This window comes from Vanellus vanellus (genome assembly GCF_965231255.1).
Source record: "Vanellus vanellus genome assembly, chromosome: 10".
Taxonomy (NCBI): Eukaryota; Metazoa; Chordata; class Aves; order Charadriiformes; family Charadriidae; genus Vanellus; species Vanellus vanellus.
Window position 1 is genome coordinate 4503404 of NC_138915.1, and position 62048 is coordinate 4565451.

The following is a 62048-nucleotide window of genomic DNA, read 5'->3' on the forward strand; positions in this document are numbered from 1 at the left end:
GCACCATCGGCCCAGCGGTACTGGGGCAGCAGTGAGACCGCTCGGTGAAATCCCTGATGTACTCAGACATTTGCAGGACCAACAGTTGACAGTAACTGTTTGCTGGGAGTTCTTATTATCAGGTGCTTCACTTTCTCAAGTTGAATTCTGATTAAAAAGACGAGGAGCCGTACAGCCTGTGTAACGCAGACGAGCTATACATGTTTGATGGATAGCTTAGGTGTATGTTGCATGTTGTGTAGGTGTATGTCAAGTTGTAAGAGTACATTATATTTGTTATGTATATATATACACAAGCAAGGCATGGAAGCAAGCCAGAAACCAGTTTGTAAATTAGAACGTAGGATGATATACTTCTGATTGAGGCGTCCTTTTTTTTTTTTTAATCACGGAGTGAAAATATTTGAAGTAGCCATTTGTTCCCCCACCAATGAAAACTTTTGTTTTTAAGGAAAAAAAAAAAAAGTCAACCACTTCCCATTCTTACTTTTCCTTCTTGAGGTATAAATGACTGTACCTTAAGTTCAGAATATATCTTCAGGTGATCCAGCTGGAGGAGGTATGATGGTTTTGTTTTATCTTACAAGTCACAGCTTTGACAACGCAATAAATCTATAAATTGCAACAAACTTTTGTACAACAAAATTCCTGCAAAACAGTCTGCGTAACAGACTCACAGTTAACTGTCTGGAGGACCACTCTCAAGATTTCCCATCTTTCTGCCCAACAGTTTCTCCTCTAGCCTTGAAAAATTTGAACAGGTACGCACAGTTTACTCTTTAACATTCTGCCCGTCTACGTCCTGTTCTCCAGAAGACGTGTTGACAGGAAGATTTAGTCATACTAGTAAACTGGAACACTTTGTGTTCAGTAGAGCCCTGCACTGATTTGGCGTTCCTTTTTATACCTGTATTGTAAAATCAGTATACAGAACGTATTAGAGCTGTAGAGAGAGAACAGTTTCATTTTGTTTCTTCACTAACCACTCTGCCAAGTGAGGATCAGCGTAGAAGCAGAGGAGGAATGTTTCAAAAGCTAGTAAGTAAAAAAAGAAAACGCTGATGTTTACATTGGACTTTGTACCGCCACTCCCTCTCCAGTCTAAGCTAAGTGAAAAAAACCTTTTGTTCAAAGTCAGGTCAGAACAGTAGATGAAATATCATAGCTTATATGTAACATGGGCTTTTGAGATTATTCCAACATGGTGTTTTTCCACTCACTCAAATAAAAGTGTCTCCAAAGCATAAAGATCTGATGGGACAGGTATTTATCCACAACAGTGTAGAAATTAAGTAGTCCAAAAAAAAAAAAAAAAAAAAAAAAAAAGATTTTTGAATGAGTTATTGTTCCCCAACATTTTCAACCAGCTTAAAGAAAATACAGTAGAACCTCATTGTTTTGCACTTAGGACTGGGAGATTAAGTGTACATCGTTTCACCATAACCATTTTGCAACATTCAAGTGCTAAGAGTTAAGCCAGGACGATGCGCTTCAAGATGTGTTCTGCTCACATCAGTGGAGTTTTGTAATTCAGATTTATTTCCTACCCTATGATATAAGTGTACTTCTATTTAATGGAAAATAAGTCAAAACGAGGTAGCAGTGCCACTCTCTTTGCTGGAATGTGGACAGATCCTGGCCTAATTTTAAATGGTGGCTGAGCAAGATTCTACTGTAATTACGCAAAATGTATAAAACACGAACCTTTTCCAGAATAAGGCCACTAATTTTGCCATTGGCAATAGGCAGTGAGAAACAGCAGTTAAAAAAACCCTCACTTGATTATAGAGGTGTTTTTGAGGCAATAAACTGTGGGGAGAAGTATCAAACACATTGTCCTCTCATCCCTCCTCTTTGTTTTCCAGTATAAGTATGTCTGCTTCCTGTGCGTACTGCTCCGTGGGGAGAAATTTCAGTCTATTTTCTTAGGTGGGAGTCTAAGCAAGTCCACGCTACATTTAAAGATGGGGACAGCACTGTAAAACAGTAGGATTACGAGCTTCCCATGAGTCATGGTCATGACAGTCTGATGTCCAGACGCCCAGATTCGATACCAGCGCCCATAAAAAGGATCTGAGACGGCTGGGCACAACATGTTGTTCAAATTCACTTCTGTAACCTGAGAAAGTGACAACAAATTTATAGATTAACAATATTTTTGTGTTGCGCTGATTCAGACACCTTAAACGGTAATTCTGAAATTACCATAATAATCAAAAATGTTTAGGTGACAATCCATTGTTCAACACAAGTAGGGCATCTTTCAGAAGGAAAGCAGATCCAAATCCAGTTGTGCATTTAATAGATGGATTTATGCAGGTACAGAACCAATTGATTAAATATTTTACCAATACTTATGAGAGATGGGATACAAATGCCCGTTAGAACATGCAATTAAAAATTTGCACGCAAGTAGTCTTATCCATATATATCGGGACACTTTGAAAACTAGTCAGTGTTTTTACTTTGAATGTACTTGCAAACTATCCATTTATTAACCTGTATTTACTTACCAATCCCAGAATCTGCAAGATGCTAAAATGATACACAAACATAAACCCCGTGGATAAAAGAGCCCACCAGAAATTGCAGAGTGGTTCTGGAGTGTAGATACCTTGAAAAGAAAGGAATACATTAGTATTCAGCTGAACTGCTGCATCCATCAAACACTCATGAATAATCCTCTCTCTTCTCCTCTGTGGATGTCAGCACATCTGGCTTTAGCTGATAACCTACTCAATACCATTATAGTAATTAATATTTGAGAGCCTTATTTCTTACCTGGAGCATCCTGAACAGTTTCTTCCCTCCTTCTGGTCCAGCAGTGAAATGTACAATATGTTACCTCATTAAGCTTGCCTATTTTTTACCAACACCAGTGATTTTTACCTCATTCTTCCTTCTGCCACAGAAGTACTAAATGATTTTAAAATACAGTAATGGTATGCGATGACTCTTCACAAATCAGGTTATTTATACTTAAATACCCGCTTCTTATGGGAGATATGACTTCAGCATGCAGAGAGCTAACCTAGGTAGCGGCAGTTCCGGCACAGCACTGTATAAAAGCACAGCCTAATCGCCATTTCCTAATTTTAGGGTTATTTAACAACTATTAAAAAGTAACCTGCCCCAATAATGCCTAGGAACAGAAAAGCTGTATAAAGCAGTCACTCCATTAATGACAGATTGTGCTTTTAAATAAAAACTACTGTGGAGATATTTTCTGAAATACACTACAAACAATTTTATAATCAGTGGATATCACAGATACTGTAAAATATTTTTTTCTCATTCAAATGAAGTAGCAGATACCACATTATTTATTCCTGGGCTTACCTTTCTCTCTCCTCCTGAAACCAGGTTTTGTCAACTTACTGACAAAACACAATGTCACGTGGGCTAGAACGTACCAAGGAAATCAGATCTCATAAAAGTACCCTTAGATACAAGACTATTTCTGGAATTAAATATTCAAACATCATATGGTGAGAACAAAAACAGTTTACAGAGTTCTCAAGACTCTTACTAGCAGACATAAAAGTTTCAGTGTAAGATATTGGGGAAAAGTATGATTTTCCTTAAGACTTTAATAACTTAACCTAGGGACACAAAAGAAAAAGACGTAAAATATTAAGCTTCTCAGCGGCCATAAGAAGTTGTAGAGTTTCAGATGATTATAAAAGCACACTGGCACTTTTTATCTACCTTTGTCTGCTCTCTGATCCATTAGATATTATTTAATATTAGAATGCATATCCAGTTCTCAAAGGATAGCCTAGAGCACAGAGTGCAATATTCACATTAGCCTTTGCTAGCTAGCGCCTTCAGTAATTACCAGGAAGACTCGACAGACATCAGCAGATACCGTACAAGGCTACTGGGAACTCAAGTAACTACACAGGCGTAGCTAGCTAGGACAGAACTCACCAGACTAAAGCTGGTATAAGTATGCCTGTGTGTGCCATCGTATGGGGATAAAGGCAAATAACTGCTTTACCACACCCGCATACAATGGTGCAACCTGTCTCAGGTTTAAAATCCCTACAGGACTGCTTCCTCAATCCCTGTTGCCCTTTTACGTTTTTTTTTCTGCATAGTTTTCTTCCATATATTGTACTCATCATGCCAGTTCAGGTTGATTTTGCAGTAGCTACCTGAAATAATCCGATTTAAACATCATTTTGTGAATGTTACAAATTCAAAATTACCTACACTTTATTGTCTAAAACTACATCTATTCATTGTCCACTCAAAATAACACAGCTTCTCTGTTGCTGGTCAACAGGGAGTAAGGAGTTGCTTGTATGCTTGAATGACAGCAGCACATCTGCACCCCATATATCACTCACTGACTTTAATGAGCAACAATATTAGTGTAATTACCCAAGATACAACTGCACACCATGTTTTAGCGAGCAAGCTGTGCCTTGGCGCAACCACAATAAATAGGAGCAGAGAAGCTACTTTGAAAGCATAAGGCAGCTTATAAGATTTCTTAGCCAGTGGGTAGGTGAAGGTCAGAAGAAGTGTCTGAACTATAAGCAAAATCCAAAGATAAAAGTGACCTCTACGTGAATAACTTTAAGTGGAGTGCTCCACAGGTAAAGGGAAAAAACTCACAAGTCTAATTCTTCAAACGTGCATAGCAAGCATGATCGAAGAGCTGGTATCCTACTGAGAAAACAGTACAGGAGACTTTACTTAACTAGCAATGATATTCATTAAACTCCACTGCCTGAAAACATCAGATACATGATACCACCTTGAATATGGTTTTTCATTACAGAGAGCCAGAGAAGACACGACTAGCCTTGGTATCAGAGTTCAGGAGACCATGACTATTTTTGGCTGCACCGACTTTAAGCGACCTGCTCAAGCTATATGGAATCTCCTTGTGCTCCCTCCTCAGCTGTAGGGTAAAGAAAACATCGTTTGACTTGCAAAGGTGTTTTTGCATTGTCTTTGCAGGGTTAAGTGCATGTTTAACCTAGATGCAAAACACAAAATAAAATTTAAATGAAGTGTCTAAAACAGCTCCCAGGAACTGGCAGAGGAGCGCTGTACCAAATTTGGTTTCACATGAACTCGCCTGGTTGGCAGTTGCCTGTGTTATTTGAAAAGTATTTGACAAAGCTTGAGAACAGATGGTAGTAGTCTAGAGAGGTAAACACTCAGAAAAGCTAGAATCCAGAGACCTCGATATTTGGAGGGTTTACAGTGCAGGTAGTATATAAACACTAAAGTAGGGAATAGTGAAGATAGAGAAGTGAACCCAGCTATGAAACAAGACTGGAGGGAGAAAGCAGTCATTAAAAGACTAAGGAAATTGCACAAGATGACAAAACAGATCAGTGGCATAATTTGGCTTTGAACCCAAGCTTCTCATGTCCAGCTTCAATCTAGTCAGGAAATCATGTTTCAGAAGTCACATAGGAGAGCTGTTCAGGTTCCTCCAGCAAAGAATCTCACACTGCTACATCCTCCCTCGGTTGCAAAACTTCAAAAAATACATTAGCAACTCTCAACCTCTACAGACTTTTGATCTCGATATATAATAGAAAAATTCCTCCTTGCTAGACTTTGCAATCCTGAAAATAATAGTGTGATTTTCAGCAGTATCATTATTTGGACATCAAGGGACAAAAAGGAAACAATTACCTCCGCACAAAAGCATTCCAGAGAGCTCTGGATTCCCAAGCGTGCTTTGGGAAACTAATTTTAAATTGATACCTGGGATATTTTCTGTACATTTCTCATTAGATAAATAATCACTATAGATTTTATTACTCTAGGGCCCTGCTGTTCAACAGATGACTGTTTAACAGAGCAGTGTGGTGTATTTTCTGTTAGCAGAACCATACAAACAGGAAAATTGAGACCCAGCTGGGGCGGTTGGTTGAACGGCCCGCGTTGGCTTTGGCAAAAGCTAAGCTACTTGCTGCTTGCATAGGAAATCAACGTCAATAGGTAGCAGTGAGTTTCACTATTCCCTAAGGATCACAGGCAATTCTTACACGTTAAGCACTTTCAAAAATTTAATCCAACTGCCAATCTGGCACTAATCTCATTCTCAAAAACGCTCACGCCCAGTACAGTTGAGACCGTTTCAAATCAGGGTCATCCAAGTAGGCTGTATATTTGCTCTGGTGTTGAAATAGCATGGCAGTGCGTATTTCAGTTTAAATTAAACATCATTATTTCAATAGCATTGATAGGAAAGATTTCATATAGGTTGAAGAGTTTGGGGTTCATCACCTGCTTCTGCAACAAGAATTTTTTGACCTTGAACATGCCAAGTGGTTAATTTTGCCATCTAGGAAATGGAAGCATGGGTTTAAAAATCCAAAGATCAACAAAGAGAATCAGTTTCTTTTATACTTCTCCCCCCTCCCCACCATGTCTTGTGCTAGTTCTAGTGTTCTCATGAACTATTACTTTTATTTAAAGTTCTCAAAACATAGGCTTGTAAAAATTTGAACGCAACTTAATAGAAAGTAATATTCCTTTTGTATTTCTGTGAAAACATAATGCAGGAGAAAATTACTCCTCTGAATTAGAGGATTAGAACCTAAATATAGCACAGTTTTTTTAATTTAGTAGGCTGTTAAAATAATCACTTTTTCCAAATTAACATCTTGCTTTCATTCCCACTACATTTGATACAGCTTTACCACTTTTCCAGCCCAGTGCGCTCTCCTTCAGTAGCCTCACGATTACAGGTAGACCTGCTTAATCCAAAACTCAGAGCAACTATTACAACTCCTTCATTTTCAAGCTTATAAAAATGTGAGAGCAAATTTATTTCCATTTTATTTCCCTTGATCAAAGTGTTAATTCTAGTAGTGTGGCCTACTGAGCTGGCCTAGAGACCAAACTTCCTTTCCAGGGGAAAACAGGAAAAATGTTCTTAAAAGGATGAACCTGAAATGCAGTTTCCCCCACAGCTGTTCTGAATCGATGTGTAGGTTTCAAAATACTACCTTATACCAGGAGATTCGGTTTCCCTCAATGCCAGCTACTTCCATGAGAATCAGCTCAGACAGCAGTCTTATATTACCTGTTTCTCTCAGGAACCATTTTTTATATTCCAGCTGCAGTTCTTCCTCTTCCTTCCTACAGTAGTAGTAGTTCTTCCATCTACTGGTATGTACCTTTCTACACTTCTCTACCTCCTAGACAGAGAGAGAGGTCTTTAATAGACCTTGGGCCCACTCAGAGAGTGGCACATTAACTTAGTTTGAAGTGGTTTGTAATAGGCCACCATAGTTTCAAAGGAACTGTAACTGCCCAGTGTGTAAACCTCAGAGACATGTCCCCTCCTCTTCCTCTCCAGCTCTCTTAAATCATCAAACAAGATTATCCTGAAAGGATCAAGCTCCAAGAAAGCCTGCAGCGTAAGCCTGCAGCCAGAGCACCGGCACACACCTCCAGCTGCTGAGCAGTGCCACAGCTGCCCTGCTGCTCCAGCTGCCATCACACAAGCACAGCTGGACAGCAAACCACACATTTACGGCTAATATATGGGATTCAGGAGCTAGAGAAAAGCTGGAATAGGAACATGGAGGCTGCCAGCAGGAGAATAACACACAAGATTTGACAGGTCTCCAAGTAATTAAGAGTTTCAGTGAAAGCTGTATCGCACATTATCAAGTACTTCCATGAGGATGGAGATAAAGTAGATTTATGACTACCTATCTATATTCAAATATATAGTGATTTTTTTTCTGGATTACTACTAAGGTATATAATAAAGCATACTTTATAACTTGATTTAAAAGCTAAGAAAGAGATTGCTAAATACAGGTAAGTGTCACAAAGTGGGGAAGTGGCTGAGAAAGGGTACAACAGCTAGAAATGGCTTTAAATATAGCAATCCCTCACTCTTGCCAGCAAGTCATAACAGCCAATGGAAAGCACAAGTTTAAATCCACAATTGCTTTAATTGCGCTTTCCTAGCTTGCAGCCATAGGAAAAACGATCCTTTGGTCTGTACTTGGTATCTGTGTTCTACATCTTACAACTTAGCCCAGCTTCTCATTAGGCAAGAAGCGCTGCACTGCCCTCAGGAAAGCTGGCTGTACAGAGCTGCTTCCCTCCATCTGTCTGAAATGTGACAGAGGCATGCTCCATGAGAGGGGGGGGAAAAAGAAAAAATAAAAAAATCATCAACTTCTACTGACTTTCTGACAATGCCATAGAACTTCATCTCTTCTGATGCCACTTTTGAAGACACTTAGATCAAAAAAAGGAAAGGACTTTATGACCCGAGTCAGAGACAGTTTCTTTATTGCTTATAAAGATAGCGCACTTGCCTTATAAGCTGAAAATTCTGACTCTACTCCCAGCAAACAACTCAACTATTTAATTATTTAGGGTGCGTATGTCTGTCTACCTGTGCATAGCTGTACAGCAGTGAATCAGCTCTTAAAAACCGATGGGGCCAGACCACAGGACCGTCCAGAGTTTGCAAGGCTATTACTGTCAGTTTTGTCTCCAAAGAAAATTATGCCCCCCCCACCTCCCCCCCCCCAAAAAAAAACAACAAAAACCCCAACAGAATCAATTTACTCTCTCCACAGTGTGGACAATCTGGATTTGAATTGTGAATTTTGAGTATTTGCATAGCCGTTTTGACAGAGCAGATGCTGGAGACTATCTCCCCCTGCAGGCTACAGTGTCAGAACCACACAACCATTCAGCGACACCAATACAAAGGTCTCTGATTAAGCATATATGATATCCTGGAACTTCATGTACAGCTGTTCACACATCAGGTTGCTCCTTAAAGGGAAAAAAATCCTAAAAACACCACAACACTAATTTCCTTTCCTAATTCATTAAGTTAAGTCAACTAAATAATGCTGGGGATCTCAAAACACAAGAAAGATTCTCTCTTGAATTCCACTGCTAGGGAGCTGCTGTAAATTAACCCTTATTTCAAACCATTGTGGAATGGTATCATCTGCTCACAGCACTCAGGAAATAATAATTCCACTTTGATTAAATTTCAATATGATCTGAAATAAGGTGCACATATCATCTTGTCAAACCCATCTGAAAACACAGAATCACAGAATGGTCAGGGTTGGAAGGGACCTCTGGAGATCATCTAGTCCAACCCCCTGCCAGAGCAGGGTCACCTACAGCAAATTGCACAGGACGGCGTCCAGGCAGGTTTTGAATGTCTCCAGAGTGGGGGACTCCACAACCTCTCTGGGCAGCCTGTGCCACTGCTCTGCCACCCTCAAAGGAAAGTAGTCCCTCCTCACGTTAAGATGGAACTTCCTATGTTCAAGTTTGTGCCCGTTCCCTCTTGTCCTATCACTGGGCACCACTGAAAAAAGACTGTTCCCAACAGTATTTATAAGCATTAATAAGATCCCCCCTCAATCTTCTTTTCTCTAGACTAAAAAGACCCAAGTCCCTCAGCCTTTCCTCATAGGAGAGATGTTCTAATCCCCTAATCCATCTTTGTAGCCCTTTACTGGACCCTCTCCAGCAGATCCCCGTCTTTCTTGAACTGGGGAGCCCAGAACTGAACACAGTGTCCCAGATGCGGCCTCACCAGGGCAGAGTAGAGGGGGAGGATGATCTCCCTCAACCTGCTGGCCACACTTCTTGATGCACCCCAGGATGCCATTGGCCTTCTTGGCCACCAGGGCACGCTGCTGGCTCATGGTCATCCTGTTGTCCACCAGGACTCCCAGGTCCCTTTCCACAGAGCTGCTCTCCAGGAGGTCAGCCCCCAACCTGTACTGATGCAGGGGGTTATTCCTCCCCAGGTGCAGTACCCTACACTTGCCCTTGTTGAATTTCATAAGGTTTCTCTCTGCCCAACTCTCCAGCCTGTCCAGGTCACACTGTAAGGCAGCACAGCCTTCTGGCATGTCAGCCACTCCTCCCAGTTTCGTGTCATCAGCAAACGTGGTGATGGTATGCTCTATCCTTTCATCCATGTCATTGATAAATATATTGAACAGGACTAGACCCAGTGCTGGCCCCTGAGGGACACCACTCGTTACTGACCTCCAACCAGACTCTGCACCACTAACCACAACCCTCAGCTCTATCTGTCAGCCAGTTCTCAATCCACCCCACTGTCCATTCATCTAACCCACACTTCCTAAGCTTGCCTATGAGGATGATGTGGGAGACAGTGTCAAAAGCCTTGCCAAAGTCAAGGTAGACAACACCCATTGCCCTCCCCTCATCTACCCATCCAGTCACCCCATCATAGAAGGCTATCAGATTAGTCAGACATGACTTCCCCTTGGTGAATCCCTGTTGACTACTTCCGATAACCTTCTTTTCTTCCAGGTGCTTTGAGATGAGACCCAGAACAAGCTGTTCCATCATCCTTCCAGGGCTGGAGGTGAGGCTGACCGGCCTGTAGTTTCCCAGGTCATCCTTCTTGCCCTTTTGAAGGCTGGAATGACACTGGCTTTCCTCCAGTCCTCAGGCACCTCACCTGTTCTCCAGGACCTTTCAAAAATGATGGAGAGCAGCCCAGCAATGACTTCCCCCAGCTCCCTCAGCACTCGAGGGTGTATCCCATTGGGACCCATGGACTTGTGGATGTTCAGTTTATCTAACTGATCTCTAACTTTTTCCTCATCAACCAAGGGAAAGTCTTGCTTCCTCCAGACTTTCTCTGTTACCCGCAAACTCTGGGTCTCCCGAGGACTGGCCTGAGCAGTGAAGATAGAAGCAAAGAAGGCATTCAGCAACTCCACCTTCTCTGCATCATCTGTCACCACAGCACCCGTCTCGTTCAACAGCAGGCCCATATTTTCCCTAGTTTTCCTTTTGTCTCCTATATACTTAAAGAAACCCTATTGGCCTTGACATCCCTTACCAGGTTCAATTCCAAGGCTGTCTTGGCTTTCCTTGTTTTCCCCCTGCATACCCTGACAGCATTCTTATACTCTTCCCAAGCAGTCAGCCCCTTCTTCCACCTGAGCTTTTTCAGAAGGTCCCTACTCAGCCATGCAGGTCTCCTTCTTCCCTTGCCTGATTTCTTGCTCTTTGGGATGCACTGATCCTGAGCTTGGAGGAAGTGATGCTTAAATAGCAGCCAGCTCTCTTGAGCCCCCTTACCCTCTAGAGCCCTCTCCCATGGGATTTGTCCAAGCAATTCCTTGAAGCGATCAAAGTTAGCCCTCCTGAAGTTTAAGGTTTCAACCCTACTTGTCATTTTGTGTATACCACACTTAATCCTGAACTCAATCTTCTCATGATCACTGCAGCCCAGTCTGCCCCCAACCTTAACATCCTCCACCAGTACTTCTTTGTTAGTCAGTACTAGATCCAGTAGTACACCTCTCCTGGTGGGCTCCTCCACCACCTGGGTCAAAAAGTTATCATCAATGCATTGGAGGAAGCTCCTGGACTGTACATGCCCAGCTGTGTGACCTTCCCAGCAGACATCAGGGTAGTTAAAGTCCCCTGTGAGAATCAAGGCCTTCGATTGTGAGGTGACTCTCACCTGTTTGTAGAAGGCCTCATCAACTTCCCCATCCTGATCAGGTGGCCTGTAATAGACACCCACAACATATTACCCTGCCCCTCTCATATTACCCTGCCCCTTAACCCTTACCCGCAAGCTCTCAACTTGCTCTTCGTCTGCTCCCAGGGAGAGCTCAATACATTCCAGTTGCTCTCTCACATAAAGAGCGACTCCACCACCTCACCTTGCTGGTCTATCTTTCCTAAAAAGAACATAGCTCTCCATGACAGTGTTCCAGTCACGTGAGCTATCCCACCATGTCTCAGTAATTGCAATGAGATCATGGTCCTGTGACCGCACACAGATCTCTACTCCTTGTTTATTCCCCATGCTGCGTGCATTGGTGTATAGGCATTTCAGAAAAGCCAACGAGTGTATAGTTTTTGCCCTTGAGGGGTGGTGGGCCTTCCAATCCTCAAAAATACTAGCACTCTGCCCCACAAGTGCTGAGCTACTACCCCCAGGCTCCTCTCCATCCAGCCCAGTTACATGCCCACCCCCCTTCGAATCTAGTTTAAAGCTCTTAACCTGACCAAACTAGCTTAAGGACCAAGACAGTCAAGAACTGTGAGTCTCTAAGGCCAATACAACACAAACTAGATATTTTTCATTATGTTAAGAGTATACAATAGAAAACCAAAGTTGTCCTGAACACCACTGAAGGTCTTTAATACCTTGATCTTAGGTCAGGTTAATGCACTGTTGCAATAGTCGTGGCAGTTTGAGACATTACACTTCCTCAGCTGCCCTCCGTAAGCCTTCTATCAGCAATCTGTTTCCCAGTAGCATAAAGTATACTTATCTGAGATACTCTCATGCTTCAGAAGACCAGCTTAGTTGTAGACAAAAGTGGTTTGAGGTGTTTTTCAATGAAGAGGCTGGTTACATGGCCTAAGTCTGTGCTGCTGTGGTTCCTGTCGTCTTCTTTTCACCTTGACAATTCACTCATTGCATCTCCCTTTTGCCAATCCTAGCACTCAGATGATGCAAGAGTAAACCAATCCAGAAACTACAAAAGCATTCATACTTTTTTTGACAGGGAAGCAAGGGTCTCACCTCCCAAAACCAAGAGAAAACAGTGACCTACAGCTCTGGTTCAGCCTAACCAGCTATTTCAGGAATGCTGTGTCCTGCCCAGATGCATACTATAATTTTTGGCAAGGTTCACAGGTGATACAAGGTGAGATTCATTCAGCAGAAAAGTTGCCAACTGCAGCAATACTTCATGTAAGAACTGCCTTCAGTTAGCAGTCTTCTATGCCGGCCTGTTATGTCTGCACTACTCTATTTTGCGTGAGAGCCTCTTATTGCAGCCAAGAAAGATCTGAGCCATAGTGCATACGTATTTATTTTGCCGCGCCTGGCATGCATGTGTATGCATACATGCATATGTGCACTTGGAAAGAAAATATGTTAGAACGGGAAGTACAGAAATTTATATTCAGTCAGAGAAGGGAGGGAGAGGGAAGAGAAAGAGAGAAAGAGGTCTTAATCCGTGAGTTCACTGTGCAACACTGAAGCCCAAGTTCTGAACATCTCTCTCATCAATTTGATCCTAAGCATGGTAAAGCCCCCACAATTACATGGGAGGGGCGACACATGAAGGTGATGCTGCCAGTGCAACATGACCTGTCTTCACCACTGTAATGAACAGCAAGGAGAGAAAGAGAAGAAATTATTACAGCCCTTGCTTACTGTCACCCAGTTTCCTTTCAAAGAGGAAACACTTCAACAGGTAATTGAGTGTGTGTGCATGATGGGTATGATACTTGATTAGCACGTCAACAAACTTGGACATGCAGTTCTATATAGAATGAGCCTCAAATCAACTCCACTTCAGGTGTTCTGCTCAACCTTCCTTTGAGAAATGTTAATATTATGATCCTTTAAAGGCCATCAATAATATTGGCAGATTCCAAATAAAACTGAAGTAGTATATTTTTCCCTATACAAGCCATTTCTTTTCATTTTTCCAATTTTACTATCCTTCAATTACTTCTCCCAATTATAATCCACAGATTCACTGATGAAAATTTCTATTTAAAATACAGAAATAAAGCTACATGTTGATCAACATCAGTGATGAAAAAGCAATTTTCACAAGATATAGTTTGGATAAAGGGCGTGATCTACTCAGAAAGTACTTCAAGCCACTTTTACTCAGAAAGTACTGCACCAAGCCACTTTCCATCATTTCTCAGCAGTCCTGGCTCACCGGGGAGGTCCCAGTTGACTGGAGGTTAGCAAATGTGACTCCCATCCACAAGAAGGGCTGGAAGGAGGATCCAGGGAACTACAGGCCTGTCAGTCTGACCTCGGTGCCTGGGAAGGTTATGGAGCAGATCATCTTGAGTGCCATTACACAGCACATGCAGGACAACCAGGTGATCACGCCCAGTCAGCATGGGATCATGAAAGGCAGGTCCTGCTTGACAAACCTGATCTCCTTCTATGACAAGGTGGCCCACTTAGTGGATGAGGGAAAGGCTGTGGATGTTGTTTACCTGGACTTCAGAAAAGCCTTTGACACCATTTCCCGCAGCATTCTCCTGGAGAAACTGTCTACTTATGACTTGGACAGGCATATGCTTTGCTGGGTAAAAAACTGACTGGATGGCCAGGCCCAAAGAATGGTGGTGAACAAAGTTAAATCCAGTCGGCTGCCGGTCACAAGTGGTATTCCCCAGGGTTCAGCATTGGGGCCAGTTCTCTTTAATATCTTTATCAACGACCTGGATGAAGGGATCGAGTGCAGCCTCTGTAAGTTTGTAGAGAACATCAAGTTGGGCGGGAGTGTTGATCTGCTTGAGGGTAGGATGGCTCTACAGAGGGATCTGGACAGGCTGGCTGGATGGGCTGAGGCCAATGGTATGAAGTTCACCAAGGTCAAGTGCCAGGTCCTGCACTTGGGTCACGCCAATCCCATGGAGCGCTACAGGATTGGGAAAGAGTGGCTGGAAAGCTGCCTGGCAGAGAAGGACCTGGAGGTGTTGGTCGACAGCTGGCTGAATATGAGCCACCAGTGTGCCCAGGTGGCCAAGAAGGCCAACAGCATCCTGGCCTGTATCAGGAACAGCGTGGCCAGCAGGACTAGGGCAGTGATCATTCCCCTGTACTCAGCACTGGTGAGGCCCCACCTCAAATACTGTGTTCAGTTCTGAGCCTCTCACCACAAGAAAGACATTGATGGGCTGGAGCATGTCCAAAGAAGGGCAATGAAGCTGGTGAGAGGTCTGGAAAACAAGTCTTATGAGGAGCAGCTGAGGGAACTGCGTTTGTTCAGCCTGGAGAAAAGGAGTCTGAGGGGAGACCTTATCACTCTCTACAGCTATCAGAAAGGAGGGTGTAGCAAGGGGGGGGGGGAAGTTGGTCTCTTCTCCCAAGTAACAGGGGATAGGACAAGTGGAAACAGCCTCCAGTTGCACCAGGGGAGGTTTAGGATGGGTATTAGGAAAAATTTCTTCTCCGAAAGGGTTGCCAAGCATTGGAACAGCCTGCCCAGGGCAGTGATGGAGTCACCATCCCTGGAGGTATTTAAAAGACAGGTAGACATGGTGCTGAGGGACATGGTTTAGTGGTGGTTTTGGCAGTGTTAGGTTGATGGTTGGACTCGATCTTAAATATGCCTTCCAACCTATATAATTCTATTAGTCAAACAAAGGTGATAGTGAATGGCAAAATATTAACAAGTGTTTTCAGGCTGAGTAATTTTTCCATCAAAAATCATACATTAGGTCTCCTGTGGCACTAGCCATAACGACTACTAAAGTCCATGGGCGTTCTGCTAATAAGGTATTACAGTCAGTCTGGTGATCAGAAGCCAACTGCATAAGAAAATGAACACTTATTAGTTACACAGCGTAGAGCAATCTCAATTGATATATTTAACCAACAGTTCATTTAGAAATGTCACTGCTGTCATGTCAACATTAGATGGCAGCAAATACCTGTAAACTAATAAAGGGCAAAGACTTAGAAAAATGCACTGGGGTGACAACTGTCCTATTAGCCCCAGGAAACAGGTGCTGAAGAACCCAAACAACCTTTACTTCAACCAAAGTTTAGTTTCCCAAACCAAACAAAACACACAAACAACAAAAAACAAACAAACAAACAAACAAACAAAATCAATGGAACACATCAAGTGACATCTAAGGCCAAACTTTAAAGCAAAATAAATACACATCTTAAAATTATGTTATGTGGGAACTTCAAGGCCATCAAAAGAAGTGATTTGGTGACACCACAAAAGCTTGGTTTGTCATTGCCTACAGCATACTACACAGCTGTTCACACTTTCTCTCCCCTCTCCCCATCCCCCTTCTGCAATGATTAGGAGTTTGTGTAACTTCTACAAATATACTGCACTTCAGCATTATTTGCCAGAATTTTAAGATATCAAAGACAGGTTAAAATTAAAGGTGGCTGGCATATTTCTCTCATAAGAGAAACAAATAGAATGATCTTTTGAAGTACGATACTTCACTTTTTCCTTTGAATCATTTTCATTCAGTTTCACTCAGCAGTGAAAAACAAAAAGGTTACAAACCTATAGTGAAATAAGTGTAAAGGACTGTAAGTGACTGCTTGTATAAAATACAAAAGATTTACCAGAATGGAAGAGGCTGACTATGCTTGTTCTGACCATTTACTAAATTGTATCCTATTGCTTGACTTCACATCCTCGGGGTTTTCATTAAAGGTTACTAAACATCTGGACCATAAATTATAATCTTTTATTTCCTGGATGAAACAATTTAGCTCTGCTAGAAAATGCAGCTGGAGGTATGTCAACGCTAGAGGGGGGCAGAGCATCACACCAGACGAATACATATTGTACTGCATCCCCTTCTAAGGGGCAATAATTAGAAAAGTCACTGGCCAGTGGAACAATTTGGGATTCCCAGATTTACTGAATTACTATGGCATAAGTGAATGCAAAATAGTAATCTTGCTAGAAGAGATAACAAGCAAGCTAGTTCATTTCACTAATATGTGTCACTAGAATTTCATTAGAGCTTCAGAATTTCAGGAATTTATCTAACTAGCTGACCAATATAGAATCATAGAATTGCTGAGGTTGGAAGGGACCTTTAAGATCATCAAGTCCAACCATTAAATATTTACATGGGGATATAATAATAATTTTTATTCAGCTCATTTTAAGTTGCAGTACTTCCCAAGAGACATCCAAGTCGTCTTAAAAACACATCCCACCAACAACTTAGAATGTTGCGAGCTGGCAGAGATGCTGCTCAAGAAGACAGTGCACATTATGCCAATATTCTTAATATCTCTTTGGGCAAAAGACCATTTTTTTCATTCCCATTTCAGTGCCTGACAAGTCTTTGTTATCCAGGTTACACCTCCAACATAACACCAGAAACTATTAAGTAACAACATGGAGAAAACTGGTAAAAAAACAGTAAGAGTAAAGCCTGTGGTAACCATTAAACACAGGTTTTTCATTGCACAGGACCAATTCAATATGTATAGTGTAAATTACCAACCTACCTCCTTTCCGCAGCAGATAGATGGGCACAACATAAAGCATCACGTGCTGGATGTAATAGATTTCCATTTCAAATGGAAGCTGCGGAATAAGGAAAACATTTGTAAATGTTTCTCATCCTTAACAACTGAGTTACAAGGAACCACTCTCCTTATGACCCATGACAATTTCTTCAGTTCAGTTATTTTATCACCTGTGTATATTAACAAAGAAATGACATTAATGGTCTGTTCTTTGAAAGTCCATTCCATTCCCCTTGCCACGAACACAATGCAACACTTCAAGTTGACAATTCTCAAAATTAGCCAGTAGCACAAAGAAGGAATAATGTTAAGATTGCTCTTTTCTCTTAGTTAGCATAAATTACCAGTAACAACGCAGAACCCTAACGTAATCAAACCAGAAACTATACACACCCCATATGACAGTAGCCTATTTGGAAAGAAAATTGCTACCTTGTGAGTGATAGAACTCTGTAAATGAGGCTTTTTATATATAAAACTATATAAATAAATATATAATTACTGAGGAGGCTTGTGTAAAAATCAAAAGACCTGATTTATAGCAATCTGCATGCATGTGTGAAACTGCTAAGCTTCACCAAATATAAAATAACCGATATTTTGTTGGTTTTAAAGAGAAGTGCAGAAGGATGTATGTAAACAAGTTACCAATTAATAGTAAATCAGGTATTTCTCACCTGCTGACAACTTTCGGGAAATTACAATTAGTTATTTGTGTGTTTAGTGGTTGAATTCACATTACTTCTTAGAGAAGTCAAACAGACTGTGCTAAAATAGTACTGTGCTAAAAATAACTTGAACCACAAGTCTGAGTTTAATTTGAGCCCCTTAATCCAGACTCAACTAATTCTAGCTCCATATCAGTTAGAAGAGTTGATGCACTGTATTTGAAAGTTATTCCCATCTGTAAATGCCTTTGCCTATATCTAGTTGTTAAACTAAAGCAACACATTTAAAACTGAACAGTAGTAGGAAGCATTCAAATTCAAAATTCAGAATTCAACTTCTTGCTGCAGCTCACTTACAAAGCTGGAAAGACATACTTTTCCATTATTTTTCAGAAGTGAAAACTGGACAATACCACCACACAAGTATGAAATCTCACAGGAATAACACAAAGCCATTAGTTTTTATTCAAATGCAGACGCATTCTACCACTCTACAGGCTAAAGTGAATCCAGACGCAAGCCTTACCATCGTGGCTTGTCTGTCAGGAAGAAAAAGTAAAGGGAAAAAGAAAAAAGCCTTACTTTTCTATTATTGTTCCGAGACACTGAAGTCACAGCGCTGAAAGAGAAACTACAAAAATTTCTACAGCAGCAGAAGTAAAGAGAGGTTGAAACAGAGTTTGGTTTTCTTCCTAAATAGCAGTCAATAAATAGCTGGAAATTAATATAATGATCTTTAAATTCAACAACAATTCTTGTATCCTATTTTGAACGTAAAAGATGCCAAAACCAATGGCTGGATTCCGCTAGTCCTGGTATCCCCCAGCTGAACACTATCAGTGTCCTGACCACAACCCTCCAAGATGTTCAGCCAACTCTTGAGAGACTAAGCTAAAAAAGTCTTCCATGCAATCTGTTGGGTTATTTCATTCCAAGTATTCTGTATCAAAACATAAAGCCAAGCAAGATAATAGTATGCAAAAGCAAGAACTTCATGGAAGTTGAGAGGTTTCCTGAATCTGAACCCTTTCTGCCGTCCCTTGTTGAAAAACACAAGAGGGCAAAGTGAGGGAATCAAAATTATTTGGAAAGAGGCTAAAGCAGTTTTCCTAACTGGAGAAAAAGCTGCACCTCTCCCAGCTGGACAGGCACACTTCAGAAACAATAGCTCTGGCTATAAACAACACAACGTGAGGCACTCACTCCTGCCAAGGAGCGTTCTCTGTTTAGTATCTGTGATTTCATAAAGGCTTCTACACTCGCCGAGTTGTGAGGGCCAGTTACACAAACACTACGCTCAGGACACTTCTGAGAACAGAGTAACCATTGTTTGACTGCAGTAGTGTTGACAATATTTTTTTTTGTGTGTAAAACAAAACATCTTTTTTTTTTTTTTTACCATGAAGGATTGCTTGTTCTGAAGCCTAGCTAATTATGCAAATTTATTTCCTGGTATAGAGCTGCAAAAGCAGAATTTCTGTATAACCAAGCACTCAAATTGTACAGCCAGGCTACAACAAACAGAAGAGGAACTATAAAGTTGCACTGAGCAATTGACTCATCTAGCTCTAAAGGTCTTGTCTATAAATTTTTTTATCAATAAAACACTCACAGATAGATACCTTTTATATGGAAAGAGAAACTGCAAGTGAAGACAAGGTAGAAGAGACCATCCATCAATTTGGATTTAAAGAACCTCTTCGTGAAAACTAGTAAGCACTCAGCAAGTGGTAAAGTTTGAGAAATTAAAGAAAATCAAAGCAACGCTTACAGAACAAAGTAAATCAAAATACTGAGTCGGTCCCTCTAATAATATTTGACCATAGACACCCGTGAAGGCCACGTGTATTTAAACCCAGACTCAACAAGCTCCAAAGTAGACCCTTTTCATAAGCCCCAAGAGACTTGTCCTCTCCTGTCAGATGCCCCGGTGGAAACCAAGCAGCCGCTCTCAAGAGCGGTATTGCCCTAGTAACAAACCACTGATGCTCATGGTACATTTCTTCAACCACACCTGTCCCCAGACAGATTCAGAATCACTGGATATTTGTTACCAAGATAGGCTCCTCTGAACTCTATATTAATTGTCAATTTATTTGCTGGGGGTTTTTTGTACTAAACTCCTGTCTCCCTTACCAGCTGCCAGCATGGCTCTTCCTGCATTTCACCTTGTTTCCCTTACTCAGAATCTTAAAACAACTAATGGCAGAAGACAAAAGGACAAATTAGTTATTTCTTCTACTAACTGATATTCTAGGCTCCCATAACAGCATGAATGAATACAGAGGACAGGCTACTCTGCTACTCAAGACAATACAATAAGTAAGTTTTTTGCCTTTATAGACTCTTACTTGTGGCAAAGAAAACCTGCTTCATCCATTCATAGGTTTTAACACTGGTATAAAATCATACATGTTTCAAAACACACCAAAGTAATATTGACATACGCAACTCCTCTAACATACAAGATCAAAGCATGCTAACAAAGTACTCTGGAAATAAATATTCAGAGTATTTACTTTTTCAATTTTGTAATGAAATTTCTGTTAGAAAATAAATGGCATTTTGTTCCTCCAGGAAGAGTTTGGCTCAAAGCAGCCATGGGTACTTCTAGCCCCCACATCAGCCGGGTATGATGCAGACTCAAAAGTACCACATTCCCTGGACACACACTGAAGGTCCTCTGGCAAGCACCAAGAATAGCAAGCAGGCAATAGACCTCCACCCCAGGAACAGGTAAGTTATGTACAGCTCTGCTAGTCTAGCTAAAGTCCTAGCAGCTGCCTACATGGCTTGTGAGACCGTGGAAAGGACAAACTGTATCAGGAAGGATTAGAGCCCACCCTTACATCGCCGAGCATGAGGAGTCACAGCCACCAGCAGCAGTCCTCCCATCACGTACTTGCTGCCCTAACTTAAACCACCTACTGTCCTAAGGAAACAATTGGTCTTTTCATTGACTGCACTAAGCTTTAGAGAGATCTCAAGACAGCAGTAGAGTTGAGCCCAAAAGTCAGATATTCAGACGAGAGTTTTCGCCTAGAGTGTGGCACACAGAACTCATTTCAACTAGTTTAAACCCACTTAGACACAGCAGTTGGTTTTCAGTTGGCTTGGAGGGTACCGCTTTGCTCTGTCTTCTGAAAGTAGTGCTCCTCCCTCTGTTAATTATTTATACCTTGGCCTTATATTTGCAACAACAGCTCAAGCACTGTACTGAGCTCTCCCTCCACCATCCTCTACAAAGACTGCAGAGTATGGCAGGAAAAGGAATAGAAGCAATTCAGCTCTCAGGTTCTGGTCTTTTCTGTAGCACATCTAGCACAAACTCTAGTAAACATGAAACGTCATTCTGTACCAGCCACCTTCGTGGACATACTCAGAAACTCAGATTCATAACCTATGATCAGTAACTAGTTTCCTAAACAGTCAGTAATCAAAGAAATAAACCAGAAGCATTAGTTTTTCTTTTTACCTGAAAAGCAGACCACAGAACAGATTAAACAACAGAGAGGTGAAACCTATATAAAGATATACAATACAAAATCACGGGGCAAACAGCTACTAGGCCCACATAACACTGGTTACTTTGAGCACATTTAGGATTGTGATAGCAAATTATTTATTTGGCAGAGAAGAAACAGCTGCCAGGAAAGCTTAGAAGAACGGTCTAAAAATGACATGAAGACTTAAAAGTCACAAAACCCAAACACAAGCGGCATTTGGAAAACAGACTATTTCCAGTCTGCCCAGGACTCATTTCTCCAGCATACATCCAAACTGGCAAACACCCAAGAAGCTGACCCACGCTCAAGTTATCGGTACACTATTTGGGCAGTTCTACAGCTCAGGCACCAGCATATACATGTGGCATAGATTAGAAAAGACATTCCCATCTATTTTAATACTGGGAAAAAGTAGACTGAGAAAAAAGTTTAGGTTAATATCAGCATTAGTGTCGACAGCAAAGCCCCTTGAAAGAAAGGAGTAACAGGGCTGTCACCCATCTGCATGACAGTCTAAGGCACCATCCCAGATTTTATTTGCAACAATTCCTTTTCCTTATATTTTAGGAGCAGAGTGTTTCATTCGGATTTCCTGCCATACACCTACTTGTCTGTAATTGATATGAATGCATATTGATTAGTCCCAATAAACAATCTGTTTCAAGTAGGTGTCTCAACCAGTATCCACCCTCCCAGCTGTTCTACACGATCCAGTCAGCGCAGGGAATTATAATTCCCTTAAAGTATGATGAATTGATGAGTTTTATCGATTAATTTTATCTAGTTCTCATTTTCACTTAATCCTGTTAGGGTGGGGCATATACACAGAAGGAAAGAATCAGAATCCGCACCTGCTACCAAAGGCAGTGTTAGCATGCATGAGCTGTAGAACTCATGAGAGTTTATACAAGAGCATCTCCTGTGCTAACAGTCTGCAGAGCGAAGACACCGTAGAACACAGGACTAGAAATAATATCCTGCTACAAGGGCGGAAGGGACCAGAAACATAACAAAACAGGAAACACGACTGCATTTTCACTAGTGTATGAATTCCAGAAGATCCAGTTAGGGTGAGGCCCCAGGACTCCAACTCATGACATACCCAAATTCTGACAAGTCTTAAGACACTTTTTTCCTTGTTGTGCTGGTTTTGGCTGGGACAGAGTTCATTTTCTCCACAGTTGCTGGCATGGGGCTATGTTCTGGAATTGCGCTGGAAACAGTGTTGATAACAGAGGGATGTTTTCCTTATTGCTGAGCAGCGCTTACACAGAGTCAGGGCCTTTTCTGCTCCTCACACCGCCCCACCAGCGAGTAGGCTGGGGGGGCACAAGGAGTTGGGAGGGGACACAGCCGGGACAGCTGACCCCAACTGAGCACCGGGATATTCCATGCCATGAGATGTTATGCTCAGCAATACAGCTGGGGGAAGAAGAAGGAAGGGCAGGACGCTCGGAGCGATGGCATTTGTCTTCCCAAGTCACCATTACGCGTGATGGAGCCTTGCTTTCCCGGGGCTGGCTGATCACCTGCCTGTCCATGGGAAGCAGCGAGTGAATTCCTTGTTTTGCTTTGCTTCTGCACACAGATTTTGCTTTACCTATTCAACTGTCTCTATCAGCCCATGAGTTTTCTCACTTCTACCCTTCCGATTCTCTGCCCCATCCCACTGCGGGGGAGTGAGCGAGCGGCTGTGCGGTGCCGAGGTGCTGGCTGGGGTTAAACCATGACACTTGGCCTGTCACTACAGATGATGCTCACCAAGAAAATCAGGAAATGGCACTGTTCAGTGCACTGCTGATCTCAAATGAATGCATTTGTTTTGACTTTTAATCAGTGTTTTGAGTATTTGACTAACACTATATTTCATGTTTATTGTGCCTCATAAAAAGGCACCACTGTCTTCTCGTCACTCAATTTGGTTATACAAACCAGCTCACATTAATGACACAATGGACACAATCAGACATTTGTAGAGTCAAATCTAAAAAAACAGGAATTATATGAGGTAAATAATACCAATTTCAGAAACAGTATTTTTCCTGTTCCTCTAGAGATAATATTAGGATTATTCATCACCACCAACAGAAGGTAGATTCACATTACCAAATAAAAGTGTGATTGTAGACTCCATTTACACATCCATACCATTTTAATGCACACAGCATAAGTAACGGCCGAAAGATGCAGAAACCTTGGCTTTAGCACCTACCAGCAACGAAAGCACAATCTGTCAACAGCCCCCGGTGTGCAACTGTTATTTTTCCTTTTGCCAGGTAGATGAAGCCAGTTTTGATATAGCATAATGTGCTACCATAACCTATTCCATTTTGCTGTGTAGGCACAGGCATTTTGGGCAAACTATTTAGTACGGTGAATTATTACCTTAACAGTCAACAGAAATGCAGCAGGCAATGATCTACAGAGTGCACTGTAAATACTGCTCCGAGTATGATTCTGTTCCTAAAACAGATTTAGAAAGCGTACCTCTCAAGCCAAATAGTTCTAATAATAGAATATAGCAGCTTCTGGAAACATAAAAACTGCACCATCTCAGCTGTGTGAGCAGAGACAGCAAATCCAACACCTCTGGGACATGTCCTGTTTTTTACTTTATCTATATCAACATTTTCAGGACATCAGCTTGCAAAAAAACCCACTTTTAAACCAGTGGAAAGAGTTTCCTTTGAACTTTCATATTGCATTAATAAAATTTTAAACAAAACCAGTTACTCTCCAAACACTTGGGAGTCTTTGTGGCAGTTAAATGAATTTACTCACACAGGTAGCTTATCAGGACCTACGCTGTATTCCATATAATACAAATACAGAGTAAAAAGAAATCTTTCTACTCCTGTATATCCTCTTATACCTTTCTAGGCTCCCTCTTGGGAACCTAACAATCTGACTCCCTTAGCATCTTCTTCTCTATTGACTTAAGGGCCATAAAAGATTACGCTGTTTTCCATGTGAATTGTTAATGCTGGCCAAGAATGATTTGCATTATGAGAAAGGAACAAAAGTATGAGAGAAAATTAAAATAGTCTTTATTTCTGAAAGGGTAATAAGAACTCAGAAAAACATTAACTGAGTAAGAAACAAACTGTTTTGTCTTCATCCAATGACTATTCCAATGCACAAAATTTAACTCCATCAGCACATCGTAAGTAATGTAGCAAATAACTGGAATATTTAGTTGCCAAATAAATACAAGCGGGTGCATCTGTTGCTCAAGACTTAATTGTTGGCACCTTGACATCATGCCAAGGCAGGAAAATATTTCCTTGGAAAAGACAGAATTGACTGACCTTATCTTTGACGCTACATTTTTTTTGGAACACTATCCCAGATGCCCACTACAGTCCAACAAGATTTTTAATGAGTATAGCATCACTGAAAGGTTAAAACAATAGAAGGTAGAAACTTTCTACTGCAGTTTCAATGAATATTTCAACTCTCCATTTCCACTGGCAACAGACTAATATTTAAGAATAGTTTTGAAATGACTGAGGTCCTAAAAAAATTACAAGGAAATTGAAAATGTTAAATTATGCTAGAAGCTTCCAAAAATTTCTTTTTCAGGATAATTTAGCACTGAATTATATATACAAAAAGAATACTTACGATTCCTTAAGTAACATAATTGGTAGCAGAAATACATGTCCCTTACAGACTATGCCACAAAATGTTGCAAGAGGTGTTCTGGAAATTACTTTGAACAGGTTAATACTTTGAACCAAAATCCTGACACCCACTAGTTCCTAAACAAACATCCATCAGCTGGTGAAGTAATGACTATCTTTCACTCTATATCTGCTGCCTCTTGCCCCTTTCAGATTATTGATATGTACAAATAAAACTGTACATCTAGTATTTTCTCCTGCATCTCACTGCTTTCATCTCCATAACAATACAAAATTTGCTAGCTAGCAGGTACGTGCCTACTGCTGAACTTGCTAAACTAGCGGACTTCTCCAAAAAGAGCTACAGCTCACCAGTAATCATCTGCTGCCTGCAAGATAACTAACAGGCAATCCACAGGGAAGAGAGAGGTTTAGGAGAATATCAGCTGAGGACAATAAAAACTACCTACAACAAGACAACATCCAGATGACTATCAAATAACTGCTAGGGATAAAACACATTTTACATGATGAAAGGTAACAGCAAGGCATTTCAGTGCTTATGGCAACACATCGATTTGGTACAGTGTCTCAGTGCTGGGAGGGAACAGCCTCCTGCTTTTCTGTTCCCACTGACCCTGAGAACCCTCTCTGCCCCAGACAACATCGCCCTCCTCACTTCTGAATTAATCGTTGGGTTAGGTCACCAAATTTTCATACTCTTTGTACCACACACTACATATTACAACCGTTTTCAGACACAACTATACAATTTTTTTTATGAAACGTGTACACACTGAAATATTATCTTAAAACATCATAAAACTGAAATTAAAAAGCTGAGGCACAGAAACACAACAATTCTTGACTGAATCAAAAGTTTTTAATTTAGATACTACAAACCAGAGTAAACAGCACAGACAAAATCATTGCAATTTTTTTTAAGAGATATTAAGAGTTTTAAGAGAGATTTACTGCTTGCAGGACAATGTCAGTGTAAACAACTACAATGACAGTTGCAGAGCAGAACGCGTGCCTATCACGAGAGAATCTGGGTCAAAGCGGCAGTGCTATAAAACATCACCCACATTATCTTGTGCCAGAAGAAACACTGGAGAGAGAACAGCCTAGCAAGCATCTGTTAGGCCAAAAATATCCTAAGTTTTATTTATTCAAAAAAATACTTGCTCTAGGACATTATCCTTTGGCTCCTCTATCCCTAATTTAGGGGAAAATTTTATAAGTAGTCTGTATTTTTCCTGTTTAATCACCACTGCCCTAATATGAATGAGATCTATGACAACGGCAGAGAAAATACAAGCTAATGATTTATTAAGGATTTAAACATTTAATCCTTAAAATGTTACACAGAAAAATCGTTTTGTTATGCTAACATTTATAGTTACTTAAAAACTACATAGCTTGAAATAAAAAAATAGAGTTCTCCTTATCAGGAAAAAACACTTGTTTTATTAATTTGATGCCCCTTCAGCACTCTCAAGTTTTATTAAAACATAATTGCACATAAGCTGTTATAGTATGGAAAAGAATATATGTAGTTACCAGATTAAGGGCAATGTAAATCTTGAAAGAACTCTAGGGTTATTGTACTACTAAATCCACTGAAATCTGAAAAGTATGATCCAATCTCCTGTTCATGTGTGTGTCACGCTTTATAGAAGATTATTTTTAACAGTAAAAGCCTACAGATGTATTAGTCTCTTTCTAGTAACTAAACTGTGTCTCAGTGCAAAATTTTATAGTCTTAAAGAGGGGAAAAAAAGAAACCATTTACAATCCAACAATAAAATTGTCGGGTTTCAGGTCTCCTAGCTACTAGTGTGGCCAATCAACATATCCTATCACCCATAAAGTTCAACACAGATGCAGATTTTTATACTTAATCTTATTAAGACAGTGAAGATTTGCAAAGGGACGGCTACTAACAAGATTTGTAATGGAATCTGAAGTCCACGACAATTTTGTTAATAGTATCATTAATTCACATGCTATATTGATATAGATACAAGTACTTTTTCCAGACACTGTAAACATGGAAGCAGATAAATTCAAGTGAGCTCCATCTTGAAACAGACATTTAAATAACTGCAACAACAGATTTTTGCAAATAAGTCAAATGACAAAAAACGAAAAAGCATGTAGCCATGTATACACGTACATACACACCCTACATGTGCATGCATAACAGCTCTTAACAATAATCCTTAGAAATACTTCACATGGCTCAAACTCTGGATAACTTTTCTTACCGTTAACGCTTGACAGGTTTAAGAATCTTACTGGGGACATCAACAGGCTAATTTTTCATCCAGGAGATAGGAGTTTTATAGCAGATTTGAAAACTTGGATGGAAAAAAGAAACTCGCTGTGCCTAATCTTGGGGAGAGGGGGTGACAGCCACCAACAACATTTTGCATTTTCCATGCCTGAGGAATCTTACACTTATATATAGTCTGAAAAGCCTGAAACTGAATTTTGACCACAGGCCACACCATTAAACTATGAAAGCCTCTTTCAAAGCCATTAAGCTTCCCCTCTATTTAAAGGCTACGATGAAACTGACAAAGTAGTTTTTTCTACCCTTAGAATACAGCAGTGTTAACTTTCCACATTGATTTACAAACACAAAAAAATCCAAGATTAGTATTTTGGCTCCATTGTAGCAACCTGTACCAGGAATCTACAGCCTAGTAAAATGAACTTTAAAAGGCCAAACAAAGCAAAGGCCTAACATCTTTCCAAAGAAAATAATTTAGAAATAAAAGATTTCTAAATAAAAGGAGGAGGAAAAGTACAATATACTCACCAGGCGTGTATTAACAACAGGAAACAGCAATGCCAAGAGGGCCCCATTCAGCATATGCATCTGCAACCTTAGAAAAGACATGTGATGTTATTTTCAGAGATGGAAGTAAAATGCGATGTTTTCACATATTTTATGTAGTATCACTTCAAAAAAAGGTAGCAAGACATTTTAGAAAATTCTTTTGGCTTGAATCTGAATAAAGCCCCTGTTAAATGCAATAACCAGGACAAAACCCTCTTTTTAAATACACACTTAAATAATTTCCTAAAGTAGGACTTCTTTCTATAATGAGCTTTGGATTCCTAGAAAGCCTGGACTGCCCGTTTGTGTTAATCCTGTTCATGATGCAAGCTGCTAAAGAGCTGGAATTTTGCCGTTCATTTGTCTTTCGGAGCTTAAAATAGCCTATTTGATAAAGGCTTTTACTCCTGTCTAACTCTATAAACATACAAAGTAAAGCTTCAGGAATTTGGAAGTCTGTTAAATAAAATAATTACATTTGTCAAAATGCAACAGCAAGTCTTAAGCAAAGAATAAGGCAGGAAAGTAGCATTTTAATACTGTATTTTGTATAGCTTTCAGCCATCTTTTTCTGAACCACTGTTGCATCACAAGAACAAAAAACAGTATCAGTACTGTTTCAGTCTACTTTATATCAAAGTAAAGACTAAACAGACTACAACCACTAACTGTCATAAACTGTTAGGAATTTAAAAGTAGCTTAAGGCAGCAAAAGGGCAAAATTTTAAAACCGTTTTTCAAAAGTAATTTAAACGCTGTCAGGGTGTTAGAAAACAAAAAGTCTCATTCTGCAAAACAACAAATATTGTGGCCTCCACTCTACAACCAGTCTTTTGCAAATGCAAAGTAAATCCAGGATTTCCTGGACACCAGGCATGCTTTTCACGCTCTCTGAGATGGAGATGTTAACACAGTATCTCTGTATTCAGCCCGCTCCCTGCCCAGATAAGGAACAGCCGGAAAAAGTTGCGGACAGACAGTAGCAGTTCCAAAACAGTTCACGTAGCATGCCCCCAGCATCATTTTACCAGTCACTGCCGAAACGAAGACAAGAAAGAGCGAAGTTAACTGTCACGGTGGCAATTACAGCCACTTCTGATTACCACTCTGCGTGGAAGCCCCATCACCCTCCCCACGATGAGACCAGTTACCCCCCTCAGCTGCTTATTGGACTCTACTGCAGTAGTCCGTTAGGGCTCCCTGCACGTTAGAAACTCTCGTAGTTCCTACAGTTAGTAACAATATGCAGTATTTTAGAAAAGACTGCATAGGTTGAAAAATACCCAAGTCAGTAAGAAGTTGCCTTCGCTATTTAACTTATATCCACAATTTTAAAACTAAACCCATACTGTATGCACTGCCTCCAATGAATCCCAGCCACTAATTTTTAGAGGGGATAATAAAAAGGTAAAAGGGACATGACATCAATTACACAAGCCCATACATTAATCCATAGAAAGACGCCTGCATTCTCATCTGTTACTGAGCTAATCCATGTTGCCAAGTGAGGCCAAAACCACCAGTACAAAAGAACCAAGGGTATGTGGCTCAAGACCCATGATTTAAGCCCTGACCCTTTTCAGGGTGTCAGTTTTCAATCCAACCAATACGCCTTTCCAACTGGATATATATCTTAATATTTTATGACTTCAGCTGTGATTAATTTCTAAAATACATTATGCAAGTAGACAGAAACATAGTAAGGAAGAGGCATTACCTGAAGAGAATCATTGCAGTCCGACACGGAGGGCAGGCAAGAAGAAAAATCTGAAATGTTAGAAACAAATTTAAATTTTTAATTACATGATCTCTTTTAGACTCAATTTTCTATATCCTTCTTTCCCAGTTCTGTATCTCACAAATCATTTCTAACCAGAACCATTTTACAGCACAGCTAGAAAAGAGTAAAAATCTTGAACAAATTAAAAGGTATCTTATTACCTATATATAAATGGGTTTAAGCAGTATGAGCAGCACCTAGGGTTTGGCTTCTGCCAGTGCCTAAGAAACAAGTCAACTTCTAGCCTGTTTGATATTGTCACTATAAAAGGTCGACAGAACTCTAATAAAGGCATAGCAAGAAAAAGGCAGTGATCAAATTTAACTAAACACACCCCAAGACATTTTCTTAGTGAATACTGTTAAAAATCCAATCAGAGTTTCTCTGAAATCTTGTATTTAAAAAGCCAGTAATTTCAACTCATGAGGGCAGGTTAAAGAGAAAGAGAACGTAACAGATACATGATGACAATTCAATAATGGATCCAATAACGGATGCTTCTTTGTGCTAAGAAAAAAAAAGTAACAAAGAAAAAAAAGAAAAATCTTATGAGGTCTATATATCACCTTGCACATAAGGCCCATATGGCTTCTGGGAAAAGTATCTAATGCTTCACTATGCTTCACTATTCCATCGTTGCATATTTTTGCAATAAACTTTGTTTACTAACTAAACTAAAGTTCCTTGAATTGTGGACTATATTTTCATTACTTTGGAGACCATAAATATCTTCTACAGGTCTCTTAAAACAACTGTTTTTTCCCCTGTGTTACTTGCATCCATCAGTCAAGCTTTTTAAACACTCCATGTTGTATGTTAGCAAAAGGAGATACGATATTTAGAGTCTCACTAGTTCATCCAGAATATTAGAATCATAGAATCATAGAATTGTCTAGGTTGGAAGAGACCCTTGGGATCATCGAGTCCAACCATCTACCCTACTCTATAAGGTTCTCCCCTACACCATATCCCCCAACACCACATTTAAACGTCTCTTAAACACATCCAGGGATGGTGACTCAACCACCTCCCTGGGCAGTCTATTCAGATTATTTTATGATTTCCCTAAATTCAGAAATCTGACAGAAGTTACATGTTACTTTTGAAGCACAGTTCATATCTTCATGGAAGAAACTCTGCTCTTCCAATATAGATTTTTTTCCCCCTTTTTATTTCCTACATCTTAAAAAAAAAAAAAACAAAACAAACAAACAAAAAAAAAACAGATTGACCTTTTTCTCTATATGCACAAAATAATCAGACCAGAAATATGTCTGAATCACACCAGTCAATTCTTTTTCTGACACACTGCAGAATGCTCCAACTACCACATGGTAGAGTAAAAACTACAATACAAGCCTGTATACTGTCTGAATCTCACCATTGAGGATAAAAAATAGCTAGTATTAAAAAAGGATGGCATTGTTACAGAGACTGAGATGGACATAGCAATCTAAAATACTTCACTACCATGGAGACAGGCAAAGAAGAGAACAAGATTCACAGCTGCTTATTTTTACATCAACTCTACTGCAAGAAACAGAGTTTCAGGAACTGATGAGGGAAAAATAAATATTTATTCTTTCTAAGCATGCAAGTCTCTCCCTTATGAGGGTTCTTTCAGAAAATAAGCCTGACTTCCATTTTTTATGACAGCTGAGAAATCGTAACTAGAATGTTTATGTTAAAACTTCAGGATAATGAAGAGATCTTCAAATGTTTTACCTTTAGCAGTTTAATATCAAGCACTTTCTCTCTAAATATGTGTATACTTTCCGTGATAAATAAACCTCAACTTCTTAAAAAGGATATTTTACAAGACCCCCTTGTATCTGATTTTCAAGGAACTGTATCACTGAGTAGATTCAAACACTATAAAAAGTATCAACATTCAGCTCAGAGCAATTAGCACTCAAAATAACTAGTTCACAGCAGACAAACTCACTACCACAAGTGTTCACATACTTATCCCATAATCATATTACATTTCACCGTCACACTGGAAATAAAATCCTTTCCCTCGCCAGAGGAAACAGCTATGTTTTATAAACCAAACGATGTCATATTAAATTAGCGGCATGCCTGTGAAGAGTTCCCAGCCTCTGTTTTCCTGCTGGAACTCCCAAGGTTTTACGCGCTCAGGCTAGCACAGATGTTACCCCCTGCGCCAGCACATTGCAGAGTTCCAGTGTAAACAGGGCAGCACAGATTTTAAAAGCACGCTGAAGCAGGCTTCTCCTTGTTCAAGGCAGAATAACTGAACTTTCTGTTTAGAAAAAAACTCTAAGAAACAACTTCAATGACCCTCCTTATTCTGTCAGATCTGTTACCTGTTACATTTGCACATTACAAACAGAAAGGACAAAAGAATTAATTGGAAATCCAAAATGTAGAAAAGTAACTATTTTAGGGGGGAAAAGTCAGCTATAAAATATACATTGTCTGATAGGCTGAATTCTGGGCCCAGTTCTGACCATTTCCTTCCCCTTCAACCTCTCTCTCTCTAAATAAAAGGAAATTTAGAAAAGGGTTGAAGAGGTCAACAAGGATGACCAAAAAAGTATAGAACATCTTCCATACATGGATTGATTTAAGCCATTAAGGCTCATCAGTCTGTAAAAGACTAACGAGACTAACGAGAGTGAGAGACGGAGAGAGTACAAAATAATGAGTGGCCTTGAGGAAATGTATAGATAACAAGTCCTAGGTGGGGACAATACTGGGAGTCAGGGTGTCTGAGTCATCTTTATCAGCACAGGGCCAGAAGATTCTACAACAGCACAGGGCCAGAAGATTCTACAATTGCCCTCAGGCGATAAACTGCAAAGACACTCTAACACGGGTCAATCTGCAAACTAAAATTCACTTCAACCTTGAGGACCCAGATGAAAACATATGTCAGAAATTCTGTCAATCTACTTTGTAATTGCTCTGCAAGACCATAAATATCATTGTCCATCCCCATGGGAAATATTTCCAGCATGAGGAATTGCATGGCCAGCACTCCCCTGCATGAGCCCAGATACAAAGGTCACACCACAACACGTGATGGATCAGCAGGGCTGTTATAATTTGGAGACTGTAATGTACAGGACTGCACTGCTTAACTATTCCTTCACTGAGCCAAGATCTTTAAGAGATTGAACGTCGGGGTTGCTCTGACCTAACCCAGGACTGGGCTGCAAATCACTCTCTTCCACATTCCCTCCTTCTCACCATGCACTAAGAAGAGGAGAAAGCTCTAAATGATATCTACAGGTCTGGGACAGACTGGAAGGCACAAGGAAAAGGATGGTATTTTTTGACCTGTAGTAATTAAAAAATTTCTAAAAGACATGTGCGTGACCCTGTCATTCAGTATTTGATGGAGTTCCTGAGAAACACCTTTTGAGTTCAGTAAACTTTAGGGATCATTATTTCCTTAAATCTGACTGTATTACTCATTTGTGTCAGTGCAGCTGGTAGAAGACCCTGTATGTAAAAGGACTATTCAGAAGACAATAAGAAGGTAACATTTCATTAATTTATTCAGAAAACTTCTTTGATAGATAGCAATAGGTAGATATCACAAAGTATTACATTGGTCCTCCACAAATCCCTGTTAATTTTGCTCCCTTTTAAATCACTAAAAGAAAGCAAGAGAAATGTTACTGTTAAAAAGGAAGTGGGTAGCTGGGAAAAAACAGATGATTTTTCCTAAAATCATTTTTGGAAGTCAGAATTTACAAAAAAAATGTACTCCTTGACATTGCAATAGTGTCTCTAGGTAAAAGTCAAACTCATCTGCTTGGAAAAAAGGTTAAATATCAACCAAAATAAGATGGTATTTTGCAGGGGGGTGTTATTGATTATATCTATTTCCTAGTGCCAAAATATGACAGGAATAGGTACCTAAATTTCAGAAGGGTGGGAAAAAATCCAATACTGAAACAAAGACCCCAAAATCCACAAAAGACTGCAGTATCATGAAAGCAAAAGGAACTATGCTAACTTTAATCTGACCTCCCGTTAATACAATCCAATTTCCTAATCTCTATGTGCTTTGTTAACCCCTGATAGTATTTTCACTTCTTGCACTTCAGGCATTACATGTGCTGCAATTATCACATTAATTTGGAGATATTAGAGGTTCCCATTATTTAGTTTTTTAAGTTCATAGGGGAACAATTTTATTCAAACAACCTCTTACAGTTTGCACACATAGATTTCAGTAAACGGCAAGTGCATCAGTACAAAGAGGTGGAAAAAAGTAAAGGACACAAACCATCAAACGTAAATGGAAAACAGGAAACCAGATAACTGTATTGCTAGATCGAAAACAGTAAGAAAGCAAAAGGGTTTTTTTTGTTGTACAATTGTGGGTTTTTTTTAATCCAGCAGTGCCTTTACAGTACATTTGTTATGGATTACTTTTTTTTTTTTGGGGGGGGGGGGGGGGGGAAGGGGTAAGAGGTCACAAGATGAGCAGATTTTACTAAATCTGCCTTATTACAACCTCAACATACCCAGATATTGAGAAACTCAAACTTCACCATACAGTCCCAAATATATTAGTGAGCTACTACCTATACTAGCTAAAATCTACTATACCAGGTCTGCAAGCATTTTACCCAGTCTGTAATTATGAGCCATGACTTGCCTAAAATAGAGATCCTAAAAACAGTTGATTAAATACCTAAAATGAGAGACTGTGGTAGATACTACAGAAAACTCTCACATACTGGCAAGAATGTATATTTGTGTTAAGTGACAGCTTCCAAAAGCTTTGAGACCATTGACATAAAATAATTTGCCAGTTGCAAATTTTCTTGTCTGTCTAGTATTTCTTAGTTTCTTTGACATATACACATGCCACATTCCACCACTAGTTTTAGCAATCATAATTTCAAAAATCAAGACTAGTAAAAAAATCTCAAGAGCTATACTAAAAAGATATGCACAATCTATTGCTTAAAGAGGATGCAACTGAAGGGTATAACAGCAATACTGCCTCTGAACTGAAGTAAATTACCTCTTCAAATATCTAAGCCTGGATACCACTGTATTCATTGTATCACCTCACTCCCTGAGCACTCTAAATAGGGAGAGCTCACTGATTTTTTAATTTTTTTTTTTTTTAAATAGAATCATAGAATGGTGTAGGTTGGAAGGGACCTTAAAGATCAACTACTTCCAACCCCCTGGGCGGGGAGGCAGGGCCGTCTCCCACCAGACCAGGCTGCTCAAAGCTCCATCCAACCTGGCCATGAACACCTCCAGGGATGGGGCAGCCACAGCTTCTCTGGGCAACCTGGGCCTCAGCACCCTGACAGTGAAGAATTTCTTCCTAATATCTAATCTAAATCTCCCCTCTTTCAGTTTAAAACCATTCTTCCTCATCCTATCGCTCCACTCCCTGATAAAGAGTCCCTCCCCAGCTTTCATATAGGCCCCTTTAGGTACTTGAAAGGGCTATGACGTCTCCCCAGAGCCTTCTCTGCTCCAGGATGAACAACCCCAACTCTCTCAGCCTGTCTTCACAGGAGAGGTGCTCCAGCCCTCTGATCATCTTTATGGCCCTCCTCTGGACTCCTTTAGGTTCTATGACTTGGCTGGATCTCCAGGTTTTTTTGATTCTAAAACATTCCAAACCTCTACAAAATATTGCACCTAAGAGCTCCCTTCAGAAGTATTTCAATGACGTTATTTTTCAGTTAGCACACTGAAGCAGAGAGTGCAGTCAGAACTTGTCATGAAAGTCTTAGCCCTGCTGAGACAGAAAAACACATAACACAAAGATCATCTTGTTTGATCAGAAGCAAACTAAAAAGACAAAAGAAGACAATTCAAAAGGTAGAGGGGGAAGAAGAGAACAAGTCCCACAACTCTAACCATTCCAGATTAAACATCACACGAACTAGCACTTAAAATATCAATGGGAATGCTTACAGATGTCTGAGTAGAGTTGTTTCTGGCAGAATATGCTACAAGATGTTTCTGGCTGAGCTTGCTACATTAAAACCACTGCATCTCACATATGCAGTGCAGATTTCATTTACCTTTCAAACCAGCAGCTCATCTGTCCCTGAGCCGCCTGTTTGATTTAGTATCACATTGAAGCAGACTGGAAACGTATCCTTCTTTTCAAACATTCCAGTCATGATCACTTAACCAGGTCATAAATTGATTGTTTTAGTATACAATTTCAAAATGAAAACTTCAAGCGGTTAGATTTTAATTTCTACTTGCAATACTCAGACCAACGTGAAAAATTCATGGAAACTGGATTCACCCAAAACTGGAATGAATTTTAAAACAGGAAAAGGAAAGAAAAAAAAAAAAAAAAAGAGAGAGAAACAGGCTTTGGTCAATGTGCATGCAAATAAAAATTTTCACCTGTTCTTAGGTGTATCAAAGTACCCCCCAGAGCAGAAGAGATTAAAAGGTATGTTTAAAAGGCTAACATACAGTGGTAAGGCAAGGAACATTCAAGCAGACAGATAATTTAAAAGTTGTAGATGACTTTGTTAATGATCTCTAAAATTAATTTTTTAAGTAAGTTCAAAACAACCACCCTATCATTTATCAGAAAGTAATAGTTTAACAATACCATCATACAGCTTTGATTCAGCATCTAGGTATGTTAGATGTCAACTGTTTTTGTTAAAGTTATCAATCCAGACATATCACTTAAAAGCCATCTGTTTGCCTTCTAACAGATAACTTTAAACAAAAAATAACCACACACCATGACTGTGGTTTGATAAGTTCAGACTGCCAAATCTGGAAAGAGAACAGAGATCAAAAGATGTTACATTCTCATTGCTATATAGCAGCAATTTGAATATATTGAATATTTTAGCATAAAAATCACATCTGCCTTACTGCAGCTGTCAGACAGGTCCAGGGATTAATTAATGTGTCCTGTGGAATTGTTAGTCTAGCATTAAGAATAGTCATGATTCAAAGCAACGCTGCTGCAGAGCACTAAATAATACTACAGTAAAAGTTTCTGTGTTACATAAACCAGACTCAGGGAACAGAAGCAGCTGCCTGTCCCTTCTTCCAACCTCCCCATTTCCCAGTTCTACCCGGGCAGGAGAGAAGTATAGCAAGTTGCACAATTTCCATCCTCTACAATCTAATGTCTCGTAAATTCCACATGTTCATTGGGCCATTCTAGATTAGCCTCCCCTTCCACAAGCTTAGTTTGTTTACTCAACAAACCTGTACTCACTTTCTGCCCTTTTGCAGTCTTAGGTGAAAGATCTCTAGACTTCTCGTATTTTAAGATTAATTATTAACATAAGACTCAGGTCTTTCTATGTGTGCAGTAGCATTACTTATCACATCTGAGGAATTAGCATTTCAGAGAAAAAGTGTCACTGAGGTTTCTTCTTCCTTTTTCTCTAATCGCTATCTACACCAGCCCTTCGCTAGTAGTGGGTTACTTCCTTCCCCATTCCCAGCTTAGTGCTTTAGCAAAACCTGACAATCAAAAATTTATCTGGGGGTAAAAGAACAACAAAGGCTGAATTAAAAAAAAAATAAAAAATCAAAAGCACAATTTCTAAAGAAAAATTAATTTGCAGTGAATTTAGATTAGCTCACATTTACATCTGCCAGTGACGGTGTGGAAGCTTGCATGTGTTCACAGTAAGATTCTCATGTGCATAGTCTTACACATTCACTTTTGTTACTTTTTCCCCAAGCATGACATTTCGCATCAGTTTCCTACAGAAGCGGAACCATCATAGAAAAGTCCTGCTCTACTCAGCCTCACCAATACCTTTTTCTTGTCACAGTTCACAATTCCTCAATTTGTAGGATTTTACAACAGAAATTTGTAATATTTAAAAACAGCAGGATAATGAATATCTAATAGCTTTATTATTACAGATAATTTTTGCCAAACAGAAACAGTAACACAATCCATAAAAAGCTAAGGCTTATCTAACATCATATTCCTGATAATTTAAGTTGGCATTTCACTAACTACCGACATATTAAAATACAAACAATTAAATTCACTTGACACTAATTACTTGACAATCTGAATAAGTGTAAATGTTTACCACATCTATCTAAAGCCCTGAGGAAGCGTCAGGAGAAACATGAGTCCCATTACATTCTAGTTCGCAGGTTTCAAATTCATCCCACAGAACTTGTTCTCGGTGAACTTCAACGCAGTTCAAATTGCTACAGTGAATGTGGCTGATGTACAACCACTGCAGTAAAACTCATCATCTGTGACCAGCAGTGTAAACATTTACAGCAGTGCGGGGAGACAACAAAGAAGGGCTTTTTAGAATGGAAATCACTAGATGAAAGTCATCCCAATCCCTGGAATTTATAAGGTGTCCAATATGGTTACTGCTGCTATTTGTTTTAGTCCACCACTCCACTAAAGTTCCTAAAGGCATCAGGCAGCTATTCCTGAAACATCAGTTTAAGCTGCTACACAGAATGCTGTGTGAAACCACTAAATAGATTAAAAAATCCATCCTAAAAATGCATTGCAGCCAACAGTGATACATTACAACACCAGATAGTACACTGAAACAATTATTAGCAGCTCCATTCTCAAAAAAAAGGGAAAAAAAGGAAAAAAAAAAACAACACAGGAGAGGAAAAAAGAAATTAAACAAAGGCCTGTATCTCCGTAACATGCTCCTCAAACTACATATGTTACACTTTGATTGATATTTGTTTTAAAACTATGATGACCTCATCAAAACAAACCAATATCCGATTACCTAATTATTCACCTGATGGCCTTTAGATAATAACCCTCAGTGTAAATATTAGGGGTAAGAGAAAGTTAACCTCTCTCATCTAGAATTTCCAAACATGCAATCCCTACTCCTTTTTAGAGAGCAAGATTACTTTCTTGTCAATTCTCCACTTCTCTCCTAAGAATACACAGAATAAAAGAGAGGATTACCAAAGTATGTATTCTATCCTCAAGCACAGCAGGTATTTCCAAATTCTAGCAATTTCAAAACAAAGGCTTAACCTAGAGCTTTAAACTCCAATTCCTCAACTAGAATGTTCATTGGTAGCACGACACATTACCGTGATCCCTATCACCGTGACTAAAGAACGCACACCTTCAGCTCAAGATAAAGCGTGTACTGGCCAAATCTTGTCTAAATTAAAGAGGCTGAACTGTAATCTCTTTAAACAAAGAAAACTGTAATTCACAGCCTTAAGACACATTTGCTATTCTTTTTACACTAAATTAAAAATTACTATTATTTCTGAGTAAGAATCCTTGCCTTGCCTCATACTAATATTTCTCAATTTCTTTACTATATGCTGGGAATTACTAAAAATAAGCACAATGGTGAAACAAACTATATACAGTGCTAAAATTATCACAGAAAAGCTTTTTCTCAGCTCAATAAATAACTATGGCATTAATTACGGTATCAGTTAAAGCCTCTAAATTTCGGCTGACAGTGTTTTTTAAACACAACAAAATCATTGCTTAAAAATAAATTGCAACAATTAAGAAAAAATTGACGGTTATTGGAACCAAGGGCAGATTAAACTATACAACCAAGCCATGGTTTTTCTGAAAGCCAAATTAATAGTTCTGGAACATCCCAGACCCAGTATAAAGGAGCTGATGATCTATCTCGTGACCTGTCACTTCATATCTCTGCCCCTTGAGCTGCTACCATCCTTCTAGCAGTAAAATGCACTCTTTTGCAAGAGATGAGGCTTACCACCATGAAATACTGGTGCTTTCAGTGCTTTAACTGTTCTTCATCTGCCCTTTTTCACCACACACTGTGATGAATTTCCTCTCTAGCAATCAGCCTTAAGAGCTAATCTGCAGTTGTAAAAAAAAAAAAAAAAACAAACTTTTTTTATGCAAATCTAAAAATCAAGCTGCGCACTTCATAACTCGATATGTTTGTGAGCTGTGATTACACACATCTTCCACTTATGTTTAAGCAATTAATTTTACGTCTACCAGACAGCATTTCAGAGCATTGAAAGGACTGTTGACCTCGCTACAGCAATCTTATGCTCCTCCTAAATGTACTGATTTGGGAATAAATCATACTCTACTCCAAATATATAGCCTTGTTTTTCTCCAAATGTTTTTACAATCCTTAACATATCAAATTCTACTAAATTTCAGTTTTATCATATCTCCTGAAACTGAGTCCCGTCTTTAAGTGCTTTAAAAATTACAAGTTCTGCAGGCAGCAGGACCAGGTTTTGGAATGCAGGAGGTATATACAAAAATTATGTAGATAAGGGAAACATGCACACATACAAAAACGAAGATTTAGACACTTCCATTTACAGACTTACATTTTGAAAAATGCATACATATTCATAGGAAATTTTGCCTTCGCTTTCCCTTCAATTTGCCATCTTGCTCAACAATCTTAATGTATTAAGCAGTGAACAAAACTATTGAAAAACATCGTCAATTTAGAATACTGCTACCTCTCAAAAACTGAATAACTCTTTAAACTTTTACTTCCAGGCTGTTGCCTATTATTCAGTGTAATTTCTATAAAAATTTACTGAATTTCTGTAATCAAAGGTTCTTCATGCTCACTCCCAAATAAGAGGATATGAATAACCCTTTCATTTTAATTCAAGGTTTTGAAGAAACAGAATATAGACAACCATACACAATTTAACTGGATTCTTCCAAATATTACGAAGCATTTAGGAGCAGTGCATGCAAATTAAATCCAGACTCACACTTGAAAAATCACATTTGACCACATAATCAGATTTTTTCCAAGGTTTTTATTTAAAAAAAAAAAAACAAAAACAAAACCCACCAGAAACAAAAGGAGAAGGGGAGAGTGAGGGAGATAATTAATTAGTTATATGTTGGGATGTATTCCCAAATGGTGCAGAATTCAGTCAAGCTATGTTTATTATGTAAGTTCTGAAAATAGCCCATTGTTTCCAAAAACACAGCAGCCTCTTTTGCAGAGGACAGAAAGGATCCAGGTCTCTAAAGAAGCTAAAACTGGAAATAATGAACACAGGATTTACTATTTACTGAACTGCAGATGCACTTAGCCCTGTTTTCAGTTATGCAAACATCAAATTGAGATCACTGGCCAAAACTGGATTCCCCTATATTTATTTCCCTTACCTTTTTTCCACCTATCACTTCCCCTTTAGTTTACTTCTCTTTGGCAAAAAAGATCACTGTTTGAAATAATCACCCAGCAATACAGGTGTTTCCTACAAAAACATTTTCTTTATTTCAGACAAATGTCAGTCCTTAACTGTCTTAAGTACAATAATTCAGTGTAGAATTGGAAGAGAATTATGACAACTTACCAGCTGAGGGTTTACCACTGAGAAATGATTCTGCAGGAAGAATACTTGCAAATCTCTTCTCAAAACAAAACAAAAAAATACTCAAAAGGATTAACGTCGTGAAAATACAACACTTGGTCCCCTAAACATATGCTGAATTTTTTCCTGCTATGCAAAGGAGAATAGGTTTGCAACACCCTAGTGGAAGTAATGTTTCCCTTTTAGGATACCCTTTTATGCCAGGTTTACAGCACTATCATTGGTTCAATCATATCCTCAGTCCTAAAAAAAAAAGTGTTGTTTTTTTTTTTTCTATAGAGGTATTCAAGTAATTTTCAGTAAGACCACGCTTTATATAAAGAAAGAGCTTAGTATGAATTCCTTCATAGACTCCCCTCCTTGCTGCACCACACACTAACTAAATATTGCACTGTACAAAAACACCCCCCCATCCCCAGCGAAGAGCTGTCAAAGAAACCACAGAAGTTTCCATTTCACCTTTGGCTTTATATATAGAGAGAGAGATTTAGAAAAATTGAAGTATTTTTCTCTCAATGATGCTGCACTTGATACATCACCGATGAAGAAACAATATTGCCCTTCCTCCAAAAGCCATGCAAGAAGCCAAACCCAAGACTAGGGCTGGAAATGAGTAGTACTGTTTCTAGGTAATTCAACTAGGTGGCAGCATGGCAACAAATTCTCTGAATCGGATTAACCATGAGGACTGTCTAGGCAGTTAAATATGTTCATTTGATTGACGCTTCATCCTTGTGATGACACGTCTAAATCAGCTCTTCCTACTTATAAAAAAGATTTGATTTGAACACAGGTTGTCATGATAGGCAGAAATTAGACACCTGATCAAAAAAGATTAATTTGATTTAGAACTCAGTATCCACTATATCACACAGTTTTGTCTGCCCAAATGCACCACAGGTGTAATTCCCGTTTTATTTTGTGATTTCATTTCGGTCTTAGGTCTTTTAAAAGCAGGACTTTTGCTTTTATGCAGAGAAAATCTGAAGGATAATTTCCAGTTCCAAATATTTTTGGCTCAGAGCCCAGAGCCTTTGTTGCTCTGAGGTGAAACAGTCTCAGCTGAAGAAAAGGAAAATGGAAATTGAGTGAAAGAAGAGATCTTTACCAACAGCTACTGTTGGCTTCCCTTTGAAGTCATCTTGATTGCTGTAGCATGTGTCACCTCTTCAACATCTACTTTGCTCATCCTAATGTTTAGGTGCAGCAGCAGGACTACGAACAAACTACGTAAGAGCAGAAGCGAAGGTTAAATGGTATTTTCATATATTTCATCTTGCCAACCTGTTGACCTCAGCAAATTCAGGCCAGAAGAATGCTTGCAAGATTCCAACTTCTATGTATTACTTTTCTGCTGATGGAGGTCATCCGCTGTCTTTGTATCTCACCTGTTTTCCCAGCTGAAAGCTGTTGGGTTTGCAGCTGTTTTCATTCTCTACATTAAGCCCAGGCCTATTTCTATCACATCTGTTTGAGGACGAAGAGGCATGACTTCTGAATTTTACTGACATACCCATCTTCTCAATTTCACAAATGCTGGAACATAATTTCTGAGTAATTAGCATAGTATTATTAAAAAAAAAAAATCTTCACAATTGGTCTGAAAGAGATTTAAGAACTGCCCATGCCTGACTACAGAGGTTAAATCTCTGTCTTCCTGGGGAGAGCATTAATGAGTGAGGTAAACAATACCAGCTCCCCCATTTATGTATAACTTTAGCTTTTGCTGAATACTTATAACGTCACATTATAATACCATATCAAGACAATTAAACTTTCAAATCCTAATGGTAACATACCCTCACCTTCTTCGCAGAGAATTAATAGGGAAAATTTTCCAGTAAACATTGAGTATTGCCAAGAAATTGAATGTATTTTATTTCAATTATTTCAACAGCTCTTGCATACCTTCTACTTCCCTTCATTACCAATACTGACTAATTGATCCCACAGCAATTGTTGCCACTTCATAGGAAGCAAGTGTCTCATGGTGTAAAATACTGAGCTAACATCGCATCACTGCTTAGGAATTTACATAACCTACTAATTAAGTTCTGGAACTGTAAGTTAATTGCTGTAAAGTTCTTGAACACTGCCATAAGAGCTTATGTATCTTGAAATAATACCCATCTCCCTCAAACCTCTGGTACAACCAGAAAAGATGTTTCCATTCCTGTTAGGAAATGCTCTCCAGGAGTGAAACCAACAACTGCGTTGATCTGATACAGCCCAGATCACTTCGCATTCTGCAAAGGGAGACTAAGAAGGGCATTGGTCTGATTTTCATCTGTTACAGATATTAAGACAGAAGTTGTTACCATGGCAGCTTTTATGAAAGCCTTCTTGACATTCTTCTATTAATTCTTGAGCTTGAATTTTCTAAGTTGTCCAGTGTAAAGGGTACAATATTAGCAAAATTAAACAAAATAATAATTTTTGACATCTTCCACACTACTCACCAAGCTCAATGAAACGGCCAGTTAAGTACATGCAAAGGACTATTGATAAACAGATCTTGTAAGCTTTAGATATTGCAAATCAGCAACTGTTTATGAATGTTTCCATTATCTTGGAAGCTACACAAATTGCACATTATCATGCATCAACAACCAAGCCACAAGTGATTAAAGCATGCAGTTTATCCACAGGTATTAAGCCCAATTGGTTTGTTCACCCCATGTATGAGACATGGATAATGCTTTTTCCCTTACTATTCAGCTTCGAAAATTAGAAAGGTAAATCAACATCACCTGCAAAAAAATAGAGTAATTTGTTTGTTCATCACTTTTGCAAAATACATTCACACCCCTAAAAGTCACTTGCTTGAAAAAGTTGCATGTAAATTACATAACTGCTTTAGCAATAATCTTGGTTTCGTTAAATTTGGTGCAAATTTTACTACTGGTGTCAGTGAAAACAGCATTTTCTGTGCTTGGAACAAGGATTAGGTGAAAGCAAGTGGTGAGACAGCCTTAATTTTTTGCATTTTCAACCAGAGATTTGGACATTAGTCACAGCTACAATTTCACCTTTTCACCTGACTTGCGTTTTTTATAGATCTCAATTCAGCTGATTAAAAACTAAGTCTATTTTAAAATGTTAATACAAATTCTTGGCATTTGTACTTTTTCTATGCACTTTCGGTCCACAAACCGCCATAAGAAAAACACTGCTTTGCAAGTAGAAAAACTAAGGCAAACTTCCCAAGCCTTACCTGCATCATAGTGACCACATGGCAGGGATTCAGGAGGTAAATGACAGTCCTGGTGGCAAACTTGAACCCCACCTCCAGCCCAAAGATGAGACAGAGCACCACCAGCAGCACGTTCTTGCCCAAGCTCTCCTGCTTCGTCTGGGGCTGCTGCAGCAGGTGACCCTCCAGCTCCCTGAAATGCAGCCGCCTGAGCTTCCACAGGGACAGAAGGATCTCCACGACACCCACACTGAGGAAGACCAAACTCTCCAGAAGGCGCTGCTGCCCGGAGAGAAAGGCCGCGCACTCCGGCCCGCCATTGCCAGCAAAGCTGGGGTCCACACCCCCGTACATCCAGTCCAGGAGATTATGGAGGCTGTAACGAGACATGCTGGGACGGTGCCTCTCCTCCTCCCCGTCACTGTCCGGGAACAGGTAGGAGCAAGATGGAATCCAAGCCAAAATGCTGCCGGGCTGACGAATCATGAAACGCGAGGTCGGCCCCTCTGTAGTCCCCTTCCTTCCCAAGCTTCAGGAGAAGCAACCCGCTCGGCTCGGGGCAAGGCGAATTTTTGGCTTTTCCTTTCGATGCCAGGACGGGCGCCGCCAGCAGCAGCCTGCCAGAAGGGAGGAGCCACAGATGAATGGAGCCCGTGAGGAGCGGCCGAAGCCCCTCGCCTCAGGACCCCCCCTCGTCCCCGCCTGGCGGTCCCCGCCTGCCCCCGGCCCTCCTGGCCGCTACGGGGCTGCCCTTCTCCCCTCCGCGGCCGCCGCCCCCCTCCCTCCGTCCCGCCGCCTGCCCTACCTGCTCTGCCCGCGCCCCTCGGGCCGTGCCGCGCCGCAGCCCGCCCGCCCGACCAGCCCTTTCCCGCCGGGCGGCGGCGGGCCCGCTCCCTCCGTCGGCGGGTATCTGCTCCGTCAGGGAGCGCGGCGCGGCCGGGCGGAGGCAGGCCCAGCGCCCCCGGCCATGGGGCCGGCCTTGGCCAGGGAGGGGAAGGAGGAAGCGGCGCTCCCCTCAGCGGCGGCGCCGGCACGGCGGAGAAGAGAACGAGCCCCAGCGGGCGGGCCGCTCTCCGCCGCCGTCGCCTCGCCTCTCCCGGCCCCTTCCCAGCGCCGGTAGCATCACCCCACCGACGTGCCTGACTCACACCGAAAAATGGACGAGCCCGCCGCATTGGCTGCGCCCGGCCGCCCGCTCCTCCCTCCGCCCCGGCCGCTCCCGCCTCCCGCCGCTGCCTTGGCTCCCCTCCGCCTCGGCGGATGCGGCTTCCTCGGCGGGCCGCGCTCGCCTCTGCCTTGCGCTTCCTCCCGCCTGTTGCCTCAGCTCTTCACCCGGCTGCTCCCCTTCCTCCTCCTCCTCGCAGCTGCCCGCGGTTTGTCCTGGCGTCCCCGCTCGCCCGGTTCCCCTCAGTGCTGCCGGCAGGGAGGAGGGCGAGGGCCGGCCATGGTTCTCCCCTCAGCGCTGCTGGCGGGCCCGGGGTGCGCGCCCATGACTGTTGGCCCACTCGATACAACGCGCAGCGATAACTTGATGAATGAGTTTCCCAAGTGCCGTCGCAGCTGGTGTTAGTTGGCCAAGAAATGGCAGCGGCCTGTGTCATGGCGGCGCAGCACGACAGGCCACGCTGGCGAGGGGCTTCTCTGAAGGCGGGTAAGTGCGTGCCCTCGTGCGACACGTGGCGCACAGGCCCCGTGTGCGTACAACAGAGCCTTGCGCCGTGCGGGATGGGTTTGGATCCTGGGGGCAACTGGTTTGTGGCTGTGTGAAGCAGCCGCACTGCCGGTACATCACTGTTTCTGTAGGAAAGGCTAAAGGTAGGTGGAGATCTTGGTGGAGCAGGGGGTCAAGGGGTATTGTCACAGTGGTTGGAACCGTGAGCGAACGTACGCGTACGTGAATTGGTACGCGTACATGAACGTACCACAGATTTTATCTCACATATCCTGCCCCTACCCCTTCCTGGCCATTACGGCACTGCCCTTCTCTGCAGAACAGCACTGGCACCAGCCAAACTGTTGAGCCAGCTTAATTGAAACTAAAAGCTCGATTCCACAAATAAGTATGAAAAGACCAGGCAGATCTCTCTACTGGCTGAGTCAAAGCAATTTCCATGTAGATGGAGAGGCAGCAACACCTGGGCTGTAAAGCTGGCAGCAGCATGTGCATGCCATTCTGCTGTGGAAGAAATTATTCCTATTTTTGGCAAAGAAGGAGGACCCACCAAGCTTTTCCAAGGTCTTCAAGGGCTCCTTTCCACAATTACAGCTTGATAGGAATTCTACAAAATGCTGTTCTCTCCAGTCATTGCGGATTCATTCAAACACCTATTGTTGATCTAATTATGCACAAATCTGCTGCAGGAAGTGAATTTGCAGAAACCAGACGCACAAGGGTGCATTTATCCCAATTATGAGTAGAACAGAAATAATAGTAAGTTTAGCTTGACCACATCATGAGGTCTCTATTGTCCTTAAGCACATGAAGAAAATAGAAAGGAAGACAGGTCAGATTACTAAGAATAAGAAAAAAAGACTAAAAAAGGTATGCTGCAAAACAATTGAACTATCAAGAGCTATCAGATAAAAACTGCTCTGTAAGTATATTCATACTGAGAAGACGACAGGGAGAAAGATTAATCCCCTACTCAACAGAGAAGAAAATCTGTCAACAAATTATAAAGAAAGCTAAAGTGATTAGGGCCTTTGTTGTATCAGATTTCCAAAAAACATCACCTGCAAGCACATAGTTAGAACTGGTGATGCTGAGAATAAAATTATCTCAGCCCAGAGTAGGTAAAGAACAGATCAGAAGCACTCAGATAAACCAAATGTTTTCACATTGTTTGAGTCCACTCAACATGATTGAAAGACAGTTAAAGAATTTGCTGAATTACGAAGGTGAATGAAGATGCTGAAAAAAACAGAAGGGGCAACTGTAAATTACCATTATCAAAGCACGGGTGGAGCCAGAGAAACACAGCTCCATCAGTGTAATTAACTGAAATCCCTGAAAAAATCCTGGGACAAATAATCTCACAAACTATTATTAGCACCTAGATGATAAGCAAGGAATGATAGCAGTCAACATGGATCTGTCAAAAATAAATCATGCCAGACAACTTGATTTTCTCCTCCAGTAAGGAACAGGCCTTGTGGACAGGACAGAGCTTTCTGTCAGTTTGATTAGGGTTTTGACGCTTACATGACCTTTTCATTAAAAAGTTAGAGAAATATGGTCTGGATAAACGTATTATAAGGTCTGTACAAAACTGACTGGATAGCATGCAGTAGTTCACTACTGCAAAATGAAAGAATATATTGCTGGGTTCCTAGAGCCTGTCTTTGGTCTGGGTCTTTTTGTTATTAAGGTAAATAGCAGAACAGAGGACATACTTACTAATTTTGCAGGTGATGCAAAGCTGAGGGGGACAGAATTAAATTTTAAAATAGTCTTGACCATTCAGAAACATGCTTTTTCAAAAAATTGAAGAAGATAGTAAGATTGAATTGCAGCATAGTTCAGCACATTATTCTAGTGTAAATCACCTGGTATAAGCCATCACTGCCTTTCCTTTTCCCCTTGCTACCCATTTGCTCTCACACTGTCTTATGCCAGCATAAGCTTTTCTGGGCTGTGTGCTTGCTGTATGAGGGAGCTGATTAACATTACAATTATAATTCCAGAGGTAGTTGTAACCTGGAGCACTTTGCTGATCTGTTGATCGTACTTTGGGTGGTGATGGATGAGGCAACCTGCTGATTTCTTGGTTTTCTGTGATTTTCCACTTATTAGAAAGAAAGAACATAGTTGATATAAAACCAGACATCCTAGTATGATTGATATTTGTTTGCAACAGCACAATATTGTTAATTCATGTTCAGATTGTGATCCACTATAAATCTAAAAGATGTGATTCTCTGATCTTGATCTGCTGGGTGGCTTACGCACAGTTCCTTCATTCTCTGTTTCAGTTTCTTCAGCTTCTTTGAAAAGCACTCTGAAATCTGTGAATAAGATTTTATTATTATTGACCGAATGCTAAGCCGTTGGTCTTTTCTGTTTGTTAACCATTTCTTCTCATCCTCTCACTAAGTAATGTAGGCTCTTACTGGGATCCATTGTAAACATATATATCTCCTATGTCAATAGAAATGGTTCTGTAAGAGCAATAAATTCCTGTAACTAAAATGTTTGCACAAGAGCCTGAGGCTTGTTCTGGTATCTAACATGAGTTTTATTTTTCTGTCTGTGGCTTCTTGAAGTATAAAAATGGTGAAATCTAATGTTAATCCATGAAGAAATGCAAGGGCCGTGAGTGTGCCAGTTGTCCTTAACCACACGGAGCAGCCTTGCGCAGGGCTCCTACTCGCAGGTCATTTGCCTGGGAACTCCACATTAGCTCTGGCCCGGACCCCAGTCCTCCCCCAAGCTGTGCAGTTTGCAGACCTCTGTCCTCAGCTCTGTCCTTTGCTGTTCCTGACTTGTTGCCCGGGCTGCCCAGACCGGCCTTGGACACAACTGGTTACCCCTCATTTCTCTAATGATCACTGGACTCTCGACAGAAGCTGTCACCATCCCCACCCCATTCTGCTCACCTGGCTTGGTGCTGTGGGACTGCGCCTTTGTTGGCAAGGTCGCTGCCCATACATGTGTGTGGTCACCCTTGGCTCCTGGGTTGCCTGCTTTGGTGGAGCAGCCCCACTCTCGCTGCTCCCTGACAGTGTATGAAGTTCAAAGTCAGCTTATGGAACATATCTTCCTCTGTAGAACAAAACTCTGCATCTTATCTCTCCCTAATGTATCATTTGCAAATTCCATCTTAAGTAAGCCCGGAGGTAAAGGCAAGGCCTGAAGTCTTATATTTGGTAGATAATCATCAATAAGCACCAGCAGCTGAACTTCAAAGCAGAGGGACTAAAAGACCTTAATTCTTACTCAAAAAAGCATTTAAGCACGTGCTTATCTTAAGCCTGTCCTCAAATCCTTTGAATTTAGGTATATGAATTGAGACCTTTCCTCAACATCAAGCTCTATTGCTGTACTTTAGAAATGTGACTCTACACATCAGTATGTGTAATATTTTAAGTCTTGAAATGTTTCTGGTGAATAACAATATCACAGGTATAGCTGAAGACATCAGCAGAGTTACTTTAACAGTGGAGTTGTAATTTATCATGCACTTTTATGCACAAAGTAATTAAACAAATTCTGATGATTAGTAGTTTATCAGAGCATAGCTGATAGAAAACGCACATTCCCCACGCTGTCCTGTGCCACCAGTCTGTTGTTCTGGAGCTGATGCATCTTTTCAAAGCATAGGGAAAAGGGGTTTTATTCCTGTTTCTTGAAAGAAACCTGAAGCGTAAAGTGGTTGTGTCTTGTCTAATTTCACATAGTCTGTGGCAGTGAGAACTGAACCACAAAAACTTTCCAATTTATTATATCTGTAACTCTTCCATTTTATCCTCTCTTTCATTTCCTCCTTCCTTCTCCCACCTTTATTAGACATTTCTTGGTCAGCCATGAAGGACACAGTCTCGCAAGGCTGCATTGGAGACAACAGTTTGCTTTGTTCCCTCAGCTTGCAGATTAGCATTACTGTAGTTTTATGGGCTTGGTCTAGATAGTGAGAAGTGAGCCTTGTGTGAATTCCTACTCAGAGGAACTAGGAAGGAAAAGGGAATTGCCTACCTAAAACAGGAAAGAACAAGGACACCTGGATTGAAGGGAAAAGCAGGAATGGGGACAAGTTTTGCAAGAAGTTGGGATTAGCTAGCCAGTTAAAGCACTGCTGTTTATTTACAAGGGTTTTTTAATAAAAGGATGTGAACATTATGTGCAGGATCTTTATCTGATGATCTTTGGAGATGCAAATGGAGTTAGAGTCAACAACAAATTTATCACTCTCCTAAGTTCAAAATGGAAGCTGGGTTGAGACTCCTTGTTAGTCTGTCATTTCTTGTCTGAAGAATAGTACTGGGCACAGTATTGCAGGCTCAAGTAGGCTTTGAACAGTCAGAATGAGACTGGGAATAGCCACTGGGCAGCACTTGCAGACTACGGGTGTGAACATATTCAAGTCGTGTGCACAGAAAGCAACATTTTTACTGCTTAGACTTGTATACCAGAAGGCTTGTTTCTGTACAGAATAGAAACCATACTCTCTTTGGCTTTCTACTAACATCCGATCTCTTTCCACTCTTCACGTGGCCTTCTTGCTGCATTCCTTGTAGGCTGGGAATTAAATCAAATGTACTTTCCCTTCACAAATTAGGAAAATTGCTCCCCTACCCTGACAAAATCTTCAGAAGTGTATACATGCACATGCTTCCTCTCTCCTTCTCTTATTTTCAATGTGATTTTTGTTGTTTGGATGGCTGTGATACCCCAGGCTGAGTTCTACTCAGTCCTGAAATATTTTTATAGTCTTAAGAAAATTCTTCTCCTTTTATCCACCTTTCAAAAAGTAATCAAACCCAGGATCATTTGCAAAAGCAGTGGGGCTGCAAGCAATGCTATACTGACTGTGGTAAATGCTGATTACTTGCTTTGTTTTATTGAGCGTGAAGATGGGAAATAGATGGTGATAATTAGGCGGCGGTACTGTTAGCTCCTGGTAAGACATGGCCTAGACTCCTTAGTTCCCGAGAAGATACAGCCTAGCACAATTCTCAGGGTTTGCCCAGGAGGGCTGATTTCAGTCGGTGCTGCCTGAACCAAAGCACTGTTCATTCAGTCAGAGTGGGTACATCCATCACATCATCCTACCATGAAAAGGGATGATGAGTTACAGGATTCGCCTTCACCACACAATCACATGTCACCACGATGGTGCTGCAAGCAAGAGCTCTTCTGGGACACCCCGGGGCGCAACCTGCAGAATTAGCAGCATTAACTCAAGCACATGTTTTAGAAAATCAAACCACTGACATCCATATAGACTCCAAATGTCCTCTGGGAGCAGTGTTTGCAACAGGACTGATCTGGAAAGAAAGACGGTTTCTAACTTTGGCAGGACAGAAAATAGCACATCAAGAGCAAATTTTGGATTTTACATGCTCTAGAAAAACCAAAACTAGTGGCAATATTATACCATAAAGCAATATCAGTGAGATACTTCTGATCTGACTGAAGGAAACAGTCTTGCTGACAGTGCGGCTAAGGTTGCAGCCTTACAACCCTTACAGGTCTAACCAAAAATACAAGTAGAAATGCTATTGACCATAACTGAAGAAGACTCAAAAAGATAACATGAAACTGCCCACAGAAGAAATTGAGAAATGGAAACATTTAGGAGCAAAACAAGCAAATGGAATCTGGGCATTAGGAGATAAACCTGTTCTCCCAGGACTATGTTGATACCTTTAGTCAGAGAACTTCACCATTGGACATGTGCAAGAGATCTTATCTAGAAAATCAAGTCTGTCAGTCACGGGTGGCACCTGGATTGACCCAAGCAATATTACAAGTCACAAAAGGATGTGTGATATGTGCAGAATATAATGCAAAGTCCAAGACAGAGGCAAAAACAAAAGGACAGTGCCCTTGGGCCTGGATGCAGTTTCAGAAACTATAGTCTTATTTTGCAGTTATGCCTCCAAAAGATGGACAAAAACACCTACTGGTTATACTGAAACAATTATCCCATTGGGTAAAGGCATCCCCTACCCAAAAAGCAACTGCTGAAATGGTGGTTAAAGCTTTACTAAAAGATATCATACCATGTTATGGAGTGCCTGAGGAAATAGACTCCAATACAGGATCACATTTTACAGCTGAAATATCAGAAAACCTGTAAAAAGCTTTAGGAGTTTGTCAAAGACCGCATATACCTTATCACCCCCAATCCTCAGGACAGGTAGAGAGGACAAACTGTACTCTAAACTGGCAGAAATTTGTAGAGAAACTCAATTAAAATGGACAGAAGCTTTACCATTAGCACTATGGGAAGTAAGGCAATGTTCAAACCCAGGTCATAAATTTTTGAGATTTTATTTGGAAGACCAGACAAAACTCCAGGAACCTTTGCTGGATGAAGCAGTTACCCAATATGTCTTATATCTACAAAATAGTAACAAATACAAAGTAACAGTATGAAGCTGTAATTATGCAAACTTTACCTTTAGGAGGCTACTTGTATCTGTATCAACCTGGAGATAATGTCATGATAAAGATCTACAAGACTAAAGATGCATTACAGCCCAGATGGGAGAGTCCTATGCACGTATTGCTATGTACTTATTCTGCTCTCAAAGTTGCAGGTAAAGACGGGTGGATCCACCACTCTCAGGTGAAAGCCGCACTGAACTCCCAGTCATGATCCTCCTTTTGCTTCTGTTGAATGCGATCAGAGGAATTCCACTACAACACGTAACTCCGAGTTCAAACTATTATTAGGAAAGACTGCCTTAAATTATTCAGATGAATTTTGTGTACAGTATGGGCCAGATACCATGAAAGTTGCAACTACACGTTTCATAGGCGTGAGGACACCCCTGTCACTAATATATAATAACTTAAATTTGCCCAACTTTAAGGTGAACCTAACCTACAGTCAACATCCTGATATAGGGGAAGTCTCAACACCAGCCGCATGGTCAAATCAGCATGTTATGTGATTCCAACTTCTCACTGTAACTCCAGCTGGATCTTATATGTGTACGGTTAATGCTACTGCACCATCAGTAAATCTGAACAACAGCGACCTAATCTGTAATACCACAACAAAGATTTACTATTACTCTGCTCACATCTATCTTCCAAAAGGATAGTTTCTATTCCATGGACTCCAGGCCTGTAATATACCCAAAAATGCAGCCAGAGGTCCATGCACACTTGGAAGACTCACAGTCTCCATACTAAAAAGAAATACCTCAACCAAATGTGACACAAAAAAGACGCAGAAGGAACCTTCCTCAGGCCCTACCAGCGAATTGTGACCCAAATGCAAATCTGTTGATCAACGCAGAAGCAGTAGCATGAAGCATTAGCAGAAGTCCCTGCACTAGCTAGGTGCCAACCTCCAACTGACCGAGGTGGCCTGTATGCTAGCAGAAACTCTGAATGCCACCTCCGCTTTGATGCTATTACTACAAGAGGAACAACATTTGAACAGTGAAGCAATCTTAGAAAATAGAGCAGCTATAGATTACTTGTTGCTTAGGGCCAAACATGGGTGTGAAGATTTTGAAGGACGCTGCTGTTTCAGTCTCACAGATGACAATAAACCAATAGAAGCCTGACTGAAAAACTTTAAAACTTTAGTACAAAACATAAGACAGGATCTGAAAGGAATAGAATGGTGGAACTGGTTGTCACATCTATTTCCTTCTATTACCCCAATACTGAAACAATTTGTCAGTTTGGTATTAACAATATTAGGCGTTTTACTTGTTTTAGGGATCACATTCTGCTGTTTTGCTCAAGTATGGTCAGCCTGTCTTGCTCAAATTCGTAGGTGCAAGTACTATTCTGCTCCAACCTGAACTGTGCAAGTATGCACGAAACAAAAGGAGGGAACGTTACATAAGAAAAAACCTACCATGTAAAGATGAATTTGAAGACATACACGAGAGAACTTGGCTGACAGTGACCTTGCCGGTACAAGTGGGTCTACTATTAGAAGCAACCAGACCAAGCTGGCTGAAAGCAGCAAAGTTGCAACAAAATGGTGCAAACTCAGCTAATAAATAGGCATTAAGCATGCTTGCAGAGGAGGTTTGCGTGAACAAGTACTCAAAAGTGAATGGTAACAAGTGATATCCTGGACAAAGTCAATAGGTTATGCAAATTGTAAAAATGAATATGTGAGTAATCTTAAAATTGTGTATAAAGAATCAAAACACGTGGTATTCTTGGGCTCCCAGCCAACAGGCACCTTATTGCTGGCAATAAAAGGGGGTTTAGCTAGTGTGTATTTCTGCTGCCTTCTTTCTGGTAGCTGCACACGAACTCAAAGAAAAAAAGAAAGTGTGAGCAAGTCTTTCTGCTAACAACTGACTACAGTGAGTGCTGATTACTTGTTTGTTTTACTGAGCATGAACATGGGAAATAGACTGATTAGGTTTGATTTCCATTTTTAAACAATTTTATCGTACTTCAGTGGCAGGGCAAGAGAATATTAAACGTAGTCTTCAAACTGTTTAGTTTAGGAAAAACATCTAACCATGAGTATTTCCTCCACTGTTAGTTTTGATAAATGTAGCATGCTCAAATTGAGCACGAGAGCGGAGAAATACCAGTTCAGAATAATAATTGATGGTTCATTCTCAAATTTTGGCAAAAAAATCAGCACGATGCCTCCCAGCAAATCAGTAAGGTCGTATCTTTCTTCTTGCATACTGATATCAGCAAGTGAAATAATCAAAAGCTAGTGGTTATATTGTCATTAATCCCTAGGGTAAATATTCCCCCCCCAAAAAAAACAAATTAGGATGCTTATAAATATTATACAATTTCATGTTGATTGATCTAGAGTTTACCTTTTGAAAACTACATTTGCAACCAGAAGTGCAGGACAACCACCTGGAAAAATTCAATCTGGTAAGCCATTCAGTACAGGGTGGCTTTTTTTGTTGTTATTTTGCTGTTTGGGTTTTTTTTTGTTGTTGTTTTTTTTTCTTCTTGCTACAAATCCAGGTTCACAGAGATTCTTCCATCAGTTATCCTGCCTTCCTTCTGTTTAGTCAGTTGCTCGCATGTATTTTTTATGAATTTAAAGAAAGGCTTGCGGTAGTGTAATTGCTGATTTCCTCTCAAGGAGTTTTCTTAAGAGAAAGAAGAAAGGCTGTTGCATTTATCATATCTCTCCCTGTCAGCTAATTTAGCTAGAACATATGCTAGACAATACTGAAAAAAAGTAAATGTCAACTTGAAACATTCAAAATAGAAGCTTAAAAAGCCTATCACATTTTCATGTTTTTTAATCTGATGGACAGAAAATAATTATATAAAGCACCAACAGAAACTTGTTAGTTGACAAGTGTGTGAACCAGCTTTTTGTTGAATCACATTTCTGTCATGTTTGCAGTTTTTGACTTATTTTTTCCCTTACGTAAAAAGCTGCAATATTAATAGACACAAAAATAGTTGGATGTAAAAGCAGGGAGAAATAAAGAAATACCATGAATGTGCAAGGTTTGCTTTGGGATAAAGAAAATCATAGTTAACAGTTCATCTGCATATTAATTACTCTAGCCATGTTGAAATTAAAAGGTCAAACAGTACTGTCTGTAACTGTAATACAGGTTGAGGATGCATCTGAGAAATGGTGATACCTTTCTGTGTAGGTTCATATGTTAAATGAGTAAAGGCATTCTCTGAAGTTGTTTGGAGCTTGGGCAAAATATTTTTGTTAAGATGAGTGTGAAAAAAATGGATCTACTATAAAACATGTGTTTTTAAGAAAACTAAAGTTTCCATCCAGATGTTATTTATGTGTTCTTCTTAAACTTGAAGTATCTTGAGAACTAACAGAAAGATGACTGCTCTTTTCACACATTAGTAATTAAACATTTTATGCCTTAAAGTGCTCAATGACATTCACTCCCTTTAGTGTTTGTGTCATCTATTGTTTAGCCATTTTTCAGTTCTCAAGGCATTTGCTTTGTTTCACGTCCAGTGCTAGCACCATAATATTGCTAAGTATAATAAAAGGCATTTCACAAAGAACCACCCAAACTCCTTTTCTTGGAAGCTCAGCCATAGCAGCACTTTTCTCACTGGTACCTTCCAAGTCAAAATATTGTATTAATATAATGCACACTTATAGGTGCTTATATCCACAACAATTCAATAAATTTCCTAACAACTCTTAGCTAGTCTTCCAGTGAACCAGACCCAAATGGAAGGTGAGCTCTGAATTATCTATAGGTAGACAAGATACTTTTCATGCTGATATCTCTGAAAAATAAAGTCAATGAATGAAATCACTGGTTAATTTGATTGCCATGCAAGAATTGTTAGCCTGGTTCGTGTTTGTTAGAGTTCATTTTAGCTATGGCTGGTATACGTAGGAGGTATGTGATTCTATAAATTTGCATAGATATGCAGGGAGAAGAATCTGTGCTTTCTATTTTTGTTATATTTTGCTATAGTTTATTTGACATCCATGAAGACCTACTGAAAACCCTTTTTTCAGTCTTAAAAACTGAAGTCTAACTTCTGATTATGAGATGCTCTGTCAGTACTAATGAATCTCAACCTGGGAGATTCTGAATACTTGTGTCTTCCCTAAACTTCTGTGTGGAATTTGCCTTTATTATTAATAGAGGAAGAGCTCTGGAGCCACCCATGTCAGTGAAGAAAGATGGGGAGGAGGAGCTTCAGGCACTGGAGCAGAGATTCCCCTGCAGCCTGTGTTGAAGACTGTGGTGAGGCACGTCTTTAGAGTTTCTTTTAATAAGTTATTGAAGAAAAATGGGTATACGCACATGTTTTCTGTGCAAGTTTATGCATTTCATAAAGTGTAGGAGCCTCACACAACACAGAGGTCATGTTTTAAGTTCTTTGTTATTGAAAGGTTTATTTAACCATTTTGTTAAAGAGGCTATATGGAATAATGAGCCCTCTAGTGGTTGTTCATCCTCTTAAATTCTCATTATAATGCTCTATTAACTAATACAATTAAAAAAAACACCCTTTCTTTTTCAGTAGCAGCACAATTTTTGTTGTTTTATCTCTTGAGGATGTTGTCACTATTTTTCTACACACAGGAAATGAAATCGTGAGAATTGGACTAGTTCTGTTCTAATGATAAATGACACACCTGCACGATGAATGATAACTCTTCTATAAGGTAATTTTACTTTAAATACCAAGAATACATGCCTGTTTCTGCAAAAGGTGTGATGACAGGGCAATTCATCCCGGAGGGTTTGGCAGGGGCCTAGGCACATCAAGCATATTTAAATACTTCATACATTGATAGAACAAATGTTGGGAAAAGGTGTCAATGTTTGCAGAGGGGCAGGCAGGAACCCTGTTCTCTCCTGTTAGGGCTGGAAGAGGAAAATAGGTTTCGCAGTTCCTCAATGAGATGGGGTCGGAAGGAACCAGCTCAAAACTGCAGCAGTCACTGGACTGAAATTTAGTGATAAATAACTTAATTCAAGTTTTCTTGAAATGTGTAAGGATTGCGTTTTTTGGAAAGGAGTTGATTTGTAAACAGAAGAGGGTTTTTTGCTTAGGCCAATGTAATGTACAATGTTTGAAGGAAACAAGCAAATACGTATCTTTTGCAGATTTAATATCTCTGCTTATGTTCTCATCTCAGTATTCAGATGAATCATGTAGTCGATGGCTCCTTTATTCATTCTACATCAGTGGACGCTTGCTAATCGTTTTCAGTAATAGAGGAGGCAAAAGAGTTTTCTTTTTCGGGTCTGTGATTTCCAAATAGCTCAGCCCCTTTTAGTCTCTTTCATAAGTCTTAGAAATATTTACCATAGAGCTCTCTAAATCTATCAGGACTGGTGGCTTATGTACAGGTGAGCATTTTAACAGCTCGGCTGATGGTACACATTATGCTTCAGAGCTAGGTTCTTTTTGTTTTCTCCTCTGGTTGATTGCTGGGAAAACTTTTTCCACCATCTCAACCTTGACACAATCTTTCCCTGCCTGGACAGGGGCTCAGGGCTATGCTGCTCAGTACGGGTGTTTTACCCAGCAGATCATATTGGATTCAATAACAGATTTTCCATTTAGAAGCTCTGACTAATGGTGAAAAGAGGTACCCAAATTATTTCCTAAAAGCCTTCTTTACTAGAAACAGAGAAAAAGGGATAAGCAGAAACTGTAATGTAGGTGTATAGCTCAAAGGAGTGTCAGATCTCCGGAAGCCTGTAATTGAAAACTATCCAATAAAGGGGGAAAGAAGTAACAAAAATATTTATATTCCAGCATGAAACATTTCAAATTATTCTTGTTTTCTAGGTCCATTGGCTGCTGTTTATAAAGTCCAAGGAGCCCAAATGTCAGCTGGATAAGCAAAGAAAAGTGTAGATGTTCTGTCACACAAGCAGACTAAGGTACAGCTTTCTCATTAAAAGATTCTTTAAAACCTTAAAACCTTTTCCATAATACTAGTACATGCCTCTCCCATTTCCATAATGCCATGAGGCATCTGCAAATTATGTAAATGAAACAAGGTATATTTAAAATTTACTTGGTATCTATATAACTGGTATCTTCACCCATGAATGTATTTGCACTGGTATCTTGTGAATACAGAATACTACCTGCTATTACTTGACAGGGAGATGATATTAATATGGAAGAAAGTGCTGCATAATCAGCGCCTGTCTAATTGGTATTATAAAAAAAAAATCTTGTATTCTGAGAACTATTTTGTAATATGTTGGAATCTGACTTTGTTCCCCCAAAAAAAACTGACAAAAGAAAAGAAATTGAGTGGTGCAAGATCAAGTTCAAAGCATTCCACCAATACAGGGTAAATTCTAACAACAGTGCAACATCCGACCAAAGCACTGATTTCTGTGTTGAGATCTTAGTATCTTCCCAAAATTCTTTAATATCTTCTGGTTGGACGGTTTTGCTAGCTGGCAGGTCTGCTCTGACTCCCATTAAAATATGAAGCAAAAAATGCACTGTGACTTCAACCAGTCACCTGAAACAGGTAGCCCTGTTTGAGCTTTTGGAACCTGCATTGGAAGAAGATTCCAAAACCAGGCTCCTGTTAGGCAGTGCTATATGCATATTATCTCAGGAGATATAAGAAGGGAATATATGACCTGTATTTCATGGTACTGCATCTGTAAATGCAATGTGTACATTTAGTGTAGAGCTTATTAAGAATGATGCTTACATTAGTGTTCTAAATCTTCTCATGTGCACTCTTGCAGAAAAGTTTATTTTCCTGTAAAAGAGATCTATACAAGCCTAGAGAAGATGTCATCTGGAACTAGGAAACTAGTGAGAACATCAAGGACAAGAGCGACCGCTTTGCAAGACAGAATACTTCAAAAGGCATCTAGGTAGAGCTACAATCCTGGCCCTGAGGTATAAAACAAATATCAAAATTTGGATTAACTAGTTTGTTCATACAGAACCTATGGGGTTTGCAACTCTGGAATAAAAGAGCTGAAGAGGAATTGAGATATGATATTCAGCAGTAGTGTTGAGCACAAAAAAGCTTCTTTGAGACTTGCTTTTTCTGCTTTGAAATGTTGTGAGCAAGTGGGTTCAATCAAAGGATCTAATTAAACCTTTCTTGGGTAGAGGGGTAAGTTCTGAAAAGGGCTTCAAGTCCTTCAGTGTCATTAGGGGAGAAACACCCAATCACTGAGGCATTGTCAGCAGCAAAATACATTCTGCAAACAGGTACTATTATAAACATGGTGATGGGGTTTTTTCTGTTCAAAAGATCTTGCAAATGTTTTCCAAGTACCCACTTTGTACTTTTAGTTAGCATTTGTCAATATTTTAGTCAACTCACCATCTTTTCCTCAAAAATTTTAATAATAGTTGTAGAGCGCGTAGGGGCACCAGTGATCAAACTGAGATAATTGTTCTATGTAATGAATTTAATGTAGATCTCAACAGATTAAGTTTTAATAGTCTGCTCTATTTTCAGCAATTTTTGTCTGCCTCCACCCCAAGACAGTATTTAACTTCAATATATTGTACCTATCTAGAATAATTCTCGTGAGGAATTAAAAGAGCTTTTCAAAGTGACACACGTCTGATATTCCTCTTATTCATTAGATATCTTTGTATTTCACTAACAGATGGGTGGAAAAGTTCTGAGAGAGAGAAACCTTTTTTTTCATAGTGGGCTACTTATCTAGTAACTGAAGACAGTCTGCTGGGAAGCCTTATGCAGCTGATGTGAAAATTTCTTAGCTGAGGCAACTTTTCTCTTCTGTGAATAAGGAAAATCCACAAATCTGCTTTTCTTTCAAAAAAAAAAATAACAGGGAAAAAATCCTCAGTCATGCAGATGAGTGCAATTTAGTATGATTAATACTTAGCCAAAACTTTGTATTGTCTGTAGGGTTAAAGATAGTTCTTACACATTCATTTGCATACTTTGTAAAACAGTTTAAATGTCACCAGCAGTTGGTATTTTCAGATGGTTTATTTTGTAGAGATCAAAGTATATTGGGTTATAAACATGCAGATAGTACACACATAAACTAATGTCACAGAGCCTCAGCTGAGAAGGTTGCACACATCTGCTCTGTGGCAGCAGGTGGCAGCCCAGGTCCTGCTTGGTTTTAGACTGGTTTGCACCCCCTGAGAAAAGAAGTCAGGTTTCCAGTCTTGTAGTGGTTACTGCTATAAAGAGATGTCTTTTCCTTTCTTTGAAGCAGGTGATTTTTAGCAAATAAATGAAATCACTTGTGCCACTGGTCTCTGCCATGCTACAAAGGCAGAGTGGTTTGGAGGGGAATCATTTAAAAAAAAAATCAGTAAGGGATGCAAGCAGCACAGTTCACTAACACTTTGGGATAGAGCTTGCTGCGTAGATACATGTTGTGTCAATAGATTGTCAAAATAAACAGTAAATCTAATTCTTGATAGTCCTGCGCAGACACCTAGATATGTCTGCCTATTAGCAGAAGCAAGAGGCTTCCACAGTGTATTTTTGGATGTTGAATGGCCTGAATAATCTGAAATATTTTGGCTAAACTGTAAGGAGTAGAGCATAGTAGTGTAAACTCTGTAGAACAGAGGATTTTAAAATTCTCAATCAGATTCTGAAATTTAATTCCCAAGTGCTTCTTCCCTCTCCTCTCTTCTCTGATCCTTAAAAGGAGGGGGTCTTGGGGAAAGGGGGAGGGTTCACATCTTCTTTGCAAATAGGGTAGGTTTTTTCAAATATCTTGAATGAGAATTCTCAGAAACTCCACTCATCAGTTCCAGCATTTGCACCCATTCTGTCTCCAGACAGGCCTAAAAAACTTGATGTTATCATTGAATATTACACATCCTTGTTCAATTTTCTCATCTAGCCTGTGGGGAAAAAAACAGGACTCCTTCTGGGAATACGTTGATCATTAGATAAAAACTTGAAAGCATATATTTATTATTATATTGGGTTAATGGCAGGCATTTTAATCTTGCTCTGCTGAAACTACTTATTGATTTGCCTGAATCACACATTTCAGTATTTGGCTAAAGTATCACCTAATACCAAGGGGAATGTCTTAAACCTACAATGAGATTATTAGGCTTAATTGGTATTATTACTGTAGACCTCCCATGGTATTGAATATGGCTGGCTTATTTTAAACTCTTTAATCCAGTATTTAGAGGAATTGCCAGGAAGTTACACCATAAAACAATAATTAGTCTAAAGTGAAATCGTGAGTGGTTGGTTTAAAACTGTTTAAGCCTCCTGTTCATCACAAATCCTCTAACGTTTTTCCTGAACTCCTGTGTGTTTGTGCCAACACTTCCTATAGTACCTGGGCCAGATTTGTGCCCAGTGTAGCACCAGAGAAGTCGATGGGGTCATATTGGAGACTAATTTGATAATATATGATAATATTTCTCTGGCCTCTTAGTAAGGACAGAGCCCTATGCTGCTGAAGTCAATGGAAGCTCATTAAGTGCCTGATCCAGTTCCCACAAAGAGAGATATTTTGTGGAAATATCTGACCTTGTTCCTTTGCTTTGTGTGATAGCATCCTCGGGTTTAATTATGTCTGTTTGCAAGATGAATTCTGAAAGGTCCTAAATTTTGTGTATGGGGTGTAAAGTCATAGCAGTTGCATTAAGGTAGCATTTGCTGGTTTTACTACACAAAAAGAAGAAAATTGGATAGAAGTCTCAGAAATTAAGCGATAGGTTTACCATTAAATGAGTAGCAGAAATAAAAGGAGATGTTTAGAACCTCGAATGTCATTTCTGTTTGTAGTGCTTTCCCCTATACTGCAAGTACTCTATGTATTTCAAGTGCTGTTGTAGCACATTGGAGAGGATTATACATGTATTTAACATGTGAAATTATTAATTGGGGGGAAAGGAAGAAACAGTAGCATTGTTCATAAATCTAATTTTGTGAGTAGTTTTTTCTCATCTGAAATTCCTTCCTGA

General features: G+C 40.0%; 1 protein-coding gene across 2 annotated transcripts; it reads right to left on the reverse strand.

Annotated features, from left to right (window-relative positions):
* Positions 1 to 1912: 1912 nt before the first annotated feature.
* On the reverse strand, positions 1913 to 44509 carry TMEM164 (transmembrane protein 164; the record flags this gene model as incomplete). 2 transcript variants are annotated; one of them, XM_082488089.1, is made up of 6 exons in its annotated part: positions 44009 to 44509; positions 29407 to 29456; positions 27669 to 27735; positions 17024 to 17102; positions 2514 to 2614; positions 1913 to 2119 (listed from the first exon to the last, which is right to left on the reverse strand). In XM_082488089.1, the coding sequence occupies exons 1-6, from the start codon at positions 44471 to 44473 to the stop codon at positions 1913 to 1915; spliced, it is 969 nt and encodes a 322-aa protein (XP_082344215.1). In that variant the 5' UTR covers positions 44474 to 44509. The 2 variants fall into 2 exon arrangements, with proteins under 2 accessions (XP_082344215.1, XP_082344216.1); XM_082488090.1 differs by lacking the exons at positions 27669 to 27735; positions 29407 to 29456.
* Positions 44510 to 62048: the final 17539 nt, after the last annotated feature.